This window comes from Zea mays, chromosome 5 (genome assembly GCF_902167145.1).
Source record: "Zea mays cultivar B73 chromosome 5, Zm-B73-REFERENCE-NAM-5.0, whole genome shotgun sequence".
NCBI classification, from domain to species: Eukaryota; Viridiplantae; Streptophyta; class Magnoliopsida; order Poales; family Poaceae; genus Zea; species Zea mays.
In genome coordinates this window covers 21,234,628-21,306,716 of record NC_050100.1, presented here as the reverse complement: position 1 = coordinate 21,306,716, position 72,089 = coordinate 21,234,628, and the positions used below count along the sequence as shown (strand labels likewise).

General features: G+C 47.8%; 1 long non-coding RNA gene, 1 other non-coding gene and 1 pseudogene across 2 annotated transcripts; all 3 read left to right on the top strand.

Annotated features, from left to right (window-relative positions):
- Window positions 1-22,618: 22,618 nt before the first annotated feature.
- LOC103628056 (40S ribosomal protein S8-like) lies at window positions 22,619-25,809 on the top strand (annotated as a pseudogene).
- Window positions 25,810-64,281: 38,472 nt separating this feature from the next.
- Window positions 64,282-69,206, top strand: LOC118471994 (uncharacterized). Its single transcript, XR_004849377.1, has 2 exons — window positions 64,282-64,506; window positions 64,615-69,206. It is a non-coding gene; the product is annotated as an uncharacterized lncRNA (long non-coding RNA).
- On the top strand, window positions 64,686-64,767 carry MIR171m (microRNA MIR171m). Its single transcript, NR_121143.1, has one exon. It is a non-coding gene; the product is annotated as a microRNA MIR171m (primary transcript).
- Window positions 69,207-72,089: the final 2,883 nt, after the last annotated feature.

The following is a 72,089-nucleotide window of genomic DNA, read 5'->3' as shown; positions in this document are numbered from 1 at the left end:
ACTCCTACGCCTCCGGGATACGGATACCTCACTCATCACCTTTTGCGATAAGTAACTCACGTTCGGATGAGTGATTCCGCGGACCGAACAAGTCTTCACGCTCGGAAGCTCTTCTGCCGGAGCGATTCATCGAGCCTTATCGATTGCGTCGGTGACAGAGCCCCATGGACGGGTAAGAGTGCGCGTAAGCGGCAAGGCCGACCGAGCCGAGGGACTCCTACGCCTCCGGGATACGGATACCTCACTCAACACCTTCCGCGAGAAGCAACTCTCGCTCGCACAAACATTTTTGTTACCGACGAAAAAGTCCAGATACTCGAAACAAGAGGAAAAGAGACGCAGCTTTACAACACGGCGAGGGTGTGTTTTGGCCTCGGCGGCCGCAGGAAACACACGCTACAAGACAATCCGATCCTGCAGGCTCGGATCCTAACGCTTGAAGGGAGCAGCAGCACCCTCGGCGTCGACAACACCTTCGGCGAGGTCCGACCTAGCCTCAGACGGCGACGCGGTCCGAAGATCTCCACTCTGAAGGACGGCGTCATCACCAAACCCGGGCCATCGCTGCCAGGGTCTTCTCCGGGAATCCGGCTCGGGCAGGCGGCTCGGCTGGTCACCCCGAGGCCTCGGCCGGCTGTCCACCGCGGACATCAGCCCGACCCGAGGCCTCGGCAGGTCAATTCCGGCGGCGGTCCCGCTAACGGGCAACCCGGCCAGGCTCCGGCCAACCAGGTTTTCTTTTCGAGCCAACTCTGCCTCTGTTCATGCTGACACCGCTACCCCTGGCCTCGGCTCATCGGAGAGCGGCCGAGGGGTTCATTTAACTAAGCTAGAGAAGCCTCGGACAACAAGGCCGACCGAGCTGATGGACTCCTACGCCTCCGGGATACGGATACCTCACTCGTCACCTTTACACGGGGCGACTCAGGCTTGGTGAAGCGGTTCAGACAACCAACATGCGAGTCTTAGTGCTCGAAAATGAGGAAAAAACACGGCTCCGTGCCGAAATTACATGCATGTTCAGGCCTCGACAGCCACAATGAACAAAAACACTGTCATTCAAAGTGCCATTACCAACGGAACTCCGGTTCCACCTCCGCAGGTACGAACAACCCCACTCGATGGGGGGGCCTGCGGAGCAACAGAAGACCGATGAACGGCGCGCCGTCGCCCGCTCCAGCAGCGGCGACAACGACGACTTCTGCTCCGGGGGGCCGAACAGCGGCAACGATGACCTCAGGGCGGATGCTGCTGCCAGGAGGCCCCCGCCCATGCCCAAACTCGTGAGGCAAGGACGGGCAGAAGGCCGTAGAGTTGGAGGTCGGTCCGTGGGCGGCCCTGGCTGTCTCGCTGGCGGGAGAACCTCTTCCAGCTGCCGTGGGAGAAGACGGCGCCGAGAGCGGCTCCAAAGCCACTCGCGTCCGAAGGCCAGGCACGCGGCAGCTGCCAGTGCCACGAACAACAACCGCCCTTCCCCCCGATCACTGAGGGAAGGAGCGGGCCGCCGCCCACGCAGGGGCTGACCCCAACTCGGCACACTCCCCTCCCCAGCCCTGGTGATGAAAATCCTTGTGGCTAAGGGAGGGGCAGAGGCCGCAGCCCGGCTCACTTTTCCCCACCATCAAACTAGAGGTCACCGTCTTGGGTGACCGCCGACGGAGGGGTGCAGCCGGGCTGCATGACGAAAATCCTTGAAGCCGAACGATGGCTGAAAGGTACCAACTCCCACGGAGTTGCGTTCCTCCAACGACGAGGCGGAAAGACGGTGGGTATCCCCCATCCGGGGGCTTGGAAGGTGGAAAGACACGATGCATAAGGGAGCGCGAAGACATGGTCGCCTTCCAAGGGGGTCACCCTCCTTTTAAAGGCGACTCTCCCTACTTGCGTCCCCAGCCGTCGCGGGCTGAGTCTTCTCCAACACGCTCCAAGGTCCTCCCCTGCGGCGCGGGGGCTGGGTCCCACACGTCATGCAAGCCGACTCAGAGCAGAAGAAGTCAAACCGCCATGCTCGGTGCGCACCACCGCCCAGCGGTTACAAGCGACTCTCCACTTTTGCCCAGACCAACGGGCGAAAGGGGCGGGCAGCCATGCAGGCGGCATGCAACCGCGCCAAGTGGGCGCGCTTCTCCGACTCCCAACACGCCCGACATGGAGGCCCAGGCCCACGCGTCATGCAACCGGCGCGCCGAATGCTTCGTGCATGCAACTGCACCGCCACTTGCGCCACCATCGCGCCTCCTCGACTGCGGAACCAATACCGCGACTCGAGGCGACCCAGCGCACGACCCAGCAGTGACCAGCCTGGCGCGACGGTCAATGCGGCCAAAAACGGGACGACAGTAATGGCGGTGGCAGGCGGGCAGGAGCAGCGGTCACGTCGCCAGCCAAGCCTACGTCCCATCCGGGGGCAACGAGAGAACCCTCTCTCACGGCGTGAAGACAATGCCCCCGTGTTCCGTTCCTCGAACGGCTCGCGCATGCGCAACGGCCGCCCCGCCAACCACTCGCCCCGTCGCATTAACTCCGCGGCGGGACAGGCGGCGCCTCTGGCAGGAGAAGCGGGCGACGCTTCGCCTTCGCCATAATGACCGCGTCAGTAAAGGTACGCCGCGTCATTCGATTTCGTATCCTTTTCCTTTTTTCCTCTTTCTCTCTCTTGCAAAAGGGATCGGGAAAGGGGGAAACCCCGAAAAGGATCCTTCCCCGTGAAGGAACCAGGCTCCGAGTCTCCCTACTGATCAGAGGTTCGAAGGCTGGCCCCTCGGAAGGGTTCGACAGCCGCCTCAGATCATGTGGGCCCTACACCCACTACTGGTCAGAGGTTCGAAGGTCGGCCCCTCGGAAGGGTTCAACGACCGCCTCAGGCTACTCGGGCTCCGCGCCCACTACTGATCAGGGGTTCGAAGGATGGCCCCCGAAGGGTTCACAGCCGCCTCAGACACAGAGCGAGGGATGAGCATGGGTACGTTCGATACATAACCAAGGCTCGGGCTGCGCTCCCGAGGTACCCTAGGACATTTCCGAGACCAGCGGGAACGATCTTGTAACGGAATCCCATCAGAGGGAGGCATCGAGCTCTCGGACCCCGTCGCCAGGGGACCGGGTCCGGCAGATCACCCGCAGGTACTTTTGGGCGTGCCTCTGGGCCCCTAGCCGACCCCTAACGAACGGGGCACGGACGTCCACTCGGATTACCTGCCTGCAGCTCACCGGAGACACCATGTTCAGCGCCCATCGAGGGCAACATGGCGCTTTCCCCCCTCCTCCTTGAGGAAAGGCGACGCAGGAGCGTATATAAAAAAGTCGAGTCTATCCCTGATCGCCCTCTCGCCCTGTGCAGAGGCTCGGGGGCTGCTCTCGCAAACCCGGCTCCGGCCGAACCGTTGACAGCGTCAACATACCAGCCCGAGAACTTGGGACCCGACCGTACACCCGGGCTACGGCCAGCTCGCATGAGGGAACGATCAGACCAGCCGAAGCGTTACGCGAGGCATTAAGACCTCGAAGGAGTGAAACCACTCCTCCGAGGCCTCGGGGGCTACACCCGGCGGGTGCGCTCGCGCGCACCCACCGGAACAAAACGCAACCGAGAAAGGCTGGTCCCCTTGCAAAAAAGTGCGATGAAAGCCTCCAAGCGAGTGCTAACACTCCCTTCGAGGCTCGGGGGCTACTGTCGGGGACCATAATTAGGGGTACCCTCAAGGCTCCTAATTCTCAGCTAGTAACCCCCATCAGCATAAAGCTGCAAAGGCCTGATGGGTGCGATTAAGTCAGGGATCAGTCCATTCAAGGGACTCGATCACGCCTCGCCCGAGCCTAGCCTCGGACAAGGGCAACCGACCCCGGAGGATTTCCGTCTCGCCCGAGGACCCCCTCCAGCGGCGAATATATTTCCGGCTCGCCCGAGGCCCTGTCTTCGCCAAGAAGCAACCCTGACCAAATCGTCGCACCAACCGACCAAATCGCAGGAGCATTTAATGCAAAGGTGGCCTGACACCTTTATCCTGACGCGCGCCCCCAGCCGGCAGAGCCGAAGTGACCGCCGTCACTTCGCCGCTCCACTGATCGGCCTGACAGAAGGACAGCGCCGCCTGCGCCACTCCGACTGCGGTGCCACTTGACAGAGTGAGACTGACAGGCAGTCAGGCCCGACCGAAGGCACCATAGGAAGACGGCGAACTCCGCTCCGCCCGACCCAGGGCTCGGACTCGGGCTAAGCCCCGGAAGACGGCGAACTCCGCTCCGCCCGACCCAGGGCTCGGACTCGGGCTAAGCCCCGGAAGACGGCGAACTCCACTCCCTGTCGGCGTTTCGAGACCGGGGGGTCCCTGAGCCGACGAGTGAATGTCGCCGCGTGCCCCAGCTCAGATGGGTCGAGCGCGAGGCCGAGCGCGAAGGGGGGAAAGCGAGGCTGCCGGAGACCGGCGTGAGAGAGGTGGGAATCCCGCGGCCTTCGTGTTCGTCCCGCGCCCAGGTCGGGTGCGCTTGCAGTAGGGGGTTACAAGCGTCCACGCGGGAGAGGGAGCGAGCGGCTTCAAGCGAGCGCCTGTCTCGTCCTCGTCCCCGCGCGGCCAACCCCCTCTAAGAGGGCCCTGGTCCTTCCTTTTATAGGCGTAAGGAGAGGATCCAGGTGTACAATGGGGGGTATAGCAGAGTGCTACGTGTCTAGCGGAGGAGAGCTAGCGCCCTAAGTACATGCCGTCGTGGCAGCCGGAGAGATTTTGGCGCCCAGCTGGTGTGATGTCGTGGCCGTCGGAGGAGTGCTGGAGCCTGGCGGAGTCCGAGCCCTGAGGTCAGGCGGAGCGGAGTTCGTCGTCTTCTGGGGCTGAGCCCAAGTCCGAGCCCTGGGTCGGGCGGAGCGGAGTTTGTTGTCTTCCGGGACTTAGCCCGAGTCCGAGCCCTGGGTCGGGCGGAGCGGAGTTCAGCGTCTTCCGGGACTTAGCCCGAGTCCGAGCCCTGGGTCGGGCGGAGCGGAGTTCGCCGTCTTCCGGGACTTAGCCCGAGTCTGAGCCCTGGGTCGGGCGGAGCGGAGTTCGTCGTCTTCCGGGACTTAGCCCGAGTCCGAGCCCTGGGTCTGGCAGAGCGGAGTTCGCCGTCTTCCGGGACTTAGCCCGAGTCCGAGCCCTGGGTCGGGCGGAGCGGAGTTCGTCTTCTTCCGGGACTTAGCCCGAGTCCGAGCCCTGGGTCGGGCGGAGCGGAGTTTCCTATGGTGCCTTCGGCCGGGCCTGACTGCCTGTCAGTCTCACTCTGTCAAGTGGCACCGCAGTCGGAGTGGCGCAGGCGGCGCTGTCCTTCTGTCAGGCCGGTCAGTGGAGCGGTGAAGTGACGGCAGTCACTTCGGCTCTGCCGGCTGGGGGGCGCGTGTCAGGATAAAGGTGTCGGGCCACCTTTGCATTAAATGCTCCTGCGATTTGGTCGATCGGTGCGGCGATTTGGTCAGGGTTGCTTCTTGGCGAAGACAGGGCCTCGGGCGAGCCGAAAATATATTCGCCGCTGGAGGGGGGCCTCGGGCGAGACGGAAATCCTCCGGGGTCGGCTACCCTTGTCCGAGGCTAGGCTCGGGCGAGGCGTGATCGAGTCCCTCGAATGGACTGATCCCTGACTTAATCACACCCATCAGGCCTTTGCAGCTTTATGCTGATGGGGGTTACCAGCTGTGCCGAGATGGTTGCCTTCGGAGGGACCCCCTAGATCGACGTGGAAGCATTCGCGACTTGGGCCGCAGTCCTCGTCGCCGAGGCTACGGCTACCGTCGGAACAGTCGGAGAGGCAGTAGTCGCATGTGGTCATGAAGTCCCGCATGGCACTGGGGTTGCCAAGTCCAGAGAAATCCCAACAAAAGCTGGGCTCATCGTCTTCCTCGGACCCAGAGGGCCCGTAGGCCGAGACGTCCGTCAGCCGGTCCCAAGGTGACCGCATACGAAACCCCAGAGGGTTCGGGCTCGCCTGTACGAGAGCACCCGCCAAAGCGAAGCCGCTAGGCGGGTTGAGGCTGAACCCAAATGACGTGGGATGAGAATCGGTCGGTACCTCTTGGTCGATGGGCAGTGATGAAGTCACGTCGGGGACTGAATGCACCGTCATCTCAGGTACGAGGGCGACGTCCAGCAAGCTTTTCGCGAGCGTGCTGGCGTCGTCCGCTTGCTCGGGATTGGCGTGTCGCGGGGAGACGGCGCTCGTCTTCATCTCAAGCGCGAGGTCGATACCCGGTGCGCCCCCCGTTGGGGTGCCGGCGTTGTCGACTCGCTCGACAGCCGACGAGGCACCGCCTCCTGCTTGGCCTTGGTTGCCCCGCCTTCCCCTCCGTAGGCGGGGAAGAGGGCGGGATGAGCTCGAAGGTTGTTCTTCCACCACGCGGGGAAGACGTCGTCGATTCCGCCGCTGGCGGGCGGGCTGTCGGCCGCCGTTGCCGCTGCCGCCCGGCGGTGGAATGAGTGTCATGTCGTAGTTGCCGTCGAGGGACATGAACTCAAGACTGAGAATTAGGAGCCTTGAGGGTACCCCTAATTATGGTCCCCGACAACACTGAATTGGTTCCTCCTGATTCGTTGCAAGTCGCTCCAGGTGGTGATCCTTTGCCGAGCCATTAGTTGATCTCTCACGATTTGGGGGTCCCCTCATTCTTCTCCAACCTCTAGGTATTTTGGTTTCTTCTGGTCTGACTTTTACCCAGGCAGATAATTATTCTCATGCTTGTCTGCTTTTAATGCCAGGCGTTGGTCGATGAGACGTCTAGTCGGCTGAAGTTGCAGGGTGCTTCTGTCCCAGAAGGAGCTTTGTCTCTGGCGCGTTGGAATCCGGTGCTGCTTCAGGCGAAAGACGTCAAACTCAATCCTGAGAAGTGTGTCTTCGGGGTGCCCCGAGGCATGCTCTTGGGGTTCATCATCTCCGAGCGGGGCATCGAAGCCAACCCGGAGAAGATCGCAGCCATCACCAGCATGGGGCCCATCAAGGACTTGAAAGGCGTACAGAGGGTCATGGGATGTCTCGCGGCTCTGAGCCGCTTCATCTCATGCCTCGGCGAAAGAGGTCTACCTCTGTACCGCCTCTTGAGGAAGGCCGAGTGCTTCACTTGGACCCCTGAGGCCGAGGAAGCCCTCGGGAACCTGAAGGCGCTCCTCACGAAGGCGCCTATCTTGGTGCCCCCAGCTGCCGGAGAAGCCCTCTTGGTCTACGTCGCCGCGACCACTCAGGTGGTTAGCGCCGTGATTGTGGTCGAGAGGCAAGAAGAGGGGCATGCATTGCCCGTTCAGAGGCCAGTCTACTTCGTCAGCGAGGTACTGTCCGAAACCAAGATCCGCTACCCACAAGTTCAGAAGCTGCTGTATGCGGTGATCCTGACACGACGGAAGTTGCGACACTACTTCGAGTCTCATCCGGTAACTTTGGTGTCATCCTTCCCCCTGGGGGAGATCATCCAGTGCCGAGAGGCCTCGGGTAGGATTGCAAAGTGGGCGGTGGAAATCATGGGCGAGACAATCTCGTTCGCCCCTCGGAAGGCCATCAAGTCCCAGGTCTTGGCGGACTTCGTGGCCGAATGGGTCGACACCCAGCTACCGACGGCTCCGATCCAACCGGAGCTCTGGACCATGTTTTTCGACGGGTCGTTGATGAAGAAGGGAGCCGGCGCGGGCCTACTGTTCATCTCGCCCCTCGGGAAGCACATACTCTATGTGCTACGCCTCCATTTCCCGGCATCCAACAATGTGGCTGAGTACGAAGCTCTGGTCAACGGATTGCGGATCGCCATCGAGCTAGGGGTCCGACGCCTCGACGCTCGCGGTGACTCGCAGCTCGTCATCGACCAAGTCATGAAGAACTCCCACTGCCGCGACCCGAAGATGGAGGCCTACTGCGATGAGGTTCGGCGCCTGGAAGACAAGTTCTACGGGCTCGAGCTCAACCACATCGCTCGGCGCTACAACGAGACTACGGACGAGCTGGCTAAAATAGCCTCGGGGCGAACAACGGTTCCCCCGGACGTCTTCTCCCGGGATCTGCATCAACCCTCCGTCAAGATCGACGACACGCCCGAGCCCGGGGTACCCTCGGCACAGCCCGAGGCGCCCTCGGTTCAGCCCGAGGTACCCTCGGCCCTCGAGGGCGAGACGCTGCACGTCGAGGGGGAGCAAAGCGGGGTCACGCCTGATCGAAGCTGGCAGACCCCGTACCTGCAATATCTCCACCGAGGAGGCTACCCCCCGACCGAGCCGAGGCCCGGCGGGTGGCGCGGCGCGCCAAGTCGTTCATCTTGCTGGGTGATGAGAAGGAGCTCTACCACCGCAGCCCCTCTGGCATCCTCCAGCGATGCATCTCCATCGCCGAAGGTCAGGAACTCCTGCGAGAGATACACTCGAGGGCTTGCGGCCATCACGCAGCGCCTCGAGCCCTTGTCGGGAATTCTTTCCGACAAGGCTTCTACTGGCCCACGGCGGTGGCCGACGCTACCAGAATTGTCCACACCTGCGAAGGGTGTCAATTCTACGCAAGGCAGACCCACCTGCCCGCTCAGGCTCTGCAGACGATACCCATCACCTGGCCTTTTGCTGTGTGGGGTCTGGACCTCGTCGGCCCCTTGCAGAAGGCACCCGAGGGCTACACGCACCTGTTGGTCGCCATCGACAAATTCTCCAAGCGGATCGAGGTCCGACCCCAGACCCCTAAACAGCATCAGGTTCGAGCAGGCGGTGGCGTTCTTCACCAACATCATCCATCGCTTCGGGGTCCCGAACTCCATCATCACCGACAACGACACCCAGTTCGCCGGCAGAAAGTTCCTGGACTTCTGCGAGGATCACCACATCCGGGTGGACTGGGCCACCGTAGCTCACCCCATGTCAAATGGGCAAGTAGAGCGTGCCAACGGCATGATTCTACAAGGGCTCAAGCCTCGGATCTACAACGACCTCAACAAGTTCGGCAAGCGATGGATGAAGGAACTCCCCTCGGTGGTCTGGAGTCTGAGGACAACGCCGAGCCGGGCCACGGGCTTCACGCCGTTCTTCCTAGTCTACGGGGCCGAGGCCGTCTTGCCCACAGACCTGGAATACGGCTCCCCGAGGACGAGGGCCTACACCGACCAAGGCAACCAAGCTAGCCGAGAAGACTCGCTGGACCAGCTGGAGGAGGCTCGGGACAAGGCCTTACTATACTCGGCGCGGTACCAGCAGTCCCTGCGACGCTACCACGCCCGAGGGGTCCAGTCCCGAGACCTCCAGGTGGGCGACCTGGTGCTTCGGCTGCGACAAGACGCCCGAGGGCGGCACAAGCTCATGCCCCCCTGGGAGGGGCCGTTCGTCGTCGCCAAAGTTCTGAAGCCCGGAACGTACAAGCTGGCCAACAGTTAAGGCGAGGTCTACGGCAACGCTTGGAACATTCAACAGCTACGTCGCTTCTACCCTTAAGATGTTTTCAAGTTGTTCATATACCTCGCTCCCACGCAAAGTTTAGTCATCAAGGAAGGGTCGGCCTCGCCTCGGCAAAGCCCAACCCTCCCTCGGGGGCTAAAAGGGGGGAACCCCCTCTGCGTCGAAATTTTCCTCGAAAAAAGATCTTTTCTGCCAGAATGTCTTTCATGCTTTTTGACTACTTCGAAAGTGGATCCTGAAAACGACGGAGTACACGTAAGCAGCCAAGGCTGACCGAGCCGAGGGACTCCTACGCCTCCGGGATACGGATACCTCACTCATCACCTTCTGCGATAAGTAACTCACGTTCGGATGAGTGATTCCGCGGACCGAACAAGTCTTCACGCTCGGAAGCTCTTCTGCCGGAGCGATTCATCGAGCCTTCTCGACTGCGTCGGTGACAGAGCCCCATGGACGGGTAAGAGTGCGCGTAAGCGGCAAGGCCGACCGAGCCGAGGGACTCCTACGCCTCCGGGATACGGATACCTCACTCATCACCTTCCGCGAGAAGCAACTCTCGCTCGCACAAACATTTCTGTTACCGACGAAAAAGTCCAGATACTCGAAACAAGAGGAAAAGAGACGCAGCTTTACAACACGGCGAGGGTGTGTTTTGGCCTCGGCGGCCGCAGGAAACACACGCTACAAGACAATCCGATCTTGCAGGCTCGGATCCTGACGCTTGAAGGGAGCAGCAGCACCCTCGGCATCGACAACACCTTCGGCGAGGTCCGACCTAGCTTCGGACAGCGACGCGGTCCGAAGATCTCCACTCTGAAGGACGGCGTCATCACCAAACCCGGGCCATCGCTGCCAGGGTCTTCTCCGGACATCAGCCCGACCCGAGGCCTCGGCAGGTCAATTCCGGCGTCGGTCCCGCTAACGGGCAACCCGGCCAGGCTCCGGCCAACCAGGTTTTCTTTTCGAGCCAACTCTGCCTCTGTTCATGCTGACACCGCTACCCCTGCCCTCGGCTCATCGGAGAGCGGCCGAGGGGTTCCTTTAACTAAGCTAGAGAAGCCTCGGACAACAAGGCCGACCGAGCTGAGGGACTCCTACGCCTCCGGGATACGGATACCTCACTCGTCACCTTTACACGGGGCGACTCAGGCTTGGTGAAGCGGTTCAGACAACCAACAGGCGAGTCTTAGTGCTCGAAAATGAGGAAAAAAACACGGCTCCATGCCGAAATTACATGCATGTTCAGGCCTCGACAGCCACAATGAACAAAAACACTGGCATTCAAAGTGCCATTACCAACGGAACTCCGGTTCCATCTCCGCAGGTATGAACAACCCCACTCGATGGGGGGGCCTGCGGAGCAACAGAAGACCGACGAACGGCGCGCCGTCGCCCGCTCCAGCAGCGGCGACGACGACGACTTCTGCTCCGGGGGGCCGAACAGCGGCAGCGATGACCTTAGGGCGGATGCTGCTGCCAGGAGGCCCCCGCCCATGCCCAAACTCGTGAGGCAAGGACGGGCAGAAGGCCGTAGAGTTGGAGGTCGGTCCGTGGGCGGCCCTGGCTGTCTCGCTGGCGGGAGAACCTCTTCCAGCTGCTGTGGCAGAAGACGGCGCCGAGAGCGGCTCCGAAGCCACTCGCGTCCGAAGGCCAGGCACGCGGCAGCTACCGGTGCCACGGACAACAACCGCCCTTCCCCCCAATCACTGAGGGAAGGAGCGGGCCGCCGCCCACGCAGGGGCCGACCCCAACTCGGCACACTCCCCTCCCCAGCCCTGGTGATGAAAATCCTTGAGGCTGAGGGAGGGGCAGAGGCCGCAGCCCGGCTCGCTTTGCCCCACCATCAAACTGGAAGTCACTGTCTTGGGTGACCGCCGGCGGAGGGGTGCAGCCGGGCTGCATGATGAAAATCCTTGAAGCCGAACGATGGCTGAAAGGTACCAACTCCCATGGAGTTGCGTTCCTCCAACGACGAGGCGGAAAGACGGCGGGTATCCCCCATCCGGGGGCTTGGAAGGTAGAAAGACACGATGCATAAGGGAGCGCGAAGACATGGTCGCCTTTCAAGGGGGTCACCCTCCTTTTAAAGGCGACTCTCCCTACTTGTGTCCCCAGCCGTCGCGAGCTGAGTCTTCTCCAACACGCTCCAAGGTCCTCCCCTGCGGCGCGGGGGCTGGGTCCCACACGTCATGCAAGTCGGCTCAGAGCAGAAGAAGCCAAACCGCCGTGCGCGGTGCGCACCACCGCCCAGCGGTTAAAAGCGACTCTCCACTTTTGCCCAGACCAACGGGCGAAAGGGGTGGGCAGCCATGCAGGCGGTATGCAACCGCGCCAAGTGGGCGCGCTTCTCCGACTCCCAACACGCCCGGCATGGAGGCCTAGGCCCACGCGTCATGCAACCGGCGCGCCGAATGCTTCGTGCATGCAACTGCACCACCACTTGCGCCACCACCGCGCCTCCTCGACTGTGGAACCAATACCGCGACTCGAGGCGACCCAGCGCACGACCCAGCAGCGACCAGCCTGGCGCGACGGTCAATGCGGCCAAAAACGGGCCGGCAGTAATGGCGGTGGCAGGCGGGCAGGAGCAGCGGTCACGTCGCCAGCCAAGCCTACGTCCCATCCGGGGGCAACGAGAGAACCCTCTCTCACGGCGTGAAGACAACGCGCCCGTGTTCCGTTCCTCGAACGGCTCGCGCACGCGCAACGGCCGCCCCGCCAACCACTCGCCCCGTCGCATTAACTCCGCGGCGGGACAGGCGGCGCCTCTGGCAGGAGAAGCGAGCGACGCTTCGCCTTCGCCATAATGACTGCGTCAGTAAAGGTACGCCGCATCGTTCGATTTCGTATCCTTTTCCTTTTTTCCTCTTTCTCTCTCTTGCAACGGGGATCGGGAAAGGGGGAAACCCCGAAAAGGATCCTTCCCCATGAAGGAACCAGGCTCCGAGCCTCCCTACTGATCAGAGGTTCGAAGGCTGGCCCCTCGGAAGGGTTCGACAGCCGCCTCAGATCACGTGGGCCCTACACCCACTACTGGTCAGAGGTTCAAAGGCCGGCCCCTCGGAAGGGTTCAACGATCGCCTCAGGCTACTCGGGCTCCGCGCCCACTACTGATCAGGGGTTCGAAGGCTGGCCCCCGAAGGGTTCACAGCCGCCTCAGACACAGAGCGAGGGATGACCATGGGTACGTTCGATACATAACCAAGGCTCGGGCTGTGCTCCCGAGGTACCCTAGGACATTTCCGAGACCAGCGGGAACGATCTTGTAACGGAATCCCATCAGAGGGAGGCATCGAGCCCTCGGACCCCGTCGCCAGGGGACCGGGTCCGGCAGATCACCCGCAGGTACTTTTGGGCATGCCTCTGGGCCCCTAGCCGACCCCTAACGAACGGGGCACAGACGTCCACTTGGATTACCCGCCTGCAGCTCACCGGAGACACCATGTTCGGCGCCCATCGAGGGCAACATGGCGCTTTCCCCCCTCCTCCTTGCGGAAAGGCGACGCAGGGGCGTATATAAAAAAGTCGAGTCTATCCCTGATCGCCCTCTCGCCCTGTGCAGAGGCTCGGGGGCTGCTCTTGCAAACCCGGCTCCGGCTGAACCGTTGACAGCGTCAACATACCAGCCCGAGAACTTGGGACCCGACCGTACACCCGGGCTACGGCCAGCTCGCATGAGGGAACGATCAGACCAGCCGAAGCGTTACACGAGGCATTAAGACCTCGAAGGAGTGAAACCACTCCTCCGAGGCCTCGGAGGCTACACCCGGCGGGTGCGCTCGCGCGCACCCACCGGAACAAAACGCAACCGAGAAAGGCTGGTCCCCTTGCAAAAAAGTGCGATGAAAGCCTCCAAGCGAGTGCTAACACTCCCTTCGAGGCTCGGGGGCTACTGTCGGGGACCATAATTAGGGGTACCCTCAAGGCTCCTAATTCTCAGCTGGTAACCCCCATCAGCATAAAGTTGCAAAGGCCTGATGGGTGCGATTAAGTCAGGGATTAGTCCATTCGAGGGACTCGATCACGCCTCGCCCGAGCCTAGCCTCTGACAAGGGCAGCCGACCCCGGAGGATTTCCGTCTCGCCCGAGGACCCCCTCCAGCGGCGAATATATTTCCGGCTCGCCCGAGGCCCTGTCTTCGCCAAGAAGCAACCCTGACCAAATCGCCGCACCAACCGACCAAATCGCAGGAGCATTTAATGCAAAGGTGGCCTGACACCTTTATCCTGACGCGCGCCCCCCAGCCGGCAGAGCCGAAGTGACCGTCGTCACTTCGCCGCTCCACTGACCGGCCTGACAGAAGGACAGCGCCGCCTGCGCCACTCCGACTGCGGTGCCACTTGACAGAGTGAGACTGACAGGCAGTCAGGCCCGACCGAAGGCACCATAGGAAGACGGCGAACTCCGCTCCGCCCGACCCAGGGCTCGGACTCGGGCTAAGCCCCGGAAGACGGCGAACTCTGCTCCGCCCGACCCAGGGCTCGGACTCGGGCTAAGCCCCGGAAGACGGCGAACTCCGCTCCGCCCGACCTAGGGCTCGGACTCAAGCTAAGTCCCGGAAGACGGCGAACTCCGCTCCGCCCGACCTAGGGCTCGGACTCGGGCTAAGCCCCGGAAGACGACGAACTCCGCTCCGCCCGACCCAGGGCTCGGACTTGGGCTCAGCCCCAGAAGACGACGAACTCCGCTCCGCCCGACCCCAGGGCTCGGACTCCGCCCTGGCCTCAGCCGACGGTCTCCGCCTCGCCTGAACCAGGGGCTCGGACTCGACCTCGACCATGGAAGACAGACTCGACCTCGGCCTCGGAGGAGCTTCCACATCGCCCAACCTAGGGCGCAGACCAGCCACGTCAACAAGAGGCGCCATCATCACCCTACCCCGAGCTGACTCGGGCCACGGGGAACAAGACCGGCATCCCATCTGGCTCGCTCCACCAGATGGGCAATGATGGCGCCCCGCATATTCTGTGACGACGGCGGCTCTCAGCCCCCTTACGGAAGCAAGAGGACGTCAGCAAGGACTTGACAGCCCCGACAGCTGTCCCTCCGCCAAGCTCCAGCACTCCTCCGACGGCCACGACATCACACCAGCTGGGTGCCAAAATCTCTCCGGCTGCCACGACGGCATGTACTTAGGGCGCTAGCTCTCCTCCGCTAGACACGTAGCACTCTGCTATACCCCCCATTGTACACCTGGATCCTCTCCTTACGCCTATAAAAGGAAGGACCAGGGCCCTCTTAGAGAGGGTTGGCCGCGCGGGGACGAGGACGAGACAGGCGCTCGCTCGAAGCCGCTCGCTCCCTCTCCCGTGTGGACGCTTGTAACCCCCTACTGCAAGCGCACCCGACCTGGGCGCGGGACGAACACGAAGGCCGCGGGATTCCCACCTCTCTCACGCCGGTCTCCGGCCGCCTCGCTTTCCCCCCTTCGCGCTCGGCCTCACGCTCGACCCATCTGGGCTGGGGCACGCGGCGACATTCACTCGTCGGCTCAGGGACCCCCCGGTCTCGAAACGCCGACAATGATGGACAGCGCGGAGCAGCCGCTCTGTACCGCGTCCAAGTGGCGATTGCGATGGAGCTTGTCGTACATAGCGGCACATGCGGTCACGTAGGACTGTTTCTAGAGGTCGAACTTACAGTCGTCAAGTTTCTTCTCGTCGTCGATGAGCGATCCCAACGCGAGTGCCTCCTGCTAATGGTGTTTGTTTGGGGTTTTCAAGAAATATGGATTCATATTTGGCGTTGGTTTATAAAAATGACTCACAAGTCAGATCCATGGAAAAAATATTACGAAGAATAAATGTCACGCATGCAAAAAAAGAATTTAAGTTGAAAACATTATTCAAACAAAAGAAATTGCATGCAAGACTCTTATTTAAATACTACTCACTCCATTCAAAAATATAATTCAAGAATCTCGGTGATACTTATATACTACTACGCATTGTGCAAGGGTAGCAGGTGAGCTTGGGGAGAGATGTAGTAGATGTGTTTCCTGTTATATATATAGACATAAACACACATGTGGTGTAGCGGTAGCTACTGCTGGCATTTGCTTGAGAGGTCGTGGGTTCGAATTCCTTGGGGCCATGTGTATTTTTTAAATTTTAGCTATACGTCAGCTGTATGGGGGAATGAGAATGTGAATGGGCTTTGCGGGGAGCGGGAATGAGAATGATAGATATAGAATGGTGGCAGAAATAGAAAACAAGACTTTAATAAGTAGTAGAGATTACAAACACGCTTTGCCATAATAAGTTTGGATCTACCTGACGTCAATCTTTGTCACACCAGCAGGTTCTAGGACTTGTCGAACTATTCTACGTGAGATGCTTCGTTTTTCCCGGGTCACCAACAATAATCGACTACAATATAAATTGATGGCGACAATTTTAAATGATCTAATATAGTAGATGGTTAGGGGTGAGAGATGAGCACAAAAGCTAGGGGTGGGGTGAGGGATGAGTAGAGTGAAGGAGAGGTACAGAGGCAGAACACACATGCGACGACGCGACACGATCGACTAGAGTGAAGCATGCAACACTTCACTTAGGTTTGTTGAACCTTTAGATTATATAATCCAGCTTAAATAAGTTAAAAGGTAAACAAATAACATAGATTACTGGAGTGGATTATATAATCTAAGTAACTAGATTATGATAATCCACGAGTAGGTCATTGAGTGCTTATTTTAGATTATTGTTTGGCTTTTTACCCACCACCAATAATTTGTGTAAAGAAACATCTCTACTAATAAGATTATATAAACTCGATTGTATAATCCGAATTATACATTCTATATAGAAAAGATGGATTGTATAATCCTGCAAGCAAACAGCCCCTTAAGCCTAGGCCGCCTAGGATTATACTAGCATGGTAGAGTAGGCCATATTTGTTTGGGGGAGGGTATTGCTTGCAGTATTTTACCATACATAAACTAGAAACACCAATACAATAAAAAAATGGTACAAATCATAGTTATTTTATTTTTTTATGTTTTTCTACCGTTATCGTTACCATATTTATTGTCATTTTTACCAATTTTTGTTTTATCCAGAAGCGCAGTAACATCTCGAAAACGAGTCCCTATACTCGATATCATCTATTCTCGCTCTCATCCCTATATATTTATAGGCGGTGAGTATGTATGTATATGCGTCGGTAAGTTTAGTGATACAAATTCGTACGTACAATGTGTAAAGAAAAAGTTCAGATCCTGACCGACTTTTGTTGACCTAATAACTGTTGAGAAACGGCGTTGTCGTAGATCCCAAATCTAGACCTTAATCCTACCGTCAGCAATAGAGACGTAAGATGTAAAATACCCCTTCTCTCCCTTCCTGTGGCAGCTTAAGCATAAGAGACATAAGACAAAAGATGGGGGAACCCTTTCCTTATTACTCCATCCGTCTCAAAATATTAGCCGTTTTAAGGAATTAGTGAGTTCATACAATTTTCGATGCATGTGGTTTTATATGTATCTAAATTCATCATCATCCATTTGATTTTAGACATGAAAACCAAGAGCTAAAACGACTACCATTTTAGAACGGAGGAAGTATTAACTATGAGGTGGTACATGTTCAATATACAGAGAAGTAGTCCCTTAAGAGTACGTTTTGAATTAGCCCATGTAACCCTTTGTAGGGTCCCTTAACAATAACAATATCAGGTTTCAGAAAATAACAAATAGAATTTAGCTTCATTGCTGCTTGTTCGGTTATCGTGCTATCATTAGATCTTGTTTGGGAGCAAGTTTAATGAAGGAGATTTGAGGGAGGGGTCAAAATCCTTTACTATTCAAAATTGAATAGTAATCCCTCCATTACCCTTGTCCCAAACAAGCTCTTAGGCTATCTCAAACACTTTATTTATTCTTGTCTTTAATTTTAAATTTTACTCCGTAAATAGAAGCAATTCTGGTGGTTGTTGGGTTATCATGGGCTCCTTCGAACTGCTTCCCTCTTACTTTTTTTAGTCCAGGCAGATAGAAAGATCCGCCGAGCCCGAACAGGCGGCTTTCGAACTGAAGACGATGTAGTTCAAGCCCATCAGGACGAAGGCTATGACCTGCACGTCGAACAGCCCGCTATGCCCAGCAATGCAGCCCAGTATAACAAAATACCGAGGACCACTAACGCGAGGTACGTTTTCTTTTGGTTTCGTTCCGTTTCCTTTTTGTATTATTTCTAATTCTGTTATTACTACTTTGTTGTGCTTGTGAGTATTAGTTACCATGCATTTTGTGAATGTATATGCACAAAGAATTTTTAAAATATTTAAAAATATTTTAAATGTGCCGTACTGCCTTACATGCATGAAACATTTCACATGAAAACATAACTACTATATTCAAACGGCGACACTACATTTGAAAATTATACCAGATATATTCAAATAGTATATTTCCAATACTAGATTCAACGATTCTCAGAATCAGTTCAAACATGTAGCATTTTGTGTGAAATGATAAATAGTATTACCAAAATTGTTGAATAATCAGAATATTCAAAATGTTGTAATTGTGCTTTCCAAACGCTGTTCTCGAAAAGGTATTATATATATATATATTTGTGTTGGTTCTTTTTATCAATTCTAAACAACATGGTGCTTCAGATCGAACCAAAACAGGCTGTCAGTTTTTTTAGAAATATGCGCTTCAGGTTTGAAATTTAAATGTAGGTAGGACGACACACTAGCATTGGCTTATACTCTATCTGTTCCAATTTATTATTTGTTTGACCTTTTTACTTAAGTTTGATCGACTTGTTTTATTTAAAAATATATAATTATTATTAATTTTTATTTTGATATCATTTAGCATATAATATACTTTAAGTACGACTTTGTTTTTTCTTTTTCGCAAAAAATTAAATAAGAGAAGCCGATCAAACTTGGTAAAAAAATCAATTAAATTATAAATTTGGACATAGGGAGTAAGCTATAAGTATTAGCATCCAGCAACACTTAATCTTGAGGCCCCCCTATTGGGTGTCACTAGTGACTAAAATTCAGCCTAAACCCTAAACCCTGTCATATCGAATGTTTGAATGTCATGTATGAATATTAAATATAGTTTAACTATAAAACTAATTAAGACTAAATGTCGAGACAATTTTTTAAGCATAATTAGCAAATGTTTACTGTGGTATCACATGAATCATGGACTAACTAGACTTAATAGATTCGTCTTGTCATTTAGTCTTTATCTGTGTAATTAGTTTTGTAATTAAACTATATTTATTGCTTCTAACTAGCATCCATATATTTGATGTGATAGAGACTAAAATTTATCCGAGGTAGAAAAAAAAGCAGGGTGTGTCATTGACGTGCCATCCTTATGACGACCAGTGGTAATTATATTTGAGGCGCAAAAGATTAACTTTACCATCTTAGGCTATGACCATTAGGTCATTCGTATGTTTATAGAGTGGAGTTTGAAATAAAAGATACGATGATTAACACTGTTAGAGATAGCCTTATTTGCATTTTAGTGACCATGTAAAATGGATATATAGTATAAACTGGCCTGCCATCCCGGCTAAGATCCTGAGGGGTGCAAGCTCTCTTGTGCTCACAAATTTCCAAAAGATAATTAGATGATACATGGGAAGATATAACTGTATAAAGTTCCTTGAGCCGGTCTCTTGTACAATATTTAGGGAATGTTTGAATGCACTAAATTTAATAGTTAGTTGGCTAGAAAAATTGCTAGTGGAATTAGCTAGCTAACTATTAGCTATATATTTTACTTAAAATAGCTAATAACTGAACTATTAGCTAGACAGTTTGGATGTCTTCAGCTAATTTTAACAATTAACTATTAGCTCTAGTGCATTCAACATGATATTGACCACAGAAATAATCCCTTTCTCTAGAACGGAAACGTGAAGTTGACGTAAGAACATCACTTATTTCTATACCGGTTAAGCATTAGTCATCCACATAAGAGTGCAGCTAGCTGAAGCTGTTCTAATGCGTCCTACTTATGTTCAAAAAGTTTCAGTGGCAACTACGACATGATGACAGATATAAAACAGAAGCAGCAAATTCTTAAGCTTGATGTTATATGCATGTAATCTGAGGCATGAATATTCTTCTCCTTCTGTAGCACTGCAGATATGAGTTCACAAGGTCACTTAAAAACTTTGAAGCTCTCAATATCACTGCTCGTCCACTTACCTAAATATGTCGATGCAGCGAAGATAACCAGAGAGAAATGGGTTAGCAGTTGTCAGAGAGACAAATGAGTTCGTTGCTTCTGTATAAACTATAGCAGTTGTCACATAGAGAGAAACGGGACCATTCTGTGTAAACTAAGACCAGAAACACTTTGTATGAATGAATGATTATGCTAATATACAGTAACTCCGTTCTCGAATATTTATCATCTGCTAGTTCATTTTTGAACTAAAATACGACAAATAAAAAAGAAAAGATGACCTAGTATCTCTACTACTTATTAAGTAAGCAATAGTAGTCTGCCTCTCACATGTTCTGCCAAGGCTGTGTTCTGCCCCGCTCTGGTTCTGCCATCTACGCGCGTCCTGCATGTGGGCCCACCCAGCGTGGGCCACGCATTCCCACCTAGCTCGCCTTTTCCAGCAAAAAATATCACGTCCGCACGAGTTGAACCTGACCAGTTCAGCCATCAAACACAATATAGTTCAACATTAGAGTTCTTACTATTAAGTCCGAGCCAACGCTTATAAGCTGCTCTATGTCTCCTTTACTAGACAATATGGTACTAAGTTTTTTGCAAGACAATACAACAACAGTGCAAGCGTTCTGGGCTGAATTTTTGGTGCGGCCCATACTCCAGCTAGATTTGGGGCGGCCCATACTCGAGCGACGGCTCTCCCCCGTCGATCCATCATCTGAACCCTTCCTCCCTCTCACCCTCTCTCAACCCGAAACCCTAGCGCTCTCCTCCCTCCTCCCCACGCCTCCATCTCTCTCACCCCTCTCCCTCAACCGCCTCGATCTGGTTACCCGAGCGCGCATGGTGGAGAGACGGGAACGCCGACGAGCGCGCTCGTGCTCACGCCTCTATCTCCCCCTTCTCTCTCCCTCAACCACCCTGATCCAGATACACAAGTACATGCGAGGCAGAGAGACGGGAGCAATATCCGGGATGATTCGGGCGAGCGCCTCACGTCCGCGGTGGGTCACACCGTTGATATCTGCGTCGTGATCCTGGAGCGCCTGAATCCTGTCGTACACACCCGCTAGGATGAACTGGATCCTGTTGTGATTGAAGGGTACCAGGTGGGTGGTGTCCCTGGTGGGTAGCTGATGACCACCACCAAAAAGGTTGTCCCCTTCTCCTCTGTCTTACTGCCTCTGCATCTGCTTCTATAAAATTTCAGATGCAAGTACGTCGTTTAGACTTATCACTTCGTTGATTAATTGATTGAATCAGAGCTCCAAACATCGCAATCAAGGTTCACATCACATTCAAGTTTGATTGATCTATCATACATTTGTACATTAATAAAAAAATTAGACTATTGTCTTCATGATAGCAGATCGGTTGGTTAGATCGACAGTGTGAGGGCGAGGTTGGCAATGGTGAACAAGGGCAAGGTCATCTCACTTCCTCGTCATGCAATCATCCATGTTGTCCATCCCCAAAGGCCACTACTCCGAAGTCGACATACAGACAAGGTAATATATTGAGTTGGACCAATAATCCTTCATATTTATTTATGTGAATTATGTTGTACTGGTGTCCTGTCCTTTTGTTTGTGCTTCATAATTTGTAATTCCTAGCTGCTGATATGGTCTGATGGATGGGAGGTGGCTGAAATCGTTCAGATAAGTGTCAATTTGTTGTTTTCTATTTTTATGAATGGTTTTTTATTTCACCATTAGTCAATCCTCCCATTGGAGTCTTGCTTAATGCCTTGATCTGATTTGGACTTTTAGGAGCAAAAGATTAGTCTTGATTGATGTGTTGCGATTAATTTCTACAAATTTCTTATTACTGACTAGAAAGGAGGGTTGACATGATGCCTTTCCCTGGGATAAATCTGTTAATTTATTTTAGATGAGGAATTTATTTAGACAATTGAAACTAATGATTACAATAGTAAACTAAGGAAGTAGGACTCGGATGGGTTTATGCTGTTGGTAAGTATGAACCTGTAAGTCACTACTTACAGAGAGCAAAACATATGATCATCTTGGTCCATTCACATCAATAGGCTGACCATGTAGCCACATGCTTTTTATATAAGCAGAACATCTTCCAAATGAGATAAGTTTTATCTTCTCGCCAACACCTATACTTCTTTGTTCATCTTCTAATTCTATGCAGGTAGCTTTGATGGCAAATGCACTATATGGTGTGTGGGCGAAATACCGTATGCAAATTACAGGTATATACTCTCTCGTTTTTAAATATATGACATTATTGACTTTTTTTTGAAAACTGTGACCACTCGTCTTATTTAAAACATTTATTCAAAAATATAAAATTTCAACGCGTAACCTGCAAGGGAGAATGGTCGGACTCCTCATCGTCCCCTGCCTCCCACGGTGGTCCGAGGGGACATGACCACATGGGTATGGACATATGGCGCGCCACCTGGGATGAAATCTTGAGGAATACCGTGGAGTTGTCGCTCTTCATTGATTGATTGAATATGTTGCGTCGTCGTGGGAGAGGGAGGACATTCAGTTTGTGGCAAGAATTGGATGCCAACATGTCTGTTGGCCTAGCGTCTGCGGCACTGCTTGCGTTGTTCGATCCTTGCTAGGCTTTGCACAACTCTCTTCTATTGCATTTGCTTGGTGTAGCCTCCACGCAGTTCTGGCGCAACACAATACCACTTGCCTGCTTCCCTTGGGATATGCCATCGTCAGGAAAATTGCGGTGTCTATGAGGATCCCATTGCCCTGCACATTTCATCACTGTTTGGCACTTTGGAGTTCCATAGTTCATGTTTAGCAGTGGCAGGATCTAGGCATAAGCTTTTCTAAATACGTTTAAACGCTAGATCTCACACTGATGTTCAGTAGCGAATTTAGCTCCTCCTTTTTAAAAACCTGAAAGTATATTAAATACATCAACCTTTGTATTGAATATTTTATTATAGTGTGCCATTATGCCATCTACAATAAGTCGTAGATCACTTTCACTTGCATGAGCATTCACTGCAGTCCTCGATAGTATAGACTCGAGAGCCCAAACCGACCTGAGCTGATCTGGAAGGAGGGTTGTCGTCTGGTGTCCCCTGGTTCCGATGCCCATGGTGGTGGCAGCACCTGTCCAGCTAAACCTCGACGAGGCCCATCATGGGACCACCACAGCGTCTACTGCTTTGGGAAAGCAGATCGACGAGAGCACCTACGGGTAACACCCCCTCCTCCCTAATCGATCTGGTGATTATTCTACTTGTCTACTCTCCTAATCCACCGATTCGCTTCATTACTTGGCCACCGCCGGCAGTGAAGTGTACATGGCGAAGGAGACGGACTGGATCTGCATGATGTTACATGAGCATGAGGGTTGTGGACTTGAATTCCACAATTAATACACACATGAAAAAACTGCCAGGGATTAAGTCTGACTGCGTGATGATGTTTGACGCTCGTGTTCAGCAGGTAAGGTAGCCATCATCCTTTTATAGTTGTATATTTGGATTTTCTTTTGCAAAAAACTGTACCACCTATTAATATCACCCTAGAAGATGGTAGATTTCATATGAGCAGTGGTGGAAGAGCTGTCGATCAGCCACTACATCAACACATCCTGGTGGATGCACGCCCCTTGGGTATGACCTGGTCCTAGAAAATTAATAGTCGATTCATATTCAGTGGTGCTGCTTCGTCTTTCGATCAAGATGGGCAACCTATAGGTAGGGTTTAGTGTAGTCCATGTTGGAAAAAGACGTGTTTTCAGTCTTTTTCAGTTTTAGAAACGAGGCCCAGTATTCAGCACACAAATATTTCTTGTAGGTTATGAACCTCTCCCATTTTTATGTTTTAGCCAGCTTATGTGCAATACCAGTGGTACCTTGCAGGTTGTAGATTTTGGACTGACAAAACTTTTAGAAATTAGAACTACATCATAGTCACTCCCATCACTACAAGTTGTTGGTACATTTGGTTACATGCCTTCAGAGTAAGTACTCAAGGTATCAACGCCAACTATGTTGTTCCGTTATTGAGTTCACATGAATGTGCACACTCTCAAAATAATATCAGTATAGTTTGATAGACCAAACTGTTACTTATACAATTAGTAATTTAGTACCAAAGAGTTTTCTGATTGATAAGTATGCTTGATATGGTGAGGCTTCTCCTAAGGTGGATGTCTACGCTTTTGGTATAGTCTTGTATGAACTTCTTTCAGCCAAAGAACATCATAATTCGTTAATGCACAAGGTCTGTTTTATTTGGTAATTTGTCCATCTGATTAGTTTTCAATTTTGTATCGCATTTCAAATTTTTCAGAACATATGTCTCTTGATGCTTTCTTTGTCTGTGTTCAATGTCTTGCTATGTTTCCTATATAGGTTATGTTCCTCAAGTTTGAGCCTCGACAATGCCTGCTTATTCTGGCATCTTGATTTCTTATTGCTACATTTCGCCCTCTTGTAGTCCGGTTACGAGCGCCTTTGCTGCCTCCGGTGCATACAGACGTGACCACAACTTCGCAACGGCTTGTGTCTACCGTGTCCCCAAGCATATGAGGGAGGATCAGGTGATAGAATGTGCCTAATGCAGCTGTAGGGGCTGTGCCAACGGTGACTATCAGACTCCGACGAATGTTGGGAGTGGGTTATAAATTAGCGTTGATACATATGTGCATTTTCTGATAGTATTTAATCCATATAAAAATACCATTATTCCTGAATTCTACTGCTCTAAAAAATACAATGAAGATCATGAAAAGACACTTCAAAAGTTGTCGGTCGCTTTTGTTGCTTTCTAATTTGATTTTTTTGTTAGTGTCGAGGTGAGATCCGCAATCCTTCTGCCAGTATCTTCTTCCTTAATTGAACTCTTGGGGTACCAAATTTGAGTTAATTAAACTCCTTATATGTAATTGAATGTTTGAATCCGTAGTATGAAACAATGTCAAATTTATTTTGATTGGCTGGGATAAGGATCACCTCTATTTCATTTTTCTTTCCTCAACAATAGTGATTCATCTATTCTTTAGGCTCGTCGACCACTCCAAAACTCTAGATTTCACCATCTGAAATCACTTGCTTCTTATTCTTCCTGAATTCATCTATTTTTTGGTTATGTGCCATCATAGATCTGCTTTTTTGTCTATTCTAACTAAATGTTCCTTTTTAAATTTATTTTATGTGTTCATGCAACCAAAGTTGTCTTAAACTTATTGAATTTTAGTTTGTTAGGAATTTTTATATAGTTACAAAGTTATTAAATTTTTTCATACTCTTGTGACGAGTGCCATTGTACAAGTCGATGTTGCTCCCTTCAAGCAGTGGTACATCACCCACTACAGAGTGGACATCGGTAGGAAGATGCATGTTGCCAACAAGGATGCAGCTAAGGTATATTCATGCAATTTAAGGTTTAATTGATGTTTGCCCTTAGAATGGGTTGACTTTATAGTTTATGGATTGTTGTATTTGGTGAATAGTTGCTTGCTAGATATCTTACTACTGCAGTGTTTTTAACATGTGCACTTATTTGTCTTGTGGTTTTTCAATGATCTCTTCCTTCTCAATGATCAACATGTTGTATTTCATTAGCTACTTTTGATTTTTGCAATCATTATCTCATGATGTTTTTTGTAGGGAAAACAATAGTTAAATTAAATTTTTCTTTCTATAGCTCAATTGATGTTTCCTATAACTGACCATTTATTGTTTGTGTAGGGATAAGAGGGTGAGGCTATATCCGAGGAAACAAAGAAGAGCAACCATGTGCAGAGGAAGATTGAGAAGCGCCAGCAGGGTCGTGCACTTGACACTCATATTGAAGAGCAATTTGGTAGTGGGAGATTGTTGGCTTGCGTTTCTTCCAGCCCTGGACTGTGGCCGAGCTGATGGGTAAGGAATACTAGATTTCTTGTGTCATGTCTTAGACATTAATTCTCATTTTGTGTTTTGGTCCATGCCATATGGCATTAGCATATGGAATTAAGATATTTATGCCCGTCGATCTTATATTACGGATGAAAGAAAGCCAGAAGTGGACAGTAGGAGATATGTTGAGTTGCATCTAAGCATTCTGTCACAAATAGGACCATTTCACCTCGCTTAAGTAGCTTACAGTTTACACATGAATTATCCTGACAGTTGTTGGGCATTCCCTTTTATTGGTGAGCTACATCCTTGAGGCTAACCTACAATGGCATTTTCTTTTATTGGTCAGCTACATCTTTGAGGGTAACGTGGTCGAGTTCTACATGAATAAGCTCCAGAGGAAGAAGGGCAAGGGTGCTGCATCTTAGAGCATTCTTTTAGCTAGAACAACAGAATATCTTCTACTTGGGGTTAATGCACGACATGCTTCAAATGAGCGAAAGGCCAGACTTATAGTTATTTGTTGTTTTTAATGCCACATGCTTCATGTAAGCAGATTTGCATATTTATCATTCGATCAACTCAACTTGGTCAATAATTGTGTCACCATCCATTATTAAGTGTATGCTCGTATGTTGTTATAGAGTAAACATGTTATGATAAGATACATTGAGGTGCAGAAGCATTAATTGTCGTTTAATGCTCTTGTTAGCATCCTTTAAGGGTTAAGATTATTTACATACCTTAAAAATATATACTCTGCCATGAAAAGCAAACTATCACGAAATATTTTTATGGATTTTATCTTCATTGATGAAGATAAAAATATAGTTATGTAAATAATCTTAACCTTTAAAAGGTGCTAACCATAGCATAGAACAATAACTAATGCTTCTGTATCTCAATGTATCTTATCAGAATATGTTTTACTCCGTAGCAACGCACGGGCATACACCTAGTCTAATTAGAAAAGCTATAAGAACGCCCTTACTTCAACTGAAGGAATTTGCTACCCACAAATAAAGCTGGGAGCTTTAGGTAGGACAACTTACATATAGATCAATTAAATATATTAATCCTTTAATTTGTAAGTTGCGTGAGCACATTGTTAACCATCACAAACACGGTGTCGTTTGGTTCACATATTATTAACATAATGAGTAACCGATAACGTTAAATTAAGTTTGTTTAAGTCTAACCGTAATCGATACCACACTTCAAATAGATATTGTCTTATTCAAATTTGTTACCGTCGGTATTCGAGTGTGAATCGTTACAATTACCATTTACGTTACATTTCAGGAACCAAACCACACCTTGACTCCTACAGTCTTGTGGATATCGAACATTCTTGTGGACATCCATAGTAAATAAATCATAAATACATTATCTCACAAAGTTAGTTTTCATAGTTAACCTGAAAATACGAACTCATAATTAGGACATGGCAAGTAAACTCGGGGGAGGGGGGGTTAATGTTGTAAAATTAGAGAAATAAGCGGCATGCTTTCAACATATTTAAATATATTAAATATTACAATTACGAATAAAACAATCATATAACTCAGATAAATGCCATATGTAATTATAGCAGCAATGAACAGTAGTAATTCTATGATATGTAAACATATAAAATAGCTACTCAGGTCCATTTAAAATTAAACATGACTTGCAGATGAAGAATGCAAATTTTGCACATAAACATTATTGTTTATCTTTTTATATTGCTCTCAAAATAGAGGGTTGCTGTAATAAACAGTCCTCCAACGCTGAAAGGTGATCAGAGATCCTCGACTAACGTGGCGGTCATATCTTACCAAATCAGGGTTTTAGATCAGATGTAATAAGCCTAATAATAAAGTATAAATACTAATAGTAAGAAGCTGTGTACTAAATAAAATAACAGAATTTAACACAGGTAAACAACCTCAACAAATAGAGATATAATTAGGCACAAATAATATCAATGCTGAAAATAACTACACACTAAAACCCAGACTGTCACGTCGTCTCACTATATCGCTATCATCATCGAGCAATCAACTCTGCCCATAAATTGTGCAATCACACCCAAGTAAATAATAATAGTAGATTGCACAAAATTACTCAGTAAATAAAGTGAGGCAATGAACAACAACTCACAGCACGTAGATTGTCTATGTGGGAAGACCAGCTCAGTGAACACTAGGTTCTGTCCCAGAAAACCAATTCCGCCGCCCACGTCCGGGCCTGCACGACGGGAGGTTGACGGAGATACTGGAGCCGCTGCCGGAGCCGAGGACGGCACCAGCCCGAGAAGATGAACACCGCGCAGCAGGGAGCCTAAGCACCAGGCCACAGTGGACAATAATCAGAACAGACAGAGCACCACACAAGTGCATTGGTAAAACAACGGAGCGCAGGAGAACCTCACTGCGCACAAGCAGTGCCACCATCACCTTCTTCCACAAGCAGGATTAACACCAGAACACTAAGAATCGAAGGAATCGATCCAAACCGTTATCGGAACCGAGAGGAGGGATAGGAACATAGAGTTGTCGATTTTTGGCGAGATCCTGAGCAGGGAGATTGTCTCTATACTTAAGGAGCCGTCCTCGAGGAGGTTGCGTAGGGGCCGGCTAAGAGTTCGGCGAGCACCGAACGAACTGGCTGCTAAACGCCGCCACCAGGAAGCTAACTTCCTGTTTTTCTCCATTCATGCATCCTCCGCGTCCTAGCTTTTTGTTCCAGTCGGCTAGGTTGAGCTGCTCGGCCTTTGGACCTTATAGCGGCCTAGCCTGGCTGGCCATTTTTTAAATAAAGTGAAAATCACTTAAATGGACAGCAGTTAACTCACTTCACAACCTGCAAGTGGCACCACAAATGGTTGTTTACTTCATCGATTTTCTGTCGTTCTTGACAAATGTCTCTGCCACTTCACCAAAGGGACGCACGACAGGGAGGAGCTAAAGCACACGAATTTATAAAATGCAGTTTGTATGAAATACATAGTTGGATCGATACTTGAGCAATATGGGATAACAGGGGCTGTCGCTGAGCGCAGGTTCTCAGCGGGGTGAGCGTGAGCGCCTCCTGCTCCCATGGTATCAGCGCCGTCTTCAAATTTTTTAGGCCCTTGAACAAAACCATAAATAAGGCCCCTAAATTAAAAAAATACATAATCAAAATACAATTCAGTTTACATAATTAAATACAGTTCAATACTTTTATGTTCTGCGAAAAACAAAATAATTCTAGTATTTCTTGAGGCAAAATCTTCGATTAGATCTTCGTACTTAATCTGCTCCAACAGATCACTTTCAATTGCTATGGTCGCCAATCTATTGAGTCTTTCTTGTTTCTTGTGTCATTGTAGAACGCAAATAGGTTTTGACCAACTTGAGTTTAGAAAAACTCCTTTCCGCAGATGCAACAGTTACATGAACTGTTAACAAAATTCGGTATGCAATAACAATATTGGGAAAACACCCTGAATGTTTCACATGCTTCAAAATGTCAAGAGGGCCCATAGATTCCTTAATTAAATCTCGGATGAGTTTTACCTCCACAAACAATTCTTTTCCATCAATATCTGAATGTTCTCCACTTTTGAGTGCAGCCTCAAGATTCATAGAACAAGAAAATAATCTCGTGCTGCTAGTATACAATACATGTACGTGAAATGGAGGCCCCAGAAAAATGGGGGCCCTGTGTGGTCGCCCATTTTGGCCCTGCTAAGTGACGGGGCTGATGGTATCTACACCACCTACACTGGTGTCGCGACGCCCACGCCGTCTTCGGGCCGCTTTGGAGAAGGTGGCACGGCGGCCGGAGCGCAGCAGGTTGCCCAGCACCACTGTGATGTGATGCATCGGTGGACTCAGAGGAGTTATTGCCACTAAAGACAACTTAGTTAAGCGTGGTTGGAAAGGTAGTTCGAAATACAGTTTTTTAATTAAAATGAGACTATTCAACATCTGTTTTTTTATTGTGATCTTGTTTGAAATATTTGGAGAATTATTTACTTTGCCTTAAATATAGAGAGACCCAACAATATTAATCATATAAATGGGGTTTGGTTTACTAACAAGGGAGCGACATATAGAAAAAAGCTCCTAATTGGAGTGGCGGCAATGTTTTGGTCTATTTGGTTTTATCGCAATGATGATGTCTTTGCTTTTAAACCAAAACCATCAATTATGTAGGTTCTTTCTGAGAGCACCTAAAGGGGGTGAATAGGTGATCCTGTAAAATCAAATACTAAATGGCCACAAACTTGATTATAGAAAGGTTAGTGCGAGTTAATCAAGTTGCTATGAAGCAATCTTCTTGTGAACACAACAATCACCAAGAAAAACAATCACAAGAGACACACGATTTATCCCGTGGTTTGACCAAGTAACACTTGCCTACTTCCACGTTGTGGCGTCCCAATGGACGAGGGTTGCACTCAACCCCTTTCAAGTGATCCGATGATCAACTTAAATACCACGGTCTTTTCCTTTAGAATATTGTTCCCGTTTGCGAGGAATCTCCACAATTTAGAGTCTCTCGCCCTTACAATAGAGTTCACAAAGAAAGCACAGAGTAAGGTTGGGAGAGCAACACACACAAGACACAAATCCGCAGCACACACACGCACATAAGCCAAGACTTGAGTTCGAAACGTAGCACAATGAGTTTACAACTCAAACGGAGCTCAAATCACTAACACAATCGATCAAATGCGCAGAGGCGGAGTGTGGGAGTCTTAGAATGCTTAGTGAATGCTTGGGTTGCTCCTCCATGCGCCTAGGGGTCCCTTTTATAAGCCCCAAGGCAGCTAGGAGCCGTTGGAGGCCAACTTGGAAGGCCAAACTTGCCTTCTGTCGGGTGGTGCACCAGACAGTCCGGTGCACCACCGGACAGTCACTGTAGCTGTCCGGTACGCGATCTCCTTCCATATCTGACGCATCCGACCGTTGGTCCTCGAGGTCGGTTGGCGCACCGGACAGTCCGGTGTGCCCAACCGATCGTTGCCGCAGGCCACGCGTCGCCCGCAGATCGCACGACCGACCGTTGGCGCTGGCGACCGTTGGCTCACTGGATAGTCCGGCGCACCACCGGACAGTCCGATGAATTATAGTAGTACGCCTCTGCGTTTTCCCGAGAGCAGTCGGTTCACCGCCGGCCAGCCTGGCGCACCGGACAGACTGTCCGGTGCACCACCGGACAGTCCGGTGTGCCTGGCCAGAGTTGGTGTTGGCTGCACATAGCCAACTCTTTTCCTTTTCTTTTCCTCTTCTTTTGTCACTGTTTCTAGCCCTTAGACAGACATATTAGTATACAAAATAATATACTAAGTCTAGAAACATACCTTGCACTTTGATTTGCACTCTTCGCACATTTTGCACATAAGTACTTAGGGCTGGACGAAATGCTCGTGGCTCACTAGCTCGCTCGGTTCATGGTCAGCTCGGCTCGGCTCGGATCGGCTCGTTTAAATTTTTTCACGAGCTGAGCTGACATCCTAGCTCGGTTCGTTAACGAGCCAGCTCGCGAGCTAAACGAGCTACCATATTCCAGCAAAACGAAACTATATGCATATCATTTACAAAATAATCGATGAACATGTTATATATATGTGAGGTGTCTATGGCCTATGAATTAAACTAATGATTAATAAACTATGTCTATGTGTTAATTTGGTCTATGCAAATATAATTATGGGTTAAACTGATGAACATGTATGTGAATTATGAATTAATGAGTGATGATTTGTGCTAATTTGGTGTTATATTGACGTGGTTTGTGAAACTATGAGTATAATTACTATTTTCTATTATTAAATTAGTTTAAAATTAACTAAAAATAATTATTATGTAAATTTTATTTTTTTCCTGCTCTGGCTCGCGAGCTAAACGAGCCAGCTCGAGCTCGTAAACGAGCCGAGCCGAGCTGACTCTGTGACTCGTTACCCTAATGAGCCGAGCCGAGCTAGCTCGTTAGCTTAACGAGTCAGCTCGAACTCGGACGAGCCGAGCCGAGCTGGCTCGTTATCCACCCCTATAAGTACTCATTAAATGTATTGGGCATCCAATCACCAAAATACTTATAGAAATTGCCCATGGGCACATTTCCCTTTCAATCTCCCTCTTTTTGGTGATTTATGCCAACACATCAAAAAGCAACAAAAGAAGTGCAACATCAATTGCAATCGAAGACCAAATTGTTTTCGCTAATGATTTGGCATATTTGGATCACTCTTTGCCACCACTTGGTTTGTTTTTGCAAATCAAATTCTTTTTCCTATCTCTAAGTCAAACATACTTGTTTGGGCAAATCGAGAGATATTCCAAGAGAAAATTTATCAAGTGCCAAAAACTCCCCCTTTTCCCATAATCAAAATTCTCCCCTACAAGAGACTAAATTTTGCAATAAGAGTATTTTGGACAAATAAAAAATTCTAACTCTATCATTTTCAAAATTCACAAGTGGTTTGGCTGATCCATTTGCTTTGGCCTTAATTTCTCCCCCTTTGGCATTAAGCACCAAAACGAGATCATTCTTGGCCCTTTAACCCCATTGCCTCACCAAAAGATGTCAATTAAGAGCAAAAAGGCAATGAGAGCACAAGTATGAACTTGGAATTGAATACACTAATACCGGAGTGCAGTGGAAGTCTTTGCATCGTCCAAGTCCATTTTCCCTTTCAATGTACCTTTGAGACTACATCAAGTGTACTCAACCAAACGAATTAGTCTCAAAAGGATCAAGTTGTAGCACATCCCCCCTAAATACGTGCACATTTGCATACGGACTTGTGAGGTCCGGGGAGGCTTGTACAACTTGAGCACCTTAAATATACCACGAATAATGGAAATGCTTAAAGTAACTTGATCAAAGGCATAGACTACATGTATGCTATGGATCAATCCAAGTTACGCGAATCTAAGACATTTAGCTCACTACGCAACCTACAAAAGGTTTTCTCATCCAACGGCTTGGTGAAGATATCGGCTAGCTGGTTCTCGGTGCTAATATGGTACACCTCGATATCTCCCTTTTGCTGATGGTCCCTCAGGAAGTGATGCCGGATGTCTATGTGCTTAGTGCGGCTGTGTTCAACAGGATTATCCGCCATGTAGATTGCACTCTCATTGTCACATAGGAGTGGGACTTTGCTCAGATTGTAGCCAAAGTCCCGGAGGGTTTGCCACATCCAAAGTAGTTGCGTGCAACACTATCTTGCGGCAACATACTCGGCCTTAGTGGTGGATAGGGCAACGAAGGTTTGTTTCTTGGAACTCTAGGACACCAGGGACCTTCCTAGAAATTGGCACGTCCCTGATGTACTCTTCCTATCAACCTTGCACCCGGCATAATCGGAGTCTGAGTATCCAATCAAGTCAATGGTAGACCCCTTTGGATACCAGATCCTGAAGCAAGGCGTAGAAACCAAATATCTAAGAATTCGCTTAACGGCCACAAGGTGACACTCCTTGGGGTCAGATTGATATCTAGCACACATGCATACACTAAGCATAATGTCCGGTCTACTAGCACAAAGATAAAGTAATGAACCTATCATGGACCGGTATGCCTTTTGACCAACGGGCTTACCTCCTTTGTTGAGGTCGACATGTCCATCGGTTCCCATCGGTGTCTTAGCGGGCTTGGCGTCCTTCATCCCAAACCTCTTGAGAAGATCCTGAGTATACTTCGTTTGGGAGATGAAGGTGTTGTCTTTGAGTTGTTTCACTTGGAACCCAAGGAAGTAAGTCAACTCACCCATCATCGACATCTCAAACTTTTGTGTCATCACCCTGCTAAACTCCTCACAAGACTTTTGGTTAGTAGAGCCAAATATTATGTCATCGACATAAATTTGGCATACAAAAGATCAGCATCACAAGTCTTTGTAAAAAGAGTGGGATCAGCTTTCCCTACCTTGAAAGCATTAGCAATTAAGAAATCTCTAAGGCATTCATACCATGCTCTTGGGGCTTGCTTAAGTCCATAGAGCGCCTTAGAGAGCTTATACACGTGGTCGGGATACCTGTCATCCTCAAAGCGAGGGGGTTGTTCCACGTATACCTCCTCCTTGATTGGCCCGTTGAGGAAAGCGCTCTTCACGTCCATTTGAAATAGCCTAAAAGAATGGTGAGCGACATAGGCTAATAAAATTCGAATTGACTCTAGCCTAGCCACAGGAGCAAAAGTCTCCTCGAAATCCAAACCTGCGACTTGGGCATAACCTTTTGCCATAAGTCGAGCCTTGTTTCTTGTCACCACTCCGTGCTCGTCTTGCTTGTTGCGGAACACCCACTTGGTTCCCACAACGTTTTGCTTTGGACGTGGCACCAGGCTCCAGACTTCATTTCTCTTGAAGTTGTTGAGCTCTTCCTGCATAGCCAACACCCAGTCCAGAACCTGCAAGGCATCTTCTACCCTGAAAGGCTCAATAGAAGAGATAAATGAGTAATGCTCACAAAAATTAGCTAAGCGTGAGCGAGTAGTTACTCCCTTGCTGATTTCACCCAGAATCTGATCGACGGGGTGATTTCGTTGGATCGTTGCTCGGACTTGAGTTGGAGGGACCCGTGGTGCTTCTTCCTCCATAACCTATTCTTCTTGTGCTCCCCCTTGATCACGCTCCTCTTCTTGAGGTACCTATCCATCATCTTGAGTTGGGGGATGCACCAGCGTCGAGGAAGAAGGCTGATCTTGTTCCTGTAGTTCCTGTGGTCACACATCACCTATCGCCATCGTGCACATTGCGGCCGTTGGAACTTCATCTTCATCTATATCATCAAGATCAACTTGCTCTCTTGGAGAGCCATTAGTCTCATCAAATACAACGTCGCTAGAGACTTCAACTAATCCTGATGATTTGTTGAAGACCCTATACGCCTTTGTATTTGAGTCATATCCTAGTTAAAACCCTTCTACAGCTTTGGGAGCAAATTTAGAATGTCTACCTTTCTTCACCAAAATACAGCATTTGCTCCCAAATACACGAAAGTAAGAAACATTGGGTTTGTTATCGGTAAGGAGTTCGTAGGAGGTCTTCTTGAGGAGGCGATGCAGATAGAGCCGGTTTATGGCGTGGCAGGTTGTGTTCACAGCTTCCGACCAAAACCGCTCGGGCGTCTTGAACTCTCCAAGCATCGTTCTCGCCATGTCGATAAGCGTCATGTTCTTCCTCTCTACCACACCGTTTTGCTATGGTGTGTAGGGAGCGGAGAACTCGTGCTTGATGCCTTCCTCCTCAATAAACTCTTCAACTTGTAGATTCTTTAACTTGGACCCATTGTCGCTTCTTATCTTCTTCACCTTAAGTTCAAACTCATTTTGAGCTCTCCTTAAGAAGCGCTTTAGAGTCCCTTGGGTTTCTGACTTATCCTGCAAGAAGAATACCCAAGTAAAGCAGGAAAAGTCATCAACAACTACAAGACCATACTTCCCCCGATGCTGAGGTAGGCAACGGGTCCAAAGAGGTCCATGTGAAGAAGCTCCAGTGGTCTTGATGTTGTCATCACATTCTTGCCGTGATGAGTGCTTCCCACCTATTTTCCTACCTGATATGCCGCACAAGGTCTGTCTTTCTCAAAACAGACATTGGTTAGTCCTAACACATGATCTCCTTTTATAAGCTTATGAAGGTTCTTCATCCCAACATGTGCTAGACGGCGATGTCAAAGCTAGCCCATATTAGTCTTAGCTATTAAGCATGCATCTAGATCGACATTCTCTTTCGAAAAATCAACTAAATAGAGCTTGCCATCTAGTACACCCTTAAAAGCTAGTGAACTATCACTTCTTCTAAAAACAGATACATCTACATTTGTGAATAAAAAATTATAACCCATGTTACACAATTGACTCACATATAACAGATTATACCCGAGCGATTCAACTAAAAACATATTAGAGATAGAATGCTCATATGTAATGGCTATTTTTCCTAATCCTTTGACCTTGCCTTGGTTCCCATCTCCAAAGATGATTGAATCCTGGGAATCCTTGTTCTTGACGTAGGATGTGAACATCTTCTTCTCTCCCGTCATGTGGTTTGTGCATCCGCTGTCGATAATCCAGCTTGAGCCCCCTCATGCATAAACCTGGAAGGCAATTTTATCTTGGGTTTTAGGTACCCAACTCTTGTTGGGTCCTACAAGGTTAGTCAATATAGTTTTTGGAACCCATATGCAAGTTTTGTCTCCCTTGCATTTAGATCCCAACTTCCTAGCAACTACTTTTGCATTCTTACATGAAAGAACAAAAGAAGTGTTGCAAGCATGAAAAACAGTAGTAGGTTCATTGCACATTTTTATAGGCAGATGAGACACAACATTATTTCTCCTAGGCCTACTTCTACCATGCACAAAAGTAGAGCTAGAGGCAAACACAACATGTGATTTGTTATGAACATAACTCTTATTGTAATGAGAACGACTAGCAATTTTCCTATCATAAATAAAAGCATGGTTCCTTTGAGGACTACTAGTCATTGGGGCCTTTCCTTTCTCCTTGTTGAGAACGGGAGCCTTTTGGCTTGTTAAGTTCTTGGTTTCCTTTCGAAAACCAAGTCCATCCTTAATCCAGGGGTGTCTACCAATAGTGTAGGCATCCCTAGCAAACTTTAATTTTTCAAAATCAACTTTGCAAGTCTTAAGTTGAGCATTAAGACTTGCCACCTCATTGTTTAATTTAGTAATGGAAACAAGATGTTCATTACAGGCATTAACATCAAAATCCTTACATCTATTACAAATAACAACATGCTTTACACATGAACTAGATTTATTAACTTCCTCTAGCTTAGCATTTAATTCATCATTTAAACTTCTTAAACTAGAGACAGATTCATGGCAAGCGGACAACTCAAAGGATAGCATCTCATTTCTTTTTAATTTCTAGAGCAAGAGATTTTTGAACACTAATAAATTTGTCATGCTCTTCATACAAAATATCTTCTTGCTTCTCTAGCAATCTATCCTTTTTATTAAGGGCATCAATTAATTCATTAATTTTGTCTAATTTATTTCTATCTAAGCCTTTAAACAAATCAGTATAGTCTACTTCATCATCAGATGACTCTTCATCACTAGAAGAAGTATACTTTGGAGTGTCCCGAATACATACCTTCTTCTCTTTAGCCATAAGGCAAGTATGGCGTTCGTTGGGGAAGAGCGAAGATTTGTCGAAGGTCGAGATAGCCAATCCTTCATCATCGGAGTCAGATGAAGAGCAGTCAGAATTCCATTCCTTTTCAAGATGCGCCTCGCCCTTCTCCTTCCTGTAATTCTTCTTCTTTTCTTTCTTCCCATACTTTTCTTGTTCCTGGTCATTATCATTATCGGGGCATTGAGCTATGAAATGATCAGTCTTACCGCATTTGAAGCAGGAGCGTTTTCCCCTTGTTTTGTTCTTGTTGGGGTACTCCTTGCGTCCTTTTAGTGCGGTCTTGAAACGTTTGATGATGAGTGCCATATCATCTTCATTTAGCCCAGCGGCCTCTACTTGTGCCACCTTGCTTGGCAGTGCCTCCCTGCTGTTTGTTGCTTTGAGAGCAACGGACTGTGGCTCGTAGACGGGTAGTGGACCATTAAGCGCATCGTCTACGTATCGCACCTCTTTCACCATCATGCGCCCGCTCACGAATTTTCCAAGAATCTCCTCGGGCGTCATCTTGGTGTACCTAGGATTTTCGCGAATAAGATTGACAAGATGGGGGTCAATTATAGTAAATGACCTTAGCATGAGTCGGACAACATCATGGTCCGTCCATCTTGTGCTTCTGTAGCTTCGGATCTTGTTGACTAGGGTCTTGAGCCTGTTGTAGGTCTGAGTTGGCTCCTCTCTCCTGATCATCGCAAATCTCCCTAGCTCGCCTTCCACCAGCTCCATTTTAGTAATCATGGTGGCGTCGTTTCCCTCATGAGATATCTTGAGGGTGTCCCAGATTTGCTTGGCGTTGTCCAAGCCACTTACTTTGTTATACTCATCCCTACAAAGTGAAGCTAGCAAAACAGTAGTAGCTTGGGCATTTTTATGAATTTGTTCATTAATCATCACAGGGTTATCCGTATTATCGAAATGCATCCCATTTTCCACAATTTCCCAAATGCTAGGATGGAGAGAAAATAGATGACTATGCATTTTATGACTCCAAAATGAGTAATCCTCTCCATTAAAGTGTGGGGGTTTTCCAAGAGGAATATAAAGTAAATGGGCATTTGAATTGTACGGAATACGGGAATAATCAAAGGAACAGTTTTGATTAACCGTTTTCTTTCTCGACGAAGAGTCGTCGTCATCGTCGTCTCTTAGTGAAGAAGAAGATGCATCGTTGTCGTAGTAGATGATCTTCTTGATGCACTTCTTCTTCTTACCGTCCTTCTTCTTGTGACTCGAGCCTGAGTCAGTGGGCTTGTCGTCTCTTGGCTCATTGAGGATGGACTCCTTTTCCTTGTCGTTGACCACCATCCCCTTTCCCTTAGGATCCATCTCTTCGGGCGATTAGTCCCTTAGATGAAGACTACAACTCTGAAACTAATTGAGAGCACCTAGAGGGAGGGGGTGAATAGGTGATCCTGTAAAATCAAATACTAAATGGCCACAAACTTGATTATAGAAAGGTTAGTGCGAGTTAATCAAGTTGCTATGAAGTGATCTTCTTGTGAACACAACAATCACCAAGAAAAACAATCACAAGAGACACACGATTTATCCCGTGGTTCGACCAAGTAACACTTTCCACGTTGTGGCGTCCCAATGGACGAGGATTGCACTCAACCCCTTTCAAGTGATCCGATGATCAACTTGAATACCACAGTCTTTTCCTTTAGAATATTGTTCCCGTTTGCGAGGAATCTCCACAATTTAGAGTCTCTCGCCCTTACAATAGAGATCACAAAAAAGCACAGAGTAAGGTTGGGAGAGCAACACACACAAGACACAAATCCACAGCACACACACGCACACAAGCCAAGACTTGAGCTTGAAACGTAGCACAGTGAGTTTACAACTCAAACGGAGCTCAAATCACTAACACAATCAATCAAATGTGCGGAGGCAGAGTGTGGGAGTCTTAGAATGCTTAGTGAATGCTTGAGTTGCTCCTCCATGCGCCTAGGGGTCCCTTTTATAGCCCCAAGGCAGCTAGGAGCCGTTGGAGGCCAACTTGGAAGGCCAAACTTGCCTTCTGTCGGGTGGTGCACCGGATAGTCCGGGGCACCACCGGACAGTCACTGTAGCTGTCCAGTGTGTGATCTCCTTCGATATCTGACGCATCCGACCGTTGGTCCTCGGGGTTGGTTGGCGCACCGGACAGTCTGGTGTGCCCAACCGACCGTTGCCGCGGGCCACGCGTCGCCCGCAGATCGCGCGGCCGACCGTTGGCGCTGGCGACCGTTGGCTCACCGGACACTCCGGTGAATTATAGCCGTACGCCTCTGCGTTTTCCTGAGAGCTGCCGGTTCACCGCCGGCCAGCCTGGCGCACCGGACACTGTCCGGTGTGTCGGGCCAGAGTTGGTGTTGGCTGCACATAGCCAACTCTTTTTCCTTTTCTTTTCCTCTTCTTTTGTCACTGTTTCTAGCACTTATACAAACATATTAGTATATAAAATAATATACTAAGTCTAGAAACATACATTGCACTTTGATTTGCACTCTTCGCACATTTTGCACATAAGTACTCATTAAATGTATTGGCATCCAATCACCAAAATACTTATAGAAATTGCCCAAGGGCACATTTCCCTTTCACTTTCCAAGGTAACATACTGGCTCACATTGTAGAGATTGTTGCATAAGGAACAAACTCAGCACGAAGTCCTTGCGGTATGTCCATTCTTAGAGGTGGTGGCTATGAAGATTTTTGCAAACCACGGATGGAGATCTAACGCCAGATTAGAGAGAGCTTGATTCATTAATGTTTTCTTTCAAAGAATGTTTATAGTGGATGTTTGTTATTTTTAGTTTTGTACGGTAGTACACAAGAAATTGCAAAAGGCTTAATATTTTTGTTTCCATAATAAAAAATAGGGGAACGACGGGTCGAGCGACAAGGGCAAGCGGTTGGATATTGCGCTAGGTGTTGTCACTGTTCTCAACCACTATTCTAAACTTCACTCTGCAGTGCAAAACCGGTTGTTTACACGGTCTGCTAGAGATGGCTTTAGATTGTGTTTGATTTGTTTTTTTTGGCTTTGATCTTGTCCCCTAAAATCCAAACCAAAGAGTGTGAAACAGAAAGCAAAAGTCGGTTTTCTGACAGTACAAAATTGAAAGCAAAGCACCTCCAAACCTGCTTTTAATGGCTTTTGGATGGAACTGTGCAAATATATATGGAATATAATTTAGTGGCTTCCACAAGATAGTTTTTAGCTTTTTACATCTCACAGCTCACATTAGCTTTTTTCATAGCTCACAGCTCAGAACAACTTTTTTCCACAATAACAGCCCAACCAAATAAACCCTTAATAAATCAAGCTCATTTAACCCATAATATTTAAAGATGAAAACAACGGAATTGAATGGGAAAACCTCTCTTCTGTTTTCGTTTCTGCATTTTATCACTGGAAACATGACCAAATCTAGAATAGTCGGGAACAAAAATGTGAGCAGAATAAACAGGTATACGAAAACAAACAAGATTGAAATGTTAAGTGGAAACTCATAAATTAATACAAATAGATATGTTATTGATGGCTGACTGGTGACTGACTGGTAGGTAAATAACATGAAACAAATAGATACAGAGACATCATACTATTGTTGTCTGCCTGCTAGTGGTGCAGATATAGCTACGATCGATTTTGTTTGAGCCTTTAGGCCAAGAGAGTCGGCGGCAATAATGGTCACTTATGTTATAATTTGTTAATAGGCTTTAGTTTATCGGTTTATGCACTAATGCATATTGGGTTCATCCTGGATTCTTAAATGCGGGATAAGTACAGGTTCAATCCGGATAAAAATTGGATCCAACAAAAACGATCAAAATAGACCCCTCCCGTTTCTAGATTTTTCCGCAAATACGGAATGAAATTTTACCCGTCCGTCTCCAACTCTACTAATATTACATGACCTATAATAAATCGTAATACAATTTAATTACACATGCTATTAGAAAAAAACAATGAATTTAAAAGGTGGACTTAGTGTACATCCTATGAGTTAGAAAAAAGAAGACAGACGTGCCTCGTGTTCTAGGATGTCACTGATGTGTCATGTGTTCTAGGATGCAGACACTATGTTCAAGCCGGCCTCAAGGTGGCGGACCACACCATAGAAGTGAAAGGGAAGCGTGTTAGATAGCCATTTCTACATGATTTGGTGATTAAGTGTTCAACGCACCACCTTGGACTAACTACCTTAATGTGAGTATAAGCATAGGTTCAAATGAAGGCAAGTTGATGTCACTATGTTCAAATGAGCAAATCTGAAGGCCAAAAGTGCAACTTTGGGTAAAAGAACATAAACATAAGGTTTAAATGTTTGAATAAGTTGCACATACCTTATACTATGTTTCCATCAGTTATGTTTGCCTACTAACTCATTTGTGTAAGAAAAGTGCATTTAAGACTTGGTGTTGGGCATATTGCAAATTCTGGTGAAACTAAGAGAAAGAGACAACCGAGAAGGATTGAAGGACGCTCAAAAGAGCCTAAGATGTGCTGGTTTGGGTCTCACCGAAATTGTCCGGTGGGGGCCTAGACTTATGTAACATCCCAAAATTTAACCCCAAGGTAAGAAACCCTAATCTCCTAACCCCTTTTTTTTTCTTGATTATCCCCTAGACCCCACCTCATAAGACATTTCATCATATGCATACACCATGATTGTTAGTGGCACCTCACATAGAGTATTTTTTTGACACCTAGAAATATATAGCTAAATATTTGTTCAAAAGAAAAAGGAGATAAAAGGAATAGAAATGAAATAGAAATAAAAAAGAAAAAGGAAAATCCTCCCCCCTCGGCTGGGCCGAATCTGGCCCAACCTTCTCTTCTCTCTTCCGCGCGCCGCGCTCCTCCCTGGCCCTCACAGCCCACGTGGCCCATCTCCTCTCACGCGCCCGCGCTCCTCCCTCCACCGCTGTCAGCCCGGCCCCACCCGTCAGCTGCACTCGCCCTCGCTCCCTCACAACCGCCCTCTCTCTGGCAAGCGGGCCCCGCTTGTCAGCCCCTTCCTCGCGCCCGTGACCAAGCTATCGACGCGATCACCGTCGGCCGCCGCGCGCTCCATCGCTTCGCCATTAACACGCTCGCCAGCTCAGTTTGGCGCCTTGCGTCACCGCGCACCGTGCCCGAGCTGTCCCTTCACCCCGCCTGCCCGAGCCATCCCGTCGCCACCACTGTGCGCCATCATCGCCGTCGTGGCAAGCTCGCTGGTGCAAGCCACCTCGCCTCCCTTCCCCGCCCAGGGCGCCTATAAAAGGACCGCCCGAGCTCCCTCCTTCTCCACACCGGCCTCGGCCACTCCCTCTCCCCTCCCCTGAGTCTAATCGAGCTTCGCGCCGCCGCGTCCCTCCTCCGCTCCAGTGAGCTCCACTCTCCTCTCTCTGTTAAGTTCTAGTCCAATTAAGGTAGCTCTTGAGCTTCACTCCTCCCTCGCGAACACGACACACCCATTACCATCACCTATTGCGCCCGACAACCTCGCCGGCGATCCAACCGCCGCGGGCGCCCGCCACCTCGCCGTGGACCGGCCGTCCCAAGCACCCTCTGGCCAAATTAGCCCCACCTCCATAATCCCCTACCTCCGCCTGTGCGTAGCCACCACTCCGTCGACGCAGAACTGGGACCGCGGCGGAGAACCGCCGCGGAGCCTCACCGGCGGTCGAACTCCGGCCGGTTTGCCCCCCCTAACGCCGTCCCCTCCCCTCCTCGCTGGTGCGTGGGCCCGTGCCCACGGCGCCGTCCCCACTCCGTCCACCGCTGGTGGGCCGGCTGGGCCGTCTGACCGCGCGCGCGCCCGTGCTCGGCTGGGCCGAATTCCCCCCGGCCTAGTTAGCAGAGAAAACCCTTTTCTTTTTTCTTTTTCCATTTATTTCTCCTATTTTCATATATTTATGCATATATTGATATTTTATGCACCAAAAATAGTCTAAATAAATTATAGGGCACAAAATAATAATATCTAAAAATTGGCACACTCCACCAAGTCACCATGGTTGATGTATTGTTCATTACCTATTTTTTTGCTAGAGGAAGAGGGATCCGATCCTCCGGAATTTGTAGCTCCGGAAGAAGGGCAGGAACCCGACCTCTCTGAAATAGATCTTTCGTGCCAAGAGAACATCGAAAAGGCAAGTCCATTCTTCCCTTGATGCATAAATTACCTACTCTTTCTACCACTACCTAAGCCGGGGATAAGGGATGGGTCTTTTGCATTGTGAGAAGAGAGATGGCCCGCATTAACGAACATCTTTTGAGTACAAATGTGGGATGAGAAAAGGGCAGTGTTTTTACTAAATGATGTTTTCAAAAAGTGTATGATGAAGGGTATTCACCCTTATCACCTTTTGAGTGGGATGATCAGGGACTCCCTGGTTTAGGGGAGGGCCTAAGGTGATGGCTCAGCCGGGTTAGGTGTGAGCAGAAGGATTGTCCCCTCATATAAGGACCGGTTTGTCATCCTTCACTACCTGTACTCATGATAAGTACAACCACTCGAGACTGTATGGGCAGTTACTCAATCTGAACTCGTACGGTCCAAACCCTAGGGTTATGATGGCTCTGGGAGCACCGGGAGGATAAGGAGGGGGAATGTTTTGTCCGGTTTGGACATGGCGGTGGCCTGACTCCTTCTGGTATAACCGTTAAGGTATGGACGTGTGAGGAAACAAAGAGTTTCGGACTCGGATCTCATTGGCCATGAGGTCACAGAGCCGGACTAGTGGGTAAAGTGTACCCCTCAGCGTAGAGTTCAAACCTATTCGAATAGTCCGTGTCCACTGGTATGGACGAGTCTGGTGTGGTATGACAATTAGTGTTTTATAACCTCCGCGATCAGGGAAATGTGTGAGTGGGTGTGTTTTTGGAAATGAAAACAATGCCACAGGAGCAGGAAGCTCAGTGGTGGTTGAGTGTGAAAATGTGCTACTTCCTTCTTTGGGAAAAACCATCAAAGTATCGGCTTTCTCTAGAAAAGAAGAGTGACTTCAACTCCACCATATAAAGCATGTATTATATAGGTCCCTTTCTCTTTACGGGCGGGATGGGCTTGTGGAATACCTTGTGTATTCACCCATATTTATTTATGTTTTTCAGCAGCTGAAGACTTCTTTTCTGCTATGCTTGACTAGAGGGGGCTATGTCTGCACCCAGTTCTGCCTGTGGCTTGGGCTAGTTTATCTTCCACTGCGTTTTATATTTCAGGCTCTCTTGAGCTTGTACCCTGGTATTGTAAAAACTTTTATTCGAACTCTGTACTATTTGAAGTAAGGAATGTGGTTACTAGCCTTCTAGGACTAGTAATTGTATCACATTTGAGTCCTAGAGGATTGGGCGCTTCAGGTGGTATTAGAGCCATAGGACTGGCCGTAGATCACAGCCCCGACCTTAAAAGTTTGCCTTAACAAGAAAAGACCTCTTACAATCTTCTCTCCTTTCCCCAATATTAACAGACCCTTCTTTTCCTCTACCAGATGGAAGGCTCCTTGGTCATTAGGACATCATACTGCTCAGAGGTGAAGGATTCCCTCATCTTTTACGAAGTTGCGCGCTTCGCATGGGGATCCGCAAGAAGCTGGAGTACGTCTAGAAAGAATACCGCGAGAATGGAACTGAGAAGTGCTCTATGGCAGTCTACCCGGGAGAAAGCCGAAGCTACCCAAACCACCCTCCCTTCCAAGTCACCTTCACCGGACACCGCTTCCCAGACACTTGCCAAAATGTTGCCCGAAAAGCCCTCCGACAGCTATGCCAAAACTACAGCAGAGAAGTCTTTGAGACCCCCTTCGTTACTTCCCACCTAGCAACAAAAATACCCCTACCTGGAGGAAAAGACTTCAGGCCCTGTCAGGAAGAGATCCTACTGAAGATGACCCCACCATAGTCTATATGGCTGGATATCTCCACACACTCGATAACCAATATGACGACCTTTCCTCCCACTGCACCCACCTAAACTCCTGGGTTGAAAGCTTAGAGCAACAGGTCAAGGAACTTAAAAAAGAGAAGGCGTCTCTCCAAGAAAGTCTCGAGATAGCAGAAGGTGAAGAGGCCAACACTCGTGAAGCCTACCGAACCCTGAAGATGGATTACGATAAGAAGTTAAAGAAGCTCGCCCCCACTAAAAAGATCCAGAAGAGAACCAAGAGCCAAGGATGCCAGACTGAACGGAAAAAGGAAGCCCCACCAGCACTGCCTCCCTCCAGGATAGAAAACTTATCAGACATTGAGGATATGTCCCTAGCTAGTCTTGACGACCTTCTCAAGGAATTTGGGGACACTTTAGAAAGGCAGTTCGGAAGCACCTTAGAGAGCACTCGCGTGTAGTCTAACTTGTGGTAACTGTATGCTTGTAATGAACTTGTGTGATGAATAAAATAACATGGTTGAAAAAAATTTGGCATGTGCATAGTAGTAATTCTCTCCCCCTGGCAGATGGCTTTGGATAAAACCACGCCTACCGCCTCCAGGATTGGAGCAAGGTTCCCCCTAGGAGCTGAAGGAGAAGACGGTGGAGAAGGGAGTGAGACCCACCTCCCCGCACCACCGAAGCTGCCATTAGATTTAGCCCAAGTTCTAGCCAACCAAACCCGACTCATTGAAGTCCTCACCAGAAGTCTTGAGAACCAGCGCCCGAATGGTGGAAGGCCTCAGGATAGGATGGAAGAATTTCTAAGACTCAAGCCTCCCACATTCGCTGGATCCAGCAATCTGCTCGACGCTGATGACTGGCTGCGCACGATAAAAAGGAAGTTAGAAGCCATCGGGTGCCCTGAGAACCAGCGTGTTCATCTGGCTGCTCATCAACTTTCTGGGATGGCCCTATCCTGGTGGGATACCTTTAGCGTCGCCGTCAGAGATGCTACCTGGCCAGAATTTGAAGCTGCTTTCCGAGAACATCATGTGCCCCAAGGGATCGTTCAGCTCAAGGAAGATGAATTTTGGGAACTAACTCAAGGTTGAAGATCTGTCAATGAGTATGTGCACAAATTCACAGAATTGGCTCGTTATGCACCTGACGATGTCAGCACAGAAGCCAAGAAGATGGTCCATTTCTTGAAAGGGCTAAGACCAGAACTCAAGACTATCCTTGCCAGCCAAGATTTCCTCAGCTTCTCGCACATCTCAAACAAGGCCATACAAGTGGAAAGGAAAAGGGAAATGGAAAAGGGTCACCTCAAGAGGAAATTCCAAGTCCTCCAAGCTCAGCAGCAGGACAGGCACCAAACAATTCGATCCTTTGGGTTTCCACCCAAGGGACCAAGTGTAACATCCCAAAATCTCAACCCAAGGTTTGGAACCCTAATCTCCTAACCCCCCCCCTTATTTCTATTTTTCTCCCTAAACTCCACCCTTAGGTCATCTCATCATATGCATACACTTGGATTGTTAGGAACACCTCACATAGATTATTTTCAACCCTTAAGATTATTCAGCAAATTGTTGATTCAAAAGAAAAGGAAATAAAAAGAAACAAAAATAGAAAATGGAAAAATGAAATAGAAAACAGAAAAAGAAAAAAAAGAAAAATCCTTCCCCCTCGGCTGGGTCGATTTTGGCCCAAACCGCGCCGCACCCGCTCTTCCCCCCCTCTCCTCCCACGGCCCAAACGACCCAGCTGCGCGCGCCCACGCCGCGCCTGACAACCCGGCCCCACCGGTCAGCGGCTCCACCCCTCTCCCTCTCGCGCCGCTCTCCCACTGGTATCCCGGGCCCGCCTGTCAGGACCATCGTCCCGCCCATGCCATCACCGGCGATTTCGCCATCGACCGCCTCACGCCCCGTCGCTTCGCCATTAACGCTCGCACCGGCCTCAGCGACCACCCCGCCACTGTACCCGAGCCGTCCCCTCACCCCTCGCCTGCCCGAGCCATCTCGTCGCCGTTTGCTCCATCCCCGCCATCATGGCAAGCTCGTCGGCGCTCGTCGTCCCATCCCTCCCTTCCCCCTCCCGGGCGCCTATAAAAGGGACCGCCCGAGCTCCGTTTCCTCCACATCAGCCCCGACCATCTCCTCCACTCCTCCCCGAGCCCAATCGAGCTAGCGCCGCCGCGTTCCCCTGTCACTCCGTTGAGCTCCGTTCTCGCCTCTCTGGTAGCCTTCGGTCGAATTACTTTGGTGCTTGAGCTCCACCACACACTCACGATTGCAAGACACCTCTCCCCACCTCCTATTGCGCTCGGCTGCCTCACTGGCTACCTCACCGCCGCGAGCACCTGCCACCGTGCCGTGGACCGGCAACCCTAGGCCTCCACCGGTCGAATTGACCCCATCCCCGTGACCCCCTACCACCGCCCGTGCCTCGCCACCGCTCCCCCGCCACAGAACCGGACCCACGACGGAGAACCGTCGCGGGCATCGCCGGCGGTCGAGCCGACCGGTTCGCCCCCCCTCCGTCGCCGCTCCGCACCGTTAAAACCCCCTTCCCTCGCTGACATGTGGGCCCATGCCACGACGCCGTTCCCTGTCGTCTCCCTCGCTGATGGGACGACTGGGCCGCCTGCAGCGCTTGCGCGCGCGCGCTCGCGCCCGGGTGGGTCGAAATCTCCCCCCGGCCCAGCAAGCAGGAATTCCCTTTTTCTTTTGTGCCAGGAAAGCTTCGACGAAAGCAAGTTCATCCTTCCCTTGATGCATAATTTACCTATTTCTCTCTACCACTACCTAAGCCGAAATTAAGGGATGGAATCTATTTGCATGGTGTACATGAGAGAGCCCGCATTAACTAATACCTTTTGATCACAAGATATGGGATAAGAAAAGGGTATGAACAACGATGTTTTCCAAAAAGTGTGCGATGAAGGGTATTCACCCTCATCACCTGGTGAGTAGGATGATCAGGGACTCCCTGGTTTAGGAGAGGGCCTAAGGTGATGGCTCAGCTGGTTTAGGCGTGAGCAGAAGGATTGTCCTCTCGTATAAGGACCGGTTTGTCATCCTTCACTACATGTACTTTTCGATTCAGGAGCATCCCATTCTTTTATAGCCACTAGTTTTGTGGAAAAGCATGGCATTCCCTCTACCCCTCTAGAGATTCCCTTGGTCACCCGGACCCTAGGGTCAGACCTTTTATGTCAGCTCAAATGCTCCCAAGTCAGAATCCTTTTAAGTGGGGTAGTGTTCTTGGCAGACTTAACCGTCTTGCCATCCCAAGGGATTGATGTGATCTTAGGGATGGATTGGTTGACCAAACACAAAGGTATCATCAGTTGCGCAAACAAGACAGTCCTTCTCACAGACCACCAAGGAAAGTCAGTCTCTTGTCAGGCTCAGCCACCCGCCAATGATCCAATGATGTTTAATCTAGCAACAGAAAACATATCAGTGGTAGAAGAATTCATGGATGTGTTCCCAGAAGAGTTACCAGGAATGCCACCAGAAAGAGAAGTGGAATTCTACATAGATCTGATTCCTAGAACGACACCCATCGCAAAGAGACCATACCGCATGGCTCCTACCGAGTTAGCAGAATTGAAGCTCCAAATCGCAGATCTTCAACAAAAAGGGTACATTCGTCCCAGCTCATCCCCTTGGGGAGCACCAGTCCTTTTCATCTCTAAGAAAGATGGAAGTATGAGGATGTGTATTGATTACCGATCGTTAAATGAAGTCACCATCAAGAACAAGTATCCACTTCCTCGGATCGACGACCTCTTCGATCAACTTCAAGGGGCCAAATACTTCTCCAAAATAGACCTAAGGTCTGGTTAGCACCAATTGAGAATCAAGGAAGCAGATATCCAGAAGACTGCATTTGTCACCCGGTACGGACAATATGAATTCACAGTGATGCCTTTCGGACTGACAAACGCACCCGCCTTTTTCATGAACCTCATGAACAAAGTGTTTATGTAAGAGCTGGATAAGTTTGTCGTGGTCTTCATTGACGACATCCTTATCTACTCCAAGAACCGCGAAGACCATAAGCGTCACCTTCGGACCGTCCTCGGAAAACTCAGGGCACACCAACTTTATGCTAAACTCAGTAAATGTGAATTCTGGTTGGAAAAGATAGCCTTCCTTGGGCATATCTTGACCGCGGAAGGAATAGAAGTAGACCCTTCCAAGGTGGAAGCAGTATCAAAATGGAGGCAGCCATCCAACGTCAGTGAAGTTCGAAGCTTTCTGGGAATGGCAGGATATTACCGCCGCTTTATCAAGGGATTCTCCAGCATAGCAAGACCTATGACCGAGCTCCTCAAGAAAGACCATAAGTTTGTGTGGACCCCAAAATGTGAAGGAAGTTTTCAGATCATAAAGGATAAGCTCACGACCGCACCCGTTTTGACACTACCAGATATACATCAGGATTTCGTCGTCTTCTGTGATGCCTCGAGGCAAGGCTTAGGGTGTGTGCTGATGCAAAACGAGGAAGTCATTGCTTATGCATCGCGCCTACTTAAGTCACATGAGCAGAATTATCCCACCCATGATTTGGAATTGGCATCCATAGTGCATGCTTTGAAGATATGGAGGCATTACCTAATTGGGAACAAATGTCACATCTTCACCGATCACAAGAGTCTGAGGTATATCTTCACTCAGCCAGATCTCAATCTCCGTCAACAAAGATGGTTGGAACTGATCAAAGACTATGACCTTGAGATTCATTACCACCCCGGAAAGGCCAACGTGGTAGCAGACGCCCTCAGCCGAAAACCTTTCGAAATAAAGGGAACCAACTTTTTAGAAGATTGGAAGAAGGAATCAGCTCAACTGAATGCATGTTTGGGAAACAACGGCAGTCTCGAAGTCAAACCAATGCTAGAAGACCTCATATGCAAAGCTCAACGCCTAGACTCAGAGACAGCAAGACTTGTGGAAAAAGCTCGCAAGGAACAACTCCCGGACCTCAGGACATATGAACAAGGAGCCCTTTGGTTCAAGAATCGTCTGTGTGTACCAAAAGGAGAGGCATGAGAAGTCCTGCTCGAGGAAGCTCACAACTCAGCCTACTCCATCCACCCAGGAACTACCAAGATGTACCTAGACCTCAAAACCAGATACTGGTGGAGAGGAATGAAGAAAGAGATAGCACAGTATGTGGCCTGGTGTGACACCTGCCAACGAACGAAGGCCGAGCACCAAAAACCTGCAGGCCTATTGCAACCCCTCCCAGTGCCGGAATGGAAATGGGAAGAAATAGGCATGGATTTTGTAACCGGACTACCCCGGACGCAAAAAGGGAATGACTCCATCTGGGTAATAATAGATCGCCTCACCAAGGTAGCCCATTTCATCCTAGTGAAAACTACCTTTGGAGGAGCCACCCTTGCCCGAATTTATCTCAAAGAGATAGTCAGACTCCATGGCATTCCAAGAAAGATAGTGTCAGACACAAGAACCCAGTTCACCTCCAAATTCTGGACAAGCCTTCAGAAAGCTATGGGCACCAAGCTAGATTTTAGCACCGCCTATCACCCTCAGACAGACGGGCAGACAGAAAGAGTCAACAAGGTCCTCGAAGATCTATTAAGAGCCTGTGTGCTAGCATTCGATAGAAGTTGGGAATCCAGTTTGCCCTATGCGAAGTTCTCGTATAATAACAGCTATCAGGCCAGCATCAAGATGTCACCGTTCGAAGCATTGTATGGACGAAAATGCCAGACCCCTCTCATGTGGTCCAACGTAGGGGAAAAGGCACTGGAAGGGCATGCCTTTGTCAAAGAGGCTGAGGAGAAAGTTGTCCTGATCCGCAGAAGATTACTTGAAGCTCAGAGTCAGCAGAAGAGTTATGCGGACAACAGGCGGAGAGAACTCAGATTTGAGGAAGGAGACTTTGTCTACCTCAAGGTCTCCCCGATGCGTGGTGTCAGAAGGTTCCAAGTAAAAGGAAAGCTAGCACCGCGATTCGTCGGTCCCTATCCCATCATTGGCAGAGTGGGACCCACAGCATACCGTCTTGAACTACCAGAATCCATGTCTGACATCCACAATGTGTTTCACGTATCCCAGCTCCGCAAATGCCTGCAAGCACCAGAAAGTCACATCGAAGAAGAGGTAGTGCAGATTCAGAAAGATCTTCAGTACCGTGAGAAGCCAGTAAAGATCCTTGATTCAGCAGTCTGGAATACACGTACCTCAGAAGTGAAACTCTGTAAAGTTCAGTGGAGCAGAGAAGGAGAAGAGGAAACTACCTCGGAGAGTGAGGACTCCTTGAGGAGGGAATACCCTTATCTTTTCTCAAATCCAGTCTAAATCTCGAGGGCGAGATTCCTTTAAGTGGGGTAGGTTTGTAACATCCCAAAATCTCAACCCAAGGTTTGGAACCCTAATCTCCTAACCCCCCCCCCCCTTATTTCTATTTTCTCCCTAAACTCCACCCTTAGGTCATCTCATCATATGCATACACTTGGATTGTTAGGAACACCTCACATAGATTATTTTCAACCCTTAAGATTATTCAGCAAATTGTTGATTCAAAAGAAAAGGAAATAAAAAGAAACAAAAATAGAAAATGGAAAATGAAATAGAAAACAGAAAAAGAAAAAAACCCTTCCCCCTCGGCTGGGCCGATTTTGGCCCAAACCGCGCCGCGCCCGCTCTTTCCCCCCCTCTCCTCCCACGGCCCAAATAGCCCAGCTGCGCGCGCCCGCGCCGCGCCTGACAACCCGGCCCCACCGGTCAGCGGCTCCACCCCTCTCCCTCTCGCGCCGCTCTCCCACTGGCAGCCCGGGCCCGCCTGTCAGGACCATCGTCCCGCACATGCCATCACCGACGCGTTCGCCGCCGACCGCCTCACGCCCCGTCGCTTCGCCATTAACGGTCGCACCGGCCTCAGCGAACACCCCGCCACTGTACCCGAGCCGTCCCCTCACCCCTCGCCTGCCCGAGCCATCTCGTCGTCGTTTGCTCCATCCCCGCCATCATGGCAAGCTCGTCGTCGCTCGCCGTCCCCTCCCTTCCTTCCCCCTCCCGGGCGCCTATAAAAGGGACCGCTCGAGCTCCGTTTCCTCCACACCACCCCGGCCATCTCCTCCACTCCTCCCTGGGCTCAATCGAGCTAGCGTCGCCGCATTCCCCCGTCACACCGATGAGCTCCGTTCTCGCCTCTCTGGTAGCCTTCGGTCGAATTACTTTGGTGCTTGAGCTCCGCCACACACTCACGATCGCAAGGCACCTCTCCCCACCTCCTATTGCACTCGACTGCCTCGTCGGCGACCTCACCGCCGCGAGCACCCGCCACCGCGCCGTGGACAGGCCACCCTAGGCCTCCACCAGTCGAATTGACCCCACCATCGTGACCCCCTACCACCGCCCGTGCCTCGCCACCGCTCCCTCGCCACAGAACCGGACCCACGACGGAGAACCGTCGCAGGCATCGCCGGCGGTTGAGTCGACCGATTCGCCACCCCCTCCATTGCCGCTCCGCACCGTTAAAACCCCCTTCCCTCGCTGACGTGTGGGCCTGCGCCACGGCGCCGTCCCCTGCCGTCTCCCTCGCTAATGGGCCGGCTGGGCCGCCTGCCGCGCTCGCGCGCGCGCTCTCGCGCCCGGGTGGGCCGAAATCTCCCCCCGGCCCAGCAAGCAGGAATTCCCTTTTCTTTTTCTTTTCCCATTTTCATATATATAATTATATGCTGATAATTTATGCACCAAAAATAGTTTAAATAAACTACAGGGCACAAAAATAACAAGATATAAGAAATGGCACACCCCACTAAAGTCACCATGATTGATGTATTGTTCTTATCTGTGTTTGTTAGCTGAAGAGGGATCCGATCCTCCAGAATTTATAGCTCCGGAAGAAGGACAGGAACCCGACCCCTTCGAGATAAATCTTTTGTGCCAGGAAAGCTTCGACGAAGGCAAGTCCATCCTTCCCTTGATGCATAATTTACCTATTTCTCTCTACCACTACCTAAGCCGGGATTAAGGGATGGAATCTATTTGCATGGTGAGCATGAGAGAGCCCGCATTAACTAATACCTTTTGATCACAATATATGGGATAAGAAAAGGGTATGAACAACGATGTTTTCCAAAAAGTGTGCGACGATCGAAGGGTATTCACCCTCATCACCTGGTGAGTAGGATGATCAGGGACTCCCTAGTTTAGGAGAGGGCCTAAGGTGATGGCTCAACTAGTTTAGGCGTGAGCAGAAGGATTGTCCTCTCGTATAAGGACCGGTTTGTCATCCTTCACTACCTGTACTCATGAAAAGTACAACCACTCGAGGCTGTGTGAGCAGTCACTCGATCTGAACTCGTACGGTCCAACCCCAGGGTTATGAAGGCTGGGGAGCACCGGGAGGATAAGGAGGGGGAATGTTTTGTCCGGTTTGGACATGGCGGTGGCCTGACTCCTTCCGGTATAACCATTAAGGTTAGGACGTGCGAGGAAGGAAAGAGATTCGGATTCGGATCTCATTGGCCGTGAGATCGCAGAGCCGGACTAGTGGGTAAAGTGTACCCCTCTGCGCAGAGTTAAACCTATTCGAATAGTCCGTGTCCACTGGTATGGACGAGTCTGGTGTGGTATGACAATTAGTGTTTCTACAACAACCGGGAACAGGGAAATATGTGTGTGTGTAAGTGTGTCTCTGGAAAGAAAATGGTGCCACGGGAGCAGGAAGCTCAGTGGTGGTTAAGCAAGTGTCATTTCTATTGTTTCGGGAAAACCCTAACAACAAGTACTTCCTTTCTCTGAGAAAAAGAAGAGTGACTTCAACTCAACCATATGAAGCATGTATGATATAGGTCTCTTTCTCTTTACGGGAGCCGGGTGGGCTTGCGGAATACCTAGTGTATTCACCCAGATTTATTTATGTTTTTGAGCAGCTGAAGACTTCTTTTCTGCTATGCTTGATTGAAGGGGCTATGTCTTCACCCAATTCTGCCTGTGGCTTGGGCTAATTTATCTTCCATTGCATTTTATAATTCTGGCTCACTCTCGAGCTTGTACCCCCGGTATTGTAATAACATTTTCTCAGACTCTGTACTATTTGACGTAAGGAATGTGGTTACTAGCCTCTTGGGACTAGTAATTGTATCACATTTGAGCCCCAAAGGATCGGGACGCTTCACCAAGCTTCAACAAGCCAGCTGGACCCACTCCGTCACGTTTCAGTCAGCAGGGTCAAAGCTCCTTTCAGGCCCCCTCCGTTGCAAGCAACCAACCTCCAGCTAATGCTTGTTGGCACTACAGAGACCCCAGTCACTACAAGAATAATTGTCCTCAGTTGAAGGCATCCATGCCTACTTACTCCAACTCGGTGAATGGCCCCAAGAATGCCCCAGCACCCGCCTCCAAGGCACCCTCCTCCAACAGCCAGCAGAGCAAGACCCAGTATCATGGCAGAGCACGAGTAAATCACGTCGATGCTCAAGAAGCTCAGCAAGCTCCGGGAGTAGTGCTCGGTGAGTTCCTATTTAAATTTACTCCCACTACTGTACTTTTTGATTCAGGAGCATCTCATTCTTTCATAGCCACTAGCTTTGTGGAAAAGCATGGCATTCCCTCTACACACCTAAAAATTCCCTTGGTCACCCAAACCCTAGGGTCAGACCTTCTATTCCAGCTCAAATGCTCCCAAGTCAGAATCCTTTTAAGTGGGGTAGTGTTCTTGGCAGACTTAGTCGTCTTGCCATCCCAAGGGATTCATGTGATCTTAGGAATGGATTGGTTAACCAAACACAAGGGCATCATAAGTTGCGCAAATAAGACCGTTCTTCTCACTGACCACCAAGGAAAGACAGTTTCATGTCAGGCTCAGCCACCTGCCCAAGATCCAATGGTGTTTAACCTAGCAGCAAAAAGCATATCTGTAGTAGAAGAATTCATGGATGTATTCCCAGAAGAATTGTTAGGAATGCCGCTAGAAAGAGAAGTGGAGTTCTATATTGATCTAATTCCCGGCACCGCACCAATCGCAAAGAGACCTTACCGCATGGCTCCCACCGAATTAGCAGAATTAAAACTCCAGATCGTAGAGCTTCAACAGAAAGGGTACATTAGTCCCAGCTCATCTCCTTGGGGAGCACCAGTCCTTTTCGTCACCAAAAATGATGGAAGTATGAGGATGTGTATTGATTACCAATCCTTGAATGAGGTTACAATCAAAAACAAGTACCCACTACCTCGGATCGATGACCTCTTCGACCAGCTTCAAGGGGCCAAGTATTTCTCCAAGATAGACATAAGGTCAGGATATCACCAGCTGAGAATCAAGGAAGCAGATATTCAGAAGACTGCATTTGTCACCCGGTACAAACAGTATGAGTTCACAGTAATGCCCTTCGGACTAACCAACACACCCACCTTTTTCATGAATCTCATGAATAAGGTATTTTGGAAGAGCTGGATAAGTTTGTCATAGTCTTCATTGACGACATCCTTATCTACTCCAAGAGTCGCGAAGATCATGAGTGTCACCTTCGGATTGTCCTCGGAAGACTCAGAGCACATCAACTCTATGCTAAGCTCAGCAAATGTGAATTCTGGTTAGAAAATATAGCCTTCCTTAGGCATATCTTGACTGCAGAAGGAATAGAAGTGGACCCATCCAAGGTGGAAGCAGTATCCAAATGGAAGCAGCCATCCAACGTTAGTGAAGTTCGAAGCTTTCTGGGAATGGCAGGATATTACCGCTGTTTTATCAAAGGGTTCTCCAGCATAGCAAGACCTATGACCGAGCTCCGCAAGAAAGACAATAAGTTTGTGTGGACCTCAAAGTGTGAAGAAACCTTCCAATTCATAAAGAAGAAGCTCACAACCGCACCCGTTTTGACACTGCCAGACATCCATCGGGAATTGATCATCTTCTGTGATGCTTCAAGGCAAGGTTTAGGGTGTGTACTTATGCAAAATGAGAAAGTCATTTCCTATGCATCACGCCTACTCAAGTCGCATGAGCAGAATTATCCCACACACGATTTGGAATTGGCAGCCATAATGCATGCCCTAAAAATATGGAGGCACTACCTGATTGGGAACAAATGTCACATCTTCACAGATCACAAGAGCCTGAAGTACATTTTCACTCATCTAGACCTCAATCTCCGTCAACGAAGATGGCTTGAATTGATCAAAGACTATGACCTTGAAATCCACTACCACCCTGGGAAGGCCAATGTGGTAGCAGACGCCCTCAGCCGAAAACCCTTCGGGAAGAAAGAAACCAACTTCTTGGAAGACTGGAAGAAAGAATCAGCTCAACTGAATACATGTCTGGGAGATAATGGCAGCCTAGAAGTCAAGCCAATGCTAGAAGACCTCATACACAAGGCTCAACGCCTGGACACTGAGACGGCAGGTGTTATAGAGAGAACTCGCAAAGAACAACTCCCGGACTTCAGGACAGATGGAGTCCTTTGGTTCAGAAACTGTCTGTGTGTACCAAAAGGAGAGGCACGAGGAGTTCTGCTTGACGAAGCTCACAACTCAGCCTACTCTATCCACCCAGGGACCACCAAGATGTACCTAGATCTCAAAACCAGATACTGGTGGAGAGGAATGAAGAAAGAGATAGCACAGTATGTGGCCCGATGCGACACTTGCCAGCGAACTAAGGCAGAGCATTAGAAGCCTGCAGGTCTACTGCAACCCCTTCCAGTACCCGAATGGAAGTGGGAAGAAATAGGCATGGATTTTGTAACCGGACTGCCCCAGACCCAAAAAGGGAACAATTCTATCTGGGTGGTAATCGACCATCTTACCAAGGTAGCCCATTTCATCCTAGTGAAAACTACCTTTGGAGGAGCCACCCTTGCCCGGATATATCTTAAAGAGGTAGTCAGACTCCATGGTATTCCATGAAAGATAGTGTCCGACAGGGGAACACAGTTCACCTCAAAATTCTGGATGAGCCTTCAGCAAGCTATGGGCACCAAGCTAGACTTCAGCACCGCCTATCACCCCTAGTCAGATGGTCAGACAGAAAGGGTCAACAAGGTCCTCGAGGATTTGTTAAGAGCCTGTGTGTTGACGTTTGACAAAAATTGGGAGTCCAGTTTGCCTTATGCAGAGTTCTCGTATAACAACAGCTACTAGGCCAGTATCAAGATGTCACCGTTCGAAGCATTGTATGGACGAAAGTGCCAGACCCCTCTAATGTGGTCCAACGTAGGGGAAAAGACACTAGAAGGGCCTGCCTTTGTTAAAGAGGCAGAAGAGAAAGTTGCCCTGATACGCAAAAGATTACTTGAAGCTCAGAGTCGGCAAAAACGTTATGCAGACAACAGGTGGAGAGAACTCAGGTTCGAGGAAGGAGACTTCGTTTACCTCAAGGTCTCCCCAATGCATGGAGTCAAAAGATTTCAAGTGAAAGGGAAGCTAGCTCCGCGATTCGTCGGCCCCTATCCTATCATTGGTAGGGTAGGACCCGCAGCCTACCACCTTGAATTACCAGAATCCATGTCAGATATCCATAATGTGTTTCATGTATCCCATCTCCGCAAATGCCTGCAAGTGCCAGAAAGTCACATCGAAGAGGAGTCAATTCAAGTTCAGAAGGATCTGCCGTACCGAGAAAAGCCAGTGAAGATTCTTGACTCAGCCGTCCGAAAGACCCGCAACTCAGAAGTAAGACTCTGTAAAGTTCAGTGGAGCAGAGAAGGAGAAGAGGAAGCTACCTGGGAGAGTGAGGACTCTTTGAGGAGGGAATACCCTTACCTTTTCTCAAGCCCAGTCTGAATCTCGAGGGCGAGATTCCTTTAAGTGGGGTAGGTTTGTAACATCCCAAAATTTAACCCCAAGGTTAGAAACCCTAATCTCCTAACCCCCCTTTTTTCTTGATTATCCCCTAGACCCCACCTCATAAGACATTTCATCATATGCATACACCATGATTGTTAGTGGCACCTCACATAGAGCATTTTTTGACACCTAGAAATATATAGCTAAATATTTGTTCAAAAGAAAAAGGAGATAAAAGGAATAGAAATGAAATAGAAATAAAAAAAGAAAAAGAAAAATCCTCCCCCCCTCGGCTGGGCCGAATCCGGCCCAACCTTCTCTTCTCTCTTCCGCGCGCCGCGCTCCTCCCCCCTCGTGGCCCACGCGGCCCAACTCCGCTCGCGCGCCCGCGCTCCTCCCTCCGCCGCTGTCAGCCCGACCCCACCCGTCATTCACGCTCGCCCTCGCTCCCTCACAACCGCCCTCTCTCTAGCAAGCGGGTCCCGCTTATCAGCCCCTTCCTCGCTCCCGTGACCAAGCTATCGACGCGATCACCGCCGGCCGCCGCGCGCTTCACTGCTTCGCCATTAACGTGCTTGCTAGCTTGGTTTGGCGCGTTGCGCCACCGCGCTCTGTGCCCCAGCTGTCCCTTCACCCCGCCTGCCTGAGCCATCCTGTCGCCACCATTGTGCGCCATCATCACCGCCGTGGCAAGCTCGCCGGTGCTCGCCACCTCGCCTCCTTTCCCCACCCCGGGCGCCTATAAAAGGACCGCCCGAGCTCCCTCCTTCTCCACACCGGCCTCGTCCACTCCCTCTCCCCTCCCCTGAGTCGAATCGAGCTCCGCGCCGTCGCGCCCCTCCTCCGCTCTGGTGAGCTCCGCTCTCCTCTCTCTATTAAGTTCTAGTCCAATTAAGGTAGCTCTTGAGCTTCACCGCTCCCTCGCGAACACGACACACCCATTCCCATCACCTATTGCGCTCGGCAACCTCGCCGGTGATCCCACCGCCGTGGGCGCCCGCCACCTCGTCGTGGATCGGCCGTCCCAAGCACCCTCTGGCCAAATTGGCCCCACCTCCGTAATCCCCTACCTCCGCCCGTGCCTAGCCACCACTCCATCGACGCAGAACCGAGACCGCGATGGAGAACCGTCGCGGAGCCTCACCGGTGGTCGAACTCCGGCCGGTTTGCCCCCCTAACGCCGTCCCCTCCCCTCCTCGCTGGCGCGTGGGCCCATGCCCACGGCGCCGTCCGCGCTCCGTCCCCCGCTGGTGGGCCGGCTGGGCGCCGTCTGACCGCGTGCGCGCACGCCCGCGCTCGGCTGTGCCGAATTCCCCCCGACCCAGTTAGCAGAGAAAACCCTTTTCTTTTTCCTTTTCCATTTCTTTCTCCTATTTTCGTATATTTATGCATATATTGATATTTTATGCACCAAAAATAGTCTAAATAAATTATAGGGCACAAAATAATAATATCTAAAAATTGGCACACTCCACCAAGTCACCATGGTTGATGTATTGTTCATTACCTATTTTTTGCTAGAGGAAGATGGATCCGATCCTCCGGAATTTGTAGCTCCGGAAGAAGGGCAGGAACCCGATCTCTCCGAAATAGATCTTTTGTGCCAGGAGAACTTCGACGAAGGCAAGTCCATTCTTCCCTTGATGCATAAATTACCTACTCTTTCTACCACTACCTAAGCCGGGGATAAGGGATGGGTCTTTTGCATTGTGAGAAGAGAGATGGCCCGCATTAACGAACATCTTTTGAGTACAAATGTGGGATGATAAAAGGGCAGTGTTTTTACTAAACGATGTTTTCAAAAAGTGTATGATGAAGGGTATTCACCCTTATCACCTTTTGAGTGGGATGATCAGGGACTCCCTGGTTTAGGGGAGGGCCTAAGGTGATGGCTCAGCCGGGTTAGGTGTGAGCAGAAGGATTGTCCCCTCATATAAGGACCGGTTTGTCATCCTTCACTACCTGTACTCATGATAAGTACAGCCACTCGAGACTGTATGGGCAGTCACTCAGTATGAACTCGTACGGTCCAAACCCCAGGGTTATGATGACTGGGGAGCACCGGGAGGATAAGGGGGGAATGTTTTGTCCGGTTTGGATATGGCGGTGGCCTGACTCCTTCCGGTATAACGGTTAAGGTATGGACGTGTGAGGAAAGAAAGAGATTCGGACTTGGATCTCATTGGCCATGACTCGAAAAGAAAGAGATTCAAACCTATTCGAATAGTCCGTGTCCACTGGTATGGACGAGTCTGGTGTGGTATGAAAATTAGTGTTTTATAACCTCCGCGATCAGGGAAATGTGTGAGTGGGTGTGTTTTTGGAAATGAAAACAATGCCACGGGAGCATGAAGCTCAGTGGTGGTTGAGTGTGAAAATGTGCTACTTCCTTCTTTGGGAAAAACCATCAAAGTATTGCCTTTCTCTAGAAAAGAAGAGTGACTTCAAATCCACCATATAAAGCATGTATTATATAGGTCCCTTTCTCTTTACGGGCAGGATGGGCTTGCAGAATACCTTGTGTATTCACCCAGATTTATTTATGTTTTTCAGCAGCTGAAGACTTCTTTTCTGCTATGCTTGACTAGAGGGGGCTGTGTCTGCACCCAGTTCTGCCTGTAGCTTTGGCTAGTTTATCTTCCACTGCGTTTTATATTTCAGGCTCTCTTGAGCTTGTACCCTGGTATTGTAATAACTTTTATTCGAACTTTGTACTATTTGAAGTAAGGAATGTGGTTACTAGCCTCCTGAGACTAGTAATTGTATCACATTTGAGTCCTAGAGGATTGGGGCGCTTCAACTTAGCCGCCAGGCAGGCTGGCGCACCGGACCAATCCACCGTGCACCAGACCACCTTTGTACATGAAACAATGCAGTCTTCAGAATTTAATTATTAAATTCATCAGACTACTACGGTTCATGGTGTGGTGTGTCACCGGACCGTCTCCAACGGTCGGGCATGGGCGGGCGCCAGCGCGCCAATGGCTAGCTAACGTGGTCCCCGATCTGGAGGTGCAACGGACTATTCCAGTTCCACACAGCTAAGGAAATTGACCAATCAGATATCGGACCGAGGGCACGTGGACCCGGTTTGGTGCCCCGTAGTAAGCAGAATTTTGGCAGTTTTTCTAAGGAAGGAGGCAACGACTCTTGGCCCCTTGGGGCTATAAAAGGAGTACCATGGCACCACCATTCAATACACAAGCATCCCAAGGGACACACAACACTCCGACACTCTGCTACAACTCATCCGTGCGATTCTAGTGAGGAGATCTAAGCGTCGTCTTAGTGTTGTTCTTCACATTTTGTGTATTATGCATTTGTGTTTATCTATTTTGTGTTGAGTTGCTAGTATTGATCTCTTATGCTTGTACTCTCTCCCTCGGTCCCCCTTACTCTGATTTGTGGCCCTGATCTTTTGTAAGGCTGCAAGAGACTCCAACTTGTGGAGATTCCTTGCGAACGAGGATAAAAGTGATAAGTAATATTGTGGAACTCAAGTTTCATCTTCGGATCACTTGATAGGGGTTGAGTGAAACCCCTTGTCCATGACCATGGTGATGGACTCAAGTAAGATTGTAGACCGACCCTGGTGAGAGCACTCCGGAGCCGGGTGCTTATAGTGATCCATGACCAGCCGATAGGACCCCGAGAGGTTGGAGGCAACGAAACCCTCCCTTCTAAATATCACTTTTAAAACACAAAGAAACAACTGAAGTCCGTTGGAGTTAAGTCCGAATCCACCTGTAAAAATATACCGCACCGTAGGCTTTGAGCCTTTTTCTACTATTGCATGAAGCGGACCCCTACTTATAGCATCTGACTCAAGTCGACAGTTGACTATGTAGTTTCCATTCAACAACAGCAAGCGACAAAAAGGGATAAGACAATGTCCGACCCAACACCGACCCGGTATCAGCCCCCTAAGGGAGACACTCTCCCCTCCGGGGCTACTGTTCGAGAAATAATTCATGGTCCCTAGGATCCGCCGAACAGTGAGTGCGCTATGGGATGAGCCCCTAATCGCTGGGCCCATTAGTCAGTCGGAAGAGGTAGGTGCATCAACCCTGGAAGGACCTGCCCCAGGTTGAACCCCACGACACTGAGCCTGGGGCCGGACACGGTGGAGCCTGACGAGGGAGGACGGGCGTGTCGGAAGGGAACCATTCGAGTGGGTCCCATGCCCGGCCTCGGACGAAACCACCATAAATGATTGGACGCATTAACCACGCCTGTCACCGAGCCGCAGCGTGGGCGTCGGTCCGCTTCCCATTCATGACCTACGGACCCCTCGGACTGCATAGCACTTATGACCTACGAGCCTCAGACTACGACACATGGTTAGAGTGGAGTTTTAAATACTCTAAAAACACCATGGTATCTAGAGTAGCATGGTTTTGAAAAACATAGTTTTTAAGATTACAACCAAACACCCTATAGCATAAAATACTATATTATTCGTATAAACCATGGTATTTGTCTAGAAACTATAAAATACTTTGTTTTCAAACAGGCTCTAGAGAGTGATCTTTAGTTCTTATTGAGACTAAAGATTTTTTTGTCTCCTTTAATTTTATAACTGTAAGACCCCAAACTAATTAAAACCTTTAGTTTATATTGCAGCAGTTAGACTCAAACATTCGTTGTCTACCACCAGCGATGGTCCATAGAGGCATATAGACAGCCATGATCGTTGGAGACACGGACAACCTAGAGAGAGTAAACACTCCGAGACCTCCTAGTGCTAGTCGCAGTGTCAGATATCAATGATGGCATGTGTATCGACGTTGTGCCCCGAGAGACATGCGTGCATGCGCTGCGCATGGCGCGTGCGGTGCAGCCCTGCCGACCGGACCGGCCGGTCCGGCCAGCAGGCAGTTACTGCAACCCCCACCGACGCATGATAATGGCGGCAGCTTGCACTACTCACGCATGGGCATGGCAAAGCATGAAGAGAGACGGGTGGGCAGCTGCCTGCTGCCGCTGGTCCTCTCCTGCTCCGCTCCGATCCTGGGCGCGCTCCGGCCGGCTCCTGCATGCTAGCCGCTGCCCCCCCACGGCCCACCCCACACACCCACCGCAGGACGAAGGAAGCAGCAGGCAGCCATTAAACCAACCACCTCATCCCTGCATCATTCATGCCGGGGATTATATATCATCAGATCAGGCCTGCATTACATGCACGGCACACCAATTCATCAATTCCTCGCCAGCCCTGCCCTGCCCTGACCTCCCCGCCTGCCGCCCTCAGCGGGATCGATGCGACTGCTGCATGCATGCCCAGCTTTCTTCAATTTTCATATCTCCTTTAATTTCTTTGCCTCTCTGGATACCCCAGAAAGAATATGTAGGAAAACAAAAAACTCACGTCTTGAACGTTTGCAAATCATGAGCAACGACACCCTGCCGCGTCTAGCTTGTTGAATAAATTTAAGCCTACTATATAGAATAATGTCAAACACAGTGTCTAATATCACATTTTCAATAACGACATCGAGAAAATATAGTTTCATAATAAATCGAAAGAGCTCTCTCTCTATATATGTTCTTCAAGTATATTGATCATGGTGGACAATGCATCAAATGCTATGACCATCCAAAATATTGTTTTATAGGCTGCATTATTCACAAAGTGAAGTTTGTATGGGTATAAAGAGATGTAAGCTGTTGGAGATTGTATGGGTACAAAGAGATGTAAGTTTGTATGACATAGCCTAACGAAATGCTAGAGTTTGTCGATTAATGAAATGAAACGAACCTTGTTCGATAAAACATGAAACCAATTATGTTTCATGAGTATTGTTAAGTTCAGACAATACTTTGTTATACGTAGTGTGATTATCTGTGCACTAAGGCACATGAATAATACTCAAATGGGAAAAATGTAGGTATATATAGATGTACAAATAAAATTATAGACTACAAAGTTTTCCCTTCTAGCGCAATTCTTGATTCAAGCAAGCGTGGCTGCATGGGCAAAACCCCCTTTTATTTTAAACTCAACAAGAAAATCAAAATGTTCGCCTTATGCATGCATTTTATTTTCAGTGCTTTAGCGCTTGGTCTTGTCCTAGCGATTATGGGCATATTTGGTTGAGAATCTGCCCGTGTAAAAAATATGAATATCATGGAAATTGTATAAGGAGGAAGATAAAATAGTCCATAGGATTTAGGATATAAAAAGTTGACGGTTACGTATAATCGCAACGACTGCCGAATTTGTCACCACGTTGATTTTAGACGGTTTTGACTAAAACGATTCTTATAGAAGTGACTAAAAAACTGGACGTTTAGCAGTCTGCATCAGTTTCTGATAGCTATAAGCTGAAAAAAGGTGAAACAAACAGAGCCTATATCGATCCAGAGTTGGAAGTAGTTGAAAACACAAATTATTGTTCAGCAGAAAGGTGGAAAGCAATTATAAGATACATCGATATATATGGCATGTTCTTTTTAAGCTGTATATATAGTTTAATATAGTCATAATGTCCTGGTAATGTATTATTTTAGCATACTGATAGTTTTTGTTTTATTTTCATCCCAACAGTAACGTTGGATTTGTTTAAATTAATTTAGCAATCCAGATCAGCTTCTTCTCTGGCTACAAAGTATCTAAGGCAACCTCAATAAATCTACCGAACAGTGAGCTTATCTATTGGCCTTCTCCATAAAATAAGAAGTCATTCCTAAAAACCAAGTAATAAGCCGGGAGCCAAAAAAAAAGTGGTTTCTCTCATTTTATCTTCCGTAAAAATAGGAGAAGCTATATTTCCATTATCTTCCGTAAAAATAGGAGGAGCTATATTTCCAACAATCAAGTGGAGTTTTCGAACTAAGCGAGGTACCTTCTGAAAATAAGAAAGAAACTATTTTTCTAGATGAACTAGAGTCAAAGCTAGAGCTAGTGACAAAAGAGCCCTAGGAGACACGTAATTATGCTAATGTAGCTACAACTTGGCGAAGTGTTACCCATATCGTGGAACAAAATCATGACTCTCCAGCAAGAATTACAAGCGAACGCGCATCAAGGAAACCAAACCGGAATTGGCGTCGCGTCCTCTTAACATTTCTCTCGATTGTATCGTCCTGTCACTCAATTTCTGCTGCCTTTTAGGAGCCCAGAGATTCAGAAAAAGTTGCATCATGAGCGAGGGAAGCAGAAGCCAGAAGAGGTAGCTCCTCCTACAGTAGAAGACACCCACCCGGCCACACTTCTGGTTATATAATCCCCAAATATCGTTTTCTCTGGGAGAAAGGTACCAGGGTTAGGTATCCATCCACACAGCAATGCATCTGCCTTCAACTCCCTCTCGCCCCCCACCCCAACACACATCTCTCTCTTTTCTAGGTACTTTCTTGTTTGCTTTTTCTACCGGCTGTATTTTGCTAGAGCTCACTTTCGAGTGATCCTTCAGAGATGCTTTCTTGTGATTTGCTTTTGCTTTTGGCATGGAAGGGAAGGAAATGACGAAGGGGACGACGACGGCATGCTTCGGCTAGCTCGTTGGTGCTAGGACAAGGGCGGAGGTATTGGCGCGCCTCAATCCGAAGGCGTGGCTGATAGATTGGCGCGGCAGCCATGTTCTTGGATTGAGCCGCGTCAATATCTCCCGTTGCCTGTCCCGTACCTAGCTAGCTTGCTTGCCTCACTGATCGATGTCGTCCCTATTTCATGGAGAAGCTGATGATTATTCGCACAAGCAAGAACTGTCTGATCTGTTGCCTGCATCAGGATCTATATGCTGGAGAGTTCACAAGAACACGGACAGAACTCGTTTCAACAACCGATCAATCGATTGATTAGGTATGTACCTACCTCATATGCCTCAGCTCTTCGTTATGGATTTCTTCAAGCGAAGGGTCAGTAAAAGCTCTTGGTTCCATGCCACTGCGTGAACTAAGCGTTCACAAAATCTGTTCCACTGCATGAACCAAGCGCTCAAAATCGCATGCACAGCATCTTTCGTTTAAAAAAATGACTTCTGAAAACAATAGATGAATCAGTTTTAAACATCTAGGATTATCCATTTTCTCAAACGGGAATTTATATCTCGTTGGGATGCAAAACCATTCAGTAGTAAAAATACTCCACGCTTATAAACAGTTTCAGTTATTTTACTAATTAGTTACCCGTATATTGCTAAGGGCCTACTGTTTCTATATATCTATAAGTAGACCTTACTTAAATGAGATAGTTATTCAAACACGATCCAAGCCTATATATATATGATGTAGGGTGAGATAAATTGAAGTTTTTCGCTCGTTTTTTTCCTATGCTCGTGAGATCAGGGAGGGTGGGGGAGGGGGAGGTACAGAACTATAGATGGTCAAATGAGTTGTGTCTAGCGGACCGACTAAATACACGACCGATTTAATAGTGTCATGGCCCACCCGACACGATTCAAAATAGACTCAAACTGTGCCTAGCCACCTTATTGACCCACAATGTCAACCATTTGTAAACTTAGAAATGAGCTAAATATCATTGATTCTCAAAACATGGATTGAAAAGTTACATATCATATTTATTCATATACCGTTGATTGAGCAGAAATTTTAGTTGGTAAAATTTTAAATTTAAATAATACTTATACCAACGTTCAAATCATAGAAAATCATCCTTGGGTCTCAAAAGTCAACGTGTGTATGTTACACAAGTATTCTTAACTTATATGCACAAATTTAAGTGGGATGATGGTCAATAATTTGAAACCTGAGACTAATATCTTTACACAAGTCTATTATGTGTATAGTCTTAAATTAAAAGAAAAATGGACTCCTCGGATGAATCAAAAGAGGAAATTTTGTTTTCAAAGGGGAAAGGCCAAGAATTATTTTGCAGAGGAGAAATATTCAAAAACAAAACTTTGAAGAAAATATTGGTTTGCATAAGGATTTCTAAAGTACAAAAAAATAGTTTGCAAAATCAAAAATCAAAATGAAACTGATCATGGGCTTCCCTCTTATTTTTTTTCAGTCAAATATTTTGAGTGGTAGTCTACGAAACTACATTTTGTTGCAAACATGACTTAATAAAATAATTATTATGCCATAAACAAGTATTGCTATATATTTGTTAAAATCGTATATATATTTATAATATTTATCCTTTATCTAACATAACTGGGCACAAGTTGTAGTGGTTAGGAGGGGTTATTAGGAGGTGAGCACGGTGTTCCTTGTGGCTTGGGTTTGAACCCTAGTGAAAGCACTATTATTAATTTCACATTTATAGCGCCCTGGGTAAGAGGGTAGACGCTGAACAAAGGTGTAGTGATATTAGCTTATGTTTGATTATTCAGGAAACTATTTATATATATTTCTTTAAATGATATCCAAAATGGAATACAAATGTTGGCTTGTGATAACAGATATGGAAGGTATATACAAAACAATAAGTTTCAAGATGACCGTGGTTTACCGAAGTACCCTCTTCATCCTAAAATATAAATAATCCAATTTTGTCTTAAGCCAAACTATAGTAACTTTAAACAAATTTGTAGAAAATAATATTAACCTCGACAACATCATATAAAAATATATCTTATCATATATCATTTAATATATCTAATCAAGCTAATTTCAAGTTGTACATATTTTTTCTTCTTTTTTTATAAACTTGCTCAAAGTTACTATAATTTGACTTGGAATAAAACTAGTTTTTATTATATTTCACGGCGAATGGAGTGTGAGGTGTTTGATATTTCTACTACTTATTAAGACAGTAAGCTTATGTTTCATTATTCAGGAAACTATTTATATATATTTCTTTAAATGATATCTAAAATGGAATACAAATGTTGGCTTGTGATAACAGATATGGAAGGTATATACAAAACAATAAGTTTCAAGATGACCGTGGTTTACCGAAGTACCCTCTTCATCCTAAAATATAAATAATCCAATTTTGTCTTAAGCCAAACTATAGTAACTTTAAACAAATTTGTAGAAAATAATATTAACCTCGACAACATCATATAAAAATATATCTTATCATATACTCCATCATTTAATATGGTGTTTGATATTTCTACTACTTATTAAGACAGTAATGGGTAGACTTCTGTGTTCTATCATTCCCACGTGCATCTCACGCCTACCTAAAATTAAATAAAAAAACACAAATGTGACCCCAATGGGATTTGAACCCATGACCTCTCAAACAAATGTGCTTGTAGCTACCACTATACAACATATGTGTTTATGTTAATATTTGTTACAGTAAAAATATCTACTACATCTCTCCCAAATTCCACGTGGTATCCTTGCACAATGTGTAGTAGTAGATAATTATCAACGAGATTCCTGAATTATATTTTTGGATGGAGGGAGTAGTATTTAAAGAAGAGTCTTGCATGCAATTTATTTTGTTTGAATAATATTTTCAACTTAAATTCCTTTTTTATATGTGTGACATGTATTCTCCGTAATATTTTTTCCATGGATGTGACTTGTGAGTCATTTTCGTAAACCAACACCAAAGATGAGTCCATGTTTCTTACTTGGAAACCTCGAACAAACACCACTGGCAAGAGGTACTCGCGTTGGCGTCGCTCATCGACGACGAGAAGAAGCTTGGCGACTGTCAGTTCGACTTCTTGAAGCAATCCTACGTGGCCGCATGCGCCGCTATGTTCGGCAAGCTCCGACGCAGCCGCCGCTTGGACGCGGTCCAGAGCGGCTGCACCGCGCTATCCATCTTCAAACAAGGGGACCTCATGGTCGTCGCCAACGCCGGCGACTCTCGGGTTGTTCTGGGAACCGCATGCGACGGCGACGTCGTCACACCGTCCAGCTCATCATCCACCTGAAGCTCAACCTGCCACGTAAGTCGCTACTGACCGGCCATGAATTCTTGTGCGCTGGGACGACAGCTGATGCTGACGTTGTGTGAGTGTCCTCGAATATGATGTATGTAGAGGAGTAGCATATCCGGTGGTGCAATGGCTAGGTGTACTACCTCGCTGATGAGCCCGGGGTGCACTTTGTTTGGCAGCCCAACCAAAAGTCATCGGTACTCGCCATATCGCGCGCGTTCGACGACTACTATATCAAGGACTGTGGCGTCATCTTGGCGCCAGAGGTGACGTAGAGGATGACCGACAGCAATGACCACTCGCCATCGTCGGGGTAGCTTTTGTACCAGCCTGCCTTTAATTCTCTTCGCAAACACATACACTTGCCTTTTTGTTTAAGCAAGCGTGTATGGTGGTGCGTACCTGATGACTGACAATGTACGAGGGAACTTCTACAAGCAGGTGTGGCACATGCTCTTTAATGATGAGACCATGCAAATCGTGACATATATCGAAGTCTGCATGATACTGATGGTTGCAATGTAGTAGTGAAACAACTAAATTAAAATAACAAAATTTATGTATGGCCAGGATTACAAATGGAATATGAAACATTTTTATAACAATATAAGACATATTTTGTATATAAGTTATCATGTTATTATATGTTCCCGTTGCAACGTATGAGCACTCACCTAGTAGATATATAAATGTGTTGTACACATGTGTTATAACATGAAACCACTTTGGATTATATATCACATCCAAAAAATTCTAATTTTGGGTGGGGAATAGAAAACACTAAAAAATAAATGATTTTGATATTTGTATAAAACTTTTCAAGGTGAGTTAAAAAGCTTTCACGAATTAGTTATAGCAAACTAAAATTGTTGTTATAAACTTTTCTAAAATAAATTGATGAGCTTTTGGTTGTTATGTGTTGCGAGTGTGTAAAATTTTTCAAAATTTGTTCGTGACAATGATCTTCTTGTTGGGGGCCTTCGTCTCCCGAAGGTCCTCAAAAACACAATTAACCATTGATTGTCAAGTATTGCAGGAGCTTCGGCACAAGAATATCTTCGATACAAGACATTGGAGGGGTGACGAAGCTATCTTCGTCATAGCAACACAGGGAGACAATGCAAGGAGAAGGAGTCATCCTGAATGATGAAAGCAAATGACAATGTTGCCCTCGTATTACTTGTAAATCCTTTGTGTAATCCTTATGGGTGTAAATGTAATTTTATACGAAGGTGTATGTTTCTCTATAAATAAATGAATAGTGCCCTGCATAAAGTACCTTTTGAAGGACTGGACAATTGATGTGTGTAATCTTTTCTCTAGAGCACCTTTGTTCTAACTCACTCTGTAGAGCCAAAGGTATGACTATAAACTCATAATAAGAAAGAGGAGAAATGTGATATTGATATATCTGAAATGAATCATCATGTTTAAACTCCTTTACATTCTTTACATATTTATTTATTTATGCAACTAAGACATGATTCATTCAATTAACTCTTAATCTTCGTCTTCGAAGGAGTTATCCCGAAGGGATGATTACTTGAGGACGAAGGTTTATTGTCTTTTTAATATTGTGTTGCCTTGCTTTTGATTGTGTGTAGCAATTGAGAGCAAGTGGCCAACACTTGTCTCTTAGAAATGTCGCTGCCTGTTTATGTAATCAAATATGGATTCTTTGATCTTTTCTCTTGGATCTTGTCAAATATCTTTTTTCTTGTAATCTAAATTATTTCTTGTATTTATTGTTCATCAATCTATCACTAAAAATCTTACCAAAAATTTTTCTAGTCTTTTTTGGTACATTTTTCCTTTTATCTATGTATGTATTCTAATTTTTTGAGATACACTCAAATACCTTTTCTTGTGGCTTTGGCTGAGGCTCTATTTGTAGCTTTAGCAATTTATTGGTTGGACATATTGAGGTTAATGTCCCCAAGCGCAACACTTGAAGCACTTGACATGCTTGAAAAAGTTGTCAAATAGGTCACTCTAGAGTGCTGCTCTTCAAAACAGGTCGCTACTCATCGCACATGTAAAAATGGGTCGCTTAGATCACTCTCTTCAAAACACCCCACTCGGTATTTCACCCATCTGACAAGTGGGACCCAACAACAGATATGACTAAAATACCCTTTGTAGTCTCTCCTCTCTAGATTGTTCGTCAGCTCATCCTCAAAAGTCATAGTGCACTTGACTTTTGTGCAACAACTAATCAATCAGAACGAATTCCTTTGCACAATGACTACAGTATAGATAGCAGAAACCAAAAAAGCAAAATTAAGCTACCAACAATCTAATCAGTTGCATCGCTACGAAAGCAAAGGCATCTCCTAATCTCCAGCACCATGCAGTAGCCATAGGTCTGTATGTTTGTCTATTTGCTCTACTCTGGAGAGTTTGGACTCAGCTCACAAGGATCATACATGAACTAGGGTTGTTGCTATGCTTCCTTCCCAGGTCGTTGGCATTTGTAGAGAGAGCACATGAAACTCAACTGGGAAACCGCCCATCCATTTGTCTGCTTTCCTTCCTTAGTTCCTTGTGGCATTCTAATGTAGATCGAGATGATACAGACAAAGGGTATTTCGGTCATATTCGTTGTTGGGTCCCACTCGTCAGGTGCGTGAAATACTGAGTTGTGTGTTTTGACATAGAGAGCAGTTTGAGTGACCCATTGTTATCGGTGCCACGAGAAGCGTCCTATTTTGAAGAGCAGTACTCTAGAGTGAACCATTTTGACAAATTTCTCAACATGCTTGAGCCTCTCTTCTTCCTTCTTCAACTTGAGCTTTTCTTTTATGAGGAATGCATTTCCATGACGACCCATCCTCATGCAATTAATAGCACATGAAATAAGATAACTTCTCTTGTTCTTGCTTCTTAATTTCTATTACACATATTTCTTATCCCATCTTTTGTCTTTGAGTTTGCTCTTGTAAATCCACATATGCCATCATAGCTTCTATGATTCTCCAAAATATACTCAAAGGTGACTTATTTGGTATTGTACCATCTCTCGATCTTGTTGCTCAAATTATTTAGTTAACTTTTGAGCTCATTATTCTCCTTATTTAAAATATTATACTTGCAAGACATAGAAGAAGAACAAGCATCTATTTGTGAAGAACAAGATATAGCTAGTAAATTTATTATCACAAGATGTGGACACATGGTTCTTTCCTACATCCAGTGGAGGACGCAAGATCAGTATTCATGGGGGGCCAAAAAATTGCACCGTAAAATACTAGTGTTTCGTAGAATAAGTTTCATACTAATACACAATACAAGTTTAAAGAAGGAAACTATATGAATAAAAGAAGAAAAATATCGCTAAGTTCTTGCTGATCGAGGCAATTGCATCCTTTAGTTTGGAGATATTGAAATATCCTCATTTGTAGAGGACCCTTTGAAAGCGGCTAAAAAATTACTAAAAATCCATAAAATATTAAAAACGAGCTTATTGCAGGTAGGGGTGTCTGGACAACCGTAGGGGCATGCTTCGGCGGCGTCGTAGGCTGGTCGGCAACGGGGAGCGGTGTCGCCTGGCGAAGTGGCGTGGTGACAACATCGACCGTGTCGAGTGCCTGGAAGGGAGTGGGACGAGGGTGTCGCCGTGCCAGAAAATCCAGAAAGGGGTGGGGCAAAATCGCGTACGGGAAGGAGAAGCAACAGAGCGGTGGTGCGAGTGTTTTACCTTTTGTCATGGTTTTGGAAACCGAGGACAATTGTGTTCGACAGGGGTGCTAGCATGGACTCACTCCAAATGGTGAGTCACTGGGACTCAGACTTGGATTGAGACAGAGGGCTTATACTGGTTCATGCTCACGTCCTAGTCCAGTGTAGTACTGATCGTAGTTTTGTTTGGAGGCGTGTTGCCACTTGTGTGCTCGTGTTATCAAGAAAGGAGCGCCCTCCATTTTATATATCAAGGGAGAAACCTTTACAATGGAGTCTCACCCTTGATGAGAAGAGAGAAAGAGATAGGATATCTATCTCCTTAGGTAAACGTGGTGGGTCTTCTTTCCTGTGCGTGGGCGTACCTCCGGTATGGTGTTGTCCATCGTGCTGGTCCCTATAGCACGTCTAATGCTGATGTCTTGATGGTAGTGCG